The following is a 70,981-nucleotide window of genomic DNA, read 5'->3' on the forward strand; positions in this document are numbered from 1 at the left end:
GCATTCTTTCATGAGTTTGTTGGCAATCTGTATATCTTCTTTGGAGAAATGTCTATTTAGGTCTTCTGCCCATTTTTGGATTGGGATGTTTGTTTTTTTTCTATTGAGCTGCATGAGCTGCTTATAAATTTTGGAGATTAATCCTTTGTCAGTTGCTTCATTTGCAAATATTTTCTCCCATTCTGAGGGTTGTCTTTTGGTCTTGTTTATGGTTTCCTTTGCTGTGCAAAAGCTTTGAAGTTTCATTAGGTCCCATTTATTTATTTTTGGTTTTATTTCCATTTCTCTAGAAGGTGGGTCAAAAAGGATCTTGCTGTGATTTATGTCCTAGAGTGTTCTGCCTATGTTTTCCTCTAAGAGTTTGATAGTTTCTGGCCTTACATTTAGGTCTTAACTAACCTTATTGTGGTAATCGTTTTGCAACATATACATGTATCAAATCATCACATTTTACATTTTAAACTTACATGTATTATATGTCAATACTATCTCAATAAAACTGGGAAAAAATAAAATCAAGTGAGTGGTTAGAGGAGTAATAAGGTGATTTTGAGCAGAAACCAGAAATGAGGGAACAAACCATTGGAAAAGAGAGCTCCAGATACTGAGAGACAGTCAGGACAAAGGCCCTGTGATGGGTGGGTGCTTGGCACATTCAAGGCACAGTAAGAAGCAAGTGGGAGGAGGAGTAAGGAATGCTAGGAGAGGATTAGCGGGGACATGACTGGGTAGGACTCACCCCCACGGATGCTCAAAGACAACCAAAACCCAACCCTTACACACATATATGTTCATATATAGGGTTGAGGCTTGGGGTGATTGTTGTTGTTTATAAGAATAGGGTCAGGGCTTCCCTGGTGGCGCAGTGGTTGAGAGTCCGCCTGCCGATGCAGGGAACACGGGTTCGTGCCCCGGTCCGGGAAGATCCCACATGCCGCGGAGCGGCTGGGCCCGTGAGCCATGGCCGCTGAGCCTGCGCGTCCGGAGCCTGTGCTCCGCAACGGGAGAGGCCACAACGGTGAGAGGCCCGCGTACAACAACAACAACAAAAAAGAATAGGGTCATGCATATATTAAAACTAGCCTTTCTCACTTAACAACATACCACAGGCATCTTTCCAAGTCCCTAACATGGACCAGGGGTAGGCAAACTTTTTCTGTGAAGAACCAACTAGTGTATATCTTACGCTTTGCGGGCAGTCTCTGCTACTCAATACGGCTGTTGTGGCTTAACAGCAGACACTAGGTAAGTAAGAGGGTGTGGCGATGCTCTAACAGAACTTTATTTACAAAACCCGAAAGCAGGCCTGATTTGGCCTGGGGCCATAGTTTGCCACAGTCATTGCACTCCACCCTCTGGAGTTGCCATGGTTTCCCCAAATCCATTCAAATTGACAGCCTCTGGAATGATAAATTTTTCAAACATAAGACAGCCTATCAGAATCCAGCTTACATCACTTCAAAGCTTGGGAAGTACTTTTGGTTTCCAAAAGTAAGAATACCCACTGAACTGAAAATCACAACTATGCCTTGCTCCAGACTGTACTTTACAATCTGGGTAATTATGGATTTGAAGTTATTAACTCTCTTCTGTATCAGATTGAGGCTCCTCTCCCACTCTTTCTGACAGACTCCTGTCAGCGCTCCACAACTTTCAAATGAGCAGTGATCTTTATCTGTCACCATGTTCATAGACACTTCAGACACCGCCACATGCTGTACATCCATCATTTCTCCTTTGAGTTGTTCTTCCAAAATATCAGCAGAGGTGAGTTAGATTATCAGCAAGACTCCACAGAAAGCTGATGGCCCAACACTCCCTTCAATGATGCTATTTGAGACTGTTTCCTCTTGGGCAATTCAAATTTTTTGTTGAGTAGTCAGTGGGTGGTACTTCCCTGGCCGTCTAGTAGTTAGGACTCCGTGCTTCCACTGTAGGGGACATGGTTGCAATCCCTGGCCAGGGAACTAAGATCCTGCATGCTGCTGCATGACCAAAAAAAAAAAAAAAGAGTAGTCACTGGGCTCTGGAGAAAGAGAGGTGAGAGAGTGTGGAGGACAACGTCAGCTGCATCTTTCTCTTTGGGCAAATGAACTGAAAGGAGAGAGGAGGTGACACCCCACTCCCCATATGCTTCTTACTAAGTACCACCCCATTATCTTCCCAAAGGGAATGTTCAGAGTGGCATTTCCTGGTTCACCTCTTGCCAACAATGAATTTTTGCGTGGCTTGTGGGATCTTAGTTCCCCAACCAGAGATCAAACCTGGGCCCTAAGGCAGTGAAAGCATGGAGTCCTAACCACTGGACAGCCAGGGAATTCCCCTCCAACAATGACTTTGAACAAACTTTAAAATATTGACAATTCAATGAGTGGAAAAAAATGTTATCCCATTAAATCTTCTTTCCCTAATTACTATATGCCACACACACAATCTTTTTAAGATCCACCTATATATTTTACTTACCTAACTTTAAGCACAGACAGTGTAGCCTCTACCATCAGATGCCAGTTATTAACACTCCCCTTCCCCTAGTCGTGACAGCCAACAGACCCCCAGACTTTGCCACATGTCCCCTGGTGGGGGCAAAATCGCCCCCTTTCAACAGAACCTGTAGAATATCAAGGCTGCCCCACTCACGAAGAGCTGGAATATACGGAGATACCTAAACAGCCAGTATTATCCCTGTGATGCCATTTCCTCTCAGCTTGTGTGACACCATGCCCTCCAGCTCTTCTTCCCACCTCTCTGGTCACTTCTTCCCAGCACCTTTTCCTAAACTGAAGTTTCAGAGGACTCCAGGGTCTTCTGCTCTCCACTTAAACTTATTCCTCTGTGGTTTTCATCTAGTTCTCCAGCTTTAAATGGCATCTCTAGTGATACACTCCAAAATGTGCGTTTCTGCCACATAGATAAGATGCCTTCCAAACCAATGAGGGAAGGGATCGCGTTGGGACAACGGACTCTCCACAGTGGGGAGAACATGAGCGTACCTCTGGGGCAGGACTGCCAGGTCTTGCTCAACTTTCTTGGGCCAGAGGCCTTGGCCCTGCTCCTTTCGTCGGCAATTACAGCGAGCGTGGGACTGCCATATACACCTCAATCTATAGGTGACTCCAGGTGCCAGTGCTCCAAGAAAGACCCATGGAAGGAGAGGTGGACGTACAGGGAGGCGGTGAAGTGAGACCACGATGACGGCTGTGAGACCAAGAGGGATAGAAGCCAGCAGGGCCGTGCGCGCCCGGCCGGGTCCCCACGACCTCGGAGCGCAAACCTCGGAAGCTGTGGAAAAGGGTACCTAATCGACTGTGTCCGAAAGCACCTTCCCCACCAGCCGAGCGTGAGCCGAACGACCCGCGGAGAAAATTCGAGCCTCGTTTCCCGGGACCAATCAGAGACCGCGGAGGCCTATGATGACAACCACGAGAACCAATGAAAAAAGGGATTCTCCTAGAGCCAGTCCTGGAGAGATCACACAGAGGAACGGTTCGTTTTTTTATTTTAAGTACAAATTAGAAAACAAGTCCGCGGCTGGAGACGGAATACGACGTTTACAAGGATGTGTGGAGAAAATTCGATGAGCTGGTAGAACCTCACTTCCCCGAAACTTGGCGGGCGAAGAACTCGCAAGTCACCATCGCGCCCAGCGCTCCGGGTTAAAGCGCGGGAGGGTAGGTGCAGCGCGCTGACGCCACACGCCGGGCCCCACCCCCATCCGCGCGCCCTTATAGCGTAGCCCAGGCGCGCGCGCACCATTGTGTGGCTGGACTCGGCCGCCGCTGCGGTGGGAGGTGTGTGTCCGGGCTCTCGCCGTCCCCGCACCCGCACCGCGGCTTCTGCCTTGCGGTCCGCCGTTCGACAGCCAGCCCTCGGGCCCCTCGCCCGCCACGGACATGCCGCGCGTCTACATAGGACGCCTGAGCTACAACGTCCGGGAGAAGGACATCCAGCGCTTTTTCAGTGGCTATGGCCGCCTTCTCGAAATAGACCTTAAAAATGGGTGAGTCGGGCCTGGGTGCCCACGTCCGTCCGCAGCGCCCCGGGCCTGCGGCGGCAGGGCCCGTCGGAAGGAGGAGACGGCCAAGGCCGCGGCGCCGCGTGGCAGGGCCGCCAAGATGGCGGCGGCGCGGGGCTGCGGGAGCGCGCGGGGGGAGCGGGGGCGCGTGCGTGCGCGCCCCCGGTCTAACTATTCCCGCCGGTCTCCCGCCCTCGCACCGCCCCCCAGGTACGGCTTCGTGGAGTTCGAGGACTCCCGCGACGCCGACGACGCCGTTTACGAGCTGAACGGCAAGGAGCTCTGCGGCGAGCGCGTGATCGTGGAGCACGCCCGGGGCCCGCGCCGCGATCGTGACGGCTACAGCTACGGAAGCCGCAGTGAGTCCCACCCCCGCGCGCTCCGCGTCCTTGGGACCCCGGGGGGCGGGCGCAGGCTTAGGGGGGGCGGGGTGGGGCCTCCCTGCCGGGCAGGCGCGGTGGCCGGGGTCGTTTGACTCGGGTGTCCCCGGGGCCCGCTGCCTTCACGCCTGCCCGGTGAAGACACGGGACGCCGGAGCGCGGGGATTGGGTGGTGGGTTTTGCCTAGCCAGGGTTTGGATGTTTGGGGGCGGGGTTGCTAAGTTGGGAGGGGGTGACGTGCTGGGCCCCTGTCAGCACTGTCGTGGGCTCTGCCTACGGAGGAAGTGAGGGATGGCTGTTATTTGTTGAATGCCCCTTACTTACCTGTCAGTGCATTAGCTGGGAATGTGAATGATTTAGCCTAGAAGTTTGGGGACAGGCTGGGGTGGAGGTGGGGTCAGGGCGGGAAAGGGGGTGGGGTTTTAAGAGTAGATTTTAGTGTTATTCAAATTGGCGGGGGCCAAAGGAAATATGCTTTGGAAGTAATGTGGTAGTCTACCACAAAGTAGATTTAAATGAGCTTTATGCTGTATTTGAACTAGTTGGGGCATGTTATTGGGAGGAGGTGGGGGGAGTTTGGTTATGTTAAATGTTTGATGTTGAAATTGTTGCATGTTGAATTCAAACTTTTTAACAAGTCCTTGATGTTTCAATTTGAAAGTGACCAATGGGGCTGAGGCTGTGTCCACTGAGGCTAAGATGACTGCCTTTCCTGATTGGCCTTGGCTTTTCCATACATTGTGTGACCCTTGCCCTATGACCCTTTGGCTGACCTTACCGGAAGCCATGACGACAGCAGCCTTTTGCCATTAGACGCAGGGTGATGGTGAGGATTCCAAGGGTTAGACAAAACTGGTTAATCTGAACTAGGTGACTGTTACCTTGCGTGTTTTGTGGCCAAACCACCACCAAAAACCTCACACTGTGATGTAAGTACTTAGTGTAACTAGTAAACATTTTTGTAAAATGTAGAAATGCATGTAATCAGTTAAGTTTTATATTTTACAATGTTCTGTAAAATAAAACTTAGCGAGGTAAATTGAATAAAGGAGCAGTCACTTTCTAACAGAATGTAGGAGAGTTTAGTTGGATTTAGTCTATTTGACTTGCCCTTAATTTAATTTATGGCAAATCACAACTGTATCAAAGGTTTAGCAATATAGTAGCAAAGTCCTACTCCAGTAAATAAAAGTTGATATGTTTGTACTAACTTTCAAAAACATGTATCCCTATCACTACAAAGCATCTAATTGTTCTCTTCATGTGATAAAGGTGGTGGAGGTGGATACAGCAGTCGGAGAACCTCTGGCAGAGACAAATATGGACCACCTGTACGCACAGAATTCAGGCTTATTGTAGAAAATCTTTCTAGTCGTTGCAGTTGGCAAGATTTAAAGGTAAGTGCTATAATGTGAGATAAAAAAGATATGACTAATGGTTAAAAGGTAGGGTTTTGTATTGCTCTTTTATTTCTGAGGATCGGATTTAACGCATAGTTGTTTTTTCTTTAGATTTCTGAGTCTGACCAGTGTTGTTGCTCTTTTTAGGATTTCATGAGACAAGCAGGTGAAGTAACCTATGCGGATGCTCACAAAGAACGCACAAATGAAGGCGTCATTGAGTTTCGCTCCTACTCTGACATGAAGCGTGCTTTGGATAAGCTGGATGGTACGGAAATCAATGGGAGAAATATTAGACTAATTGAAGATAAACCACGAACAAGCCACAGGCGGTCTTATTCTGGAAGCAGATCAAGGTAATTTATTGAAGGATATGGAGAAGGGAGAAAACAGTATTTGCCACAAATAAAGGAAAATTCAAACAGCAGTATTTCAATTGCTGCTTAATTTAAATTAGGTCAGTTCTTAGATTCTTTTGTTGCATCATTGGAGCAATTAAGGTTTTTTTGTTGGTTTGTCTATTTTTCGTAAATTTTACAAACATTCACATCAGGATGTCTTGAGATAAAGATTTATTGTCATATTTCTTGTTACAGGTCACGGTCTAGAAGAAGGTCACGAAGTAGGAGTCGTAGGAGCAGCCGCAGTAGATCTCGAAGTATCTCAAAAAGTCGCTCCCGGTAAATGTGTCCTTGAGTGTTTTTCTGAATTACATACTTTATAGAGTGCTTATGTGTTTGGCAAGGTACTGAAAAAAAATCTGGCTTTTATTGTCTAGATCCAGGTCTCGGAGCAAAGGTCGATCGCGTTCTCGTTCAAAAGGCAGGAAATCTAGATCAAAAAGCAAATCTAAACCTAAGTCTGATCGAGGCTCCCGTTCGCGCTCTCGGAGCAGATCGAAGGATGAATATGAGAAATCTCGAAGCAGGTCTCGTTCTCGATCTCGTTCCCCCAAAGAAAATGGGAAAGGTGATATAAAGTCAAAATCCAGATCAAGGAGCCGTTCCAATTCACCCCTACCTGCTCCACCCTCAAAGGCCCGTTCTGTGTCCCCTCCACCAAAAAGAGCTTCAAGATCCCATTCTAGATCTCGTTCAAAGTCAAGGTCACGATCCAGATCGAGTTCCAGAGATTAACCCAGAACTCTACATTCTTTGCACACTATTATGGAACACTTTCCTACTTGCTTAGGCAGTTACTCTTCCACGTTTGTACTTGGCCTCTTCTGCAAGAAGAGTCTCCCGAAAACAGGGGCATACAAAAATTGGATTTGTAGCCAAATTTGATGAAAAAGATGAGGTTCTAAAGAAATGGCATGAAGTCAAAGATCCTCTCCCTTTGTAGAATTAAGATAACTTTGATTTTATAGCTTTTGAGCTAAAATAACTTTTGTAAAGATTAAGCTCATTTAGATTTTTTTTTTTTTAAGTATTTCAGCAGCATCTGCTGCAGAGGTTTCTGTCATTGTTATATTTGTTTGCTTAATTTTAAATTAACCGTTTCAAGCTTTGAACACTTAAGGCTTTAGAGGGAGAACCCAATTTCCAATTATGTTGGCTTTTTATAAAGCTTGAGTTATGTAAGATTTCAATAAAAGTTTGCTACCAAGATGATTGCCTTATTGAATAGGTCACTCTTAAATTCCTTTAGATATTGATTATCTGCTATCTGTGGAAATAATGTAAATTCTACTTAAGTGTAAAACAAGGCAAGTCTCAGACCAGCAATAAATTATTCAATTTGGATAACATTATTTTGTCCTGTTATTCAAATTTGCCAAAGTCATATTGGCCCCCTAAACAGGTTAAGTTAAAAATAAAAGATTTTATAGTCGATCTGTTACACAATTCTGCCTAAGTTAATAGATTTTTTAAATAATGAAATCTTTTTCAAACTTAAATTGATTGAACTTTTAAAAAAAATAGTTCCTGTTACTTGGGATCTTATCTAGCCTGGTAATCCCACTTTCTGGAAGTGGTCATTGTAATTAGTGTTTTGTTAGAATAAGGTTCCGTGGTCTTTAATGTTCGTTATGTAAAAATGGAAGTAACCTTTCTTTGATCAGAAATTTGGTGTGTTATTCAAAATGGAAAAGCAAATATTTCATTTTCTACTGAAAGATCCTTAACAGGCACTTAAAACAGATCGCTTGATAAATCAGTTTTACTGATTAAAGTAAAATACCACCTAACAGTCCCCTTTAGTTAGTGGGGTTCTGTGGTAATTGGTTAGATCATCCTTGTAAAACTTTATGTGGTTGGCTTGGAAAAAGTTTAAATGGGTTAACCCTAAACTTTTGAACTTCATCATGAAGGGTAATGAATACTGTGGAAACAAAATTTTATAATACTTCAAATTTGTAGGAGTTACTGGGTTACCAATTAGTCCATACATCCATTAAGCCTAGTTAGTTGAGATTGCAGTTTGAGAAATGAATTACCTTATATATATATATATATATATCTTTCTCCAGATTCTTTAAATAAGGTAATTTCATTAAAAGCACTCATTAATCTTAGTCTGAAATCAAGATGTAGGTTATATGGCTCAGCTCTAACATCTTCCTGGGAGCTGTCACTCTATATAAGGTGTTAAGGGCTGGGTAGTGTTAGGGTGTGGTGGGTACCACTCATTGTGCTGCAGGGGGGACTAGAAAGCATCATAATCTAGAGTTGGTTTGTAGGTTCAGATAATCCAGGAGACAAGCCTAATAAAATTGAGACTGCGTAGAAAAGGTTGAGTCAAAGATCTAGATGCCAACATGACACTGTAACTGCTAGTGTTTGCTCATGTAAAAAGACTTGGTCTAATAATTTCGGGGCTTCCTGTTACGAAATCTTAGAGCCTAATCTTTGGAACATAGTGCCCCAGAAGGTTGATGCTTCTTCCAAGACCTTATTTTCTTTAATGCTTTTGATATATTTTTTTTAGATGTTCATAAGAAATATGGTTTGTTTGGCTTTTTTTTTTTTTTTTCCAATATAAACTTTAGATTTTGAGAGAAGAAACTGGTATCTGTAATTATAGTTCATTGCTTTGCCTGTTTGAAAGAACAAAAGTTAGGACTCTTACATGAGGAAGCAAGACTTCACTGCCTTTCAAATTACATTTAAGGACAAGTTACTTTTAAGAATTGGCCTTGACCAAAGTTCTCTTGTTTTCAGCGAAAGAACAAAAGCTTTTAAAACCACAGCCTGTTAAAATGAATGAGGGGAGTACTACAATGTGATATTAGGCTTTCTAAAAGTATGTAGCATCCTTCAACTGGGCTTTCTTGTGTTGATATTCCATCGCATGGTAATAGGCAGGTTTGTTTGCATTGTTAGCTCCCCCCGCCGTGGGTAATTGTATAGGTAAATGTCTGCACCCATAAGAATTTAGCAGCAAAGGCCAACTTATTAAAATTCTGGTTCCTATCCCACACCTGTGGACCTACATTGGACATGCTAAACCACTGTATTTATAACACTGGCCCACTTGACCAGTGAAATGTTTAGTTCCTTGCTAACTTTGAAGTAGAATCTGAGTCTCTACAACTTGCCACATGTTCATCTGTGGCTAGATGGAGTATTAACCTGGTGGAGAGCAAACTAGAAGTGAATGATAACTGGATCCCCCTTTCTTTTATGTGATAGCGTGTGGACATGCCATAGTGCCTTTATGGCCAGTTCCAGTCCTTCCTGCTCCTGTGACTTAACGTTCCACTCCTGTGTTGTTACCATCTTTTCTCTTGGTATCTTCTTTCTCCCACTTTGTTAACCTGCTTTGTGCTTTATTGCTTCAATAAAATGTTCACTGAGGGAAAGGCTTGTTTTGAGTTTATTGTGTATTCCCACTTAGCGCCAAATATTTGGCAGATGGTTTTTTGAATTGGAGTTGCCGTTGGCAAGTTTCATTCCTGATTTGAGTATGAGGAAAGGTCTTGTTTTTAGCTCCTCAGAAACATTAGGTTAGGATCAACATAGTAGATGGCTTAACTGGGGCAGGTACTTAACATTCGTGCTTCAGTGTCATCCGCAAAGTGGTAGGGATAACCCCTCATGGGTGGTGAAGATGAAAGGTTAATATGTAAGAAGTACTTAGAACAATACCATAATAAGTAACTGCTGTTACGAAGGTCTAAACATGCTAAGTTTCTCCTATTGCCCTGCTTTTAGTTTTCACACAGAATTTACCCATTGTTATCTTGTAGCAGTTTGAACATTTTCTGTGACAATTACTCATATAAACTAGGGAGCTCAGTCATCTTTTCCCACCTAATTTCACTTTTATTATTTACCTTGCTTTCAGAAAGCATTGTTTTCTACACTTCATCCAGTTTTTGTGGTTGTACACAAACCTTGTGGAATGTTTTAAGTTCCTGATTTAATTTTTAATTACAAAAGTAGTATGTACTTGGAATATAAAGTATCACTCTTTTAGAGTCCACTTACTAAGGTAGCTGCTTCTAACACACTGTATTTGCCCAGACTTCTCCAGTCATAATTCCTATGTGCTTCAGTAAGCTGTTCATACCATGAGTGTGTTCTGCGACTTGCATTTTTTTTTTTGGCCAAGCTGTGCGGCTTGTGGGATCTGTTTCCCAAACAGGGATCGAACCCACAGCCTCAGCGTGAAAGCAAGGTGTCCTAACCACTGGACCGCCGGGGAAGTCCCAAAATATTGGGCTTTTTGAGGCAGCAACCACATCTTGAACAAGATACATCTTTGTGTCCCTGACACCATGTATGCTTCCATTCACTAAAAGGATGTGTATTTGCAGTTGTGTAATTGGTCTTCTAGATCCTAAATAGCTTGTTTAGATTTGCCTGGCTCTTACAACAACTTCACAGATTGGCCCCCAGCATAGTACTTAATAAAGTGATAAAGTGAATAGAAAGGAATCATGGTTCAAAAATCAGAAGGTAAATACAAAAAGTTAATAAACAGAAAATTCCATCCTTGACCCCTTGGAGGAAGCCAGGATTACTAGTTTCTTATGCATCTTTCTGGAGATGCTAACCTGGTAAAATTAATGTTTCCCAGGTAGTTTGATCATAACTCATCTGAATTTTACAAAGTCAAGTGATATTTAAGTATTATACCTTCTACTAAGAAACTCTCATGTGTAATTTATATTATTTATTGTTAATGTCCAGAAACTTGCACCCATTTTTGAGATCATTACTGAGAAAGGTATGGTATTTGTATGGGAAGTTGTTAACAGAGGCAGGATTTAAATCCTGGTTCAGTTCTTAACAGCCCTAAAGTGTCAATATCTATTTAAGATACTCAATTCCTCTTAGTGAAAAGCATTGAAGAGGCATGAATGAGCAGGCTTCTTTTATAGTTATTCTGATAAAATTTCAAAATTAGGAAAAACTTGCAGTATAGTACAAAAAATACATACCCTTTGCCATTCACCAATAATATTTTGTTTCATTTATGCTGTTTTTTCCTAAACCCTCTGAAAGGTAAGTTGCATCTTTCTGTTTTATCCCTAAAATTTTGTGTATTTCCAGGGACATTCTCATACAACTATAATGTCTGCCTATCAAAACCAGGAAAATAGCTTTGATATAATCTTGTCTCATCCACAGTATTTATATTTTGTCAGTTGTCTAATAACATCCTTTGTACTTTTTTTTCAGTTGGCCCAGGATCATTTGCTGCAATTAGTTGCATGATTTTATTTAGTCTCTTTTAAACTGGAACAGGTCCTTGGCCTTTCTTGACCTTGCCATTTTCGAAGAGTAAAGGGTGGTTATTTTGTAGAAGTTTTCTCAATTTGGGTTTGTCTGGTGTCTCCTCATGATTGCATTTTTGGCAGAAATATCACAAGAATGAGACTGTCCTCAGTGCATTATATCTAGTGGCACATTGTGATAATAACCTGAATCACTTATGAAGTTGCTTTTTCCCTTTAGAGTCAATAATTTGTGGGAGATAACTAGAGCCTATTAAATACCCACTTCCTATCAAACTGTCACCCACTATTAACATTTGTTGATTTTCTAAGTTTTGTTCATTGGCATTCTGTCAGGGGGCGTTTTCTGTGGGGGGTAGACTGTTTTAAAGGTCAGACCTAAAGAAGGGGTGTTTGGGTTTTAGGAGGGGAAGGAATCCTTTTGGAGACTGACAAAGTTGCTGAAGGGAGAGCTTTGATGGCATCAATTTGTACTCCATTATTGTGGAAACGAGGACAGTGGTTCCCCTGGCCAAGGGCCGAAAGGGAGCTGGAGGTAACTTTTACATAGATGAGAGGAATATGCCATAGAAAACTGTCCTCAGCTATGAAACAGTGTCTTCCCACATTGTAGGCATTGAGTGTGATCATCAGAGCAGCTGGCATAGCCACTTGTGAAATAGTAGCTGCCTGTGTTGTAAACCATTCCAGGGGACTCCCTGGCGGTCCAGTGGTTAAGGACTCTGTGCTTTTACTCCCAAGGGCTCGGGTTCGATCCCTGGTCGGGGAACTAAGATCCCACACTGCAGCCAAAGATAAAATAAAAATTTCCATGGTTAGAATAGTCAAACCTTAATGTTGTTCTAGCCAGGTGAGAAAAAGGTAAAGCAGAGGTGCTGAATATGGTGCCCAAGTATTAGAAATGTCACTACCCCTTTCCAGTCATTCACGAACAGCCTTGCGTGTACTATTTAAATATAGTGCTGCTACTTTTATGCAAAAGTTCAAACACCGGCTAGAGAATAGTGTGATGGACCTCCTGTGCACTCATCCAGCTTTAACTATCTATATACCTATACACTATAGCTACTTTTTTTTTTTTTTTTTTTGCTGTACGCGGGCCTCTCACTGTTGTGGCCTCTCCCACTGCGGAGCACAGGCTCCGGAGGCGCAGGCCCAGCGGCCATGGGTCATGGGCCCAGCTGCTCCGTGGCATGTGGGATCCCCCCGGAGGGGGGCGTGAACCCGTGTCCCCCACATCTGCAGGCGGACTCTCAACCACTGTGCCACCAGGGAAGCCCCTATAGATACTTTTGAAGAAAATCCTAGACATTTCAGCTGAAGATGGTTCAATATGTACCTCTAAAAAGACATCTTAAGTCCCATTTATCTATAGGGTCCTCCAGGTTTTTTTCCTTGCAATGTATTTGGAGTTTTTTTGTTTTTTGTTTTTGCAGTGTATTTCTTGAAGGTCACTGTTGAGTAGTTTCCTGGTCTTGATTTCGCTGACTGCATTCTCGTGGCATCCTTTAGCATATTCTGTCCCCTGCATTCCCTGTGAATAAACCTAGAGCAGTGGTTCTGGAAGTGTGGTTCCTGAATCAGTAGCATCAGCATCACCTGGGAACTTGTTAGAAATGGAATTTCTCAAGCCCCACCCCAGACTCACTGAATCAAACTGTATGTAGGTGGAGCCCAGCCATAGGTGTTTTAACAAGGCTTCCAGGTGAGTCTGAGGCACGCTCAAATTTGAGACCCATTATTCTGGAGGCTTTTTATAAGATTCTGATTCATCTCTTGTTGTTCATATTGGCAGCCATTGATCTTTGTCAGGAACTTTGTCAAGATCCGTTAATCCATGAACCCTTGATGTTAAAACTTTTTTTTCAACCCGCTGCAGTTCTTTTTGATGTTGCTTTATTCTATCTTTGATCAGTGGGAGTCAATTTAAGTTGCTTCCTGAGTTCTTTTGAAACAACCCTAATAATCTTAGCAGTTTTTTTGCATTCTGGTATAAGATTTCCAGGCTCATATATCTAGTCCCAAACCTGCAGTCAGGCATTTCTCCCAGGAGCCTGAGTCAGACCCACTTGCTGACCTTGGAGAGCTTCCCAGAGAGGCAGGAGGCAAGGCAGGAGGCAAGGGACTCCCCCCGGGGCATACAGAAATGGGTGGCAGCCATTTTGGGGAGCTCGTTCTACCATGAGGTCACTGGTGCTGGCAAGCGCCATTTTGGAGTCCTCCCTGTGGCCTATTAGTGCCCGGTGCTAACCCACCAACCAGCAGGCCAGCATCAGTCCCAGAACATCCCAGCCCCACAGCCAACTGTGGCCCAGGGGTCAGCCTCACCTACCACTGCACCCACAGTAATCAGTTCTGCCACAACAGAAGGGCCACAGAGCCCACATGGGGGCACCCCTAGAGCATATAGCACTGGTGACCAGAGGGGAGTGTGCTGCTGGGCCCCATAGGACATCTAATAAGGCCACTTCTCCAAGAAAGGGAAATGTAACTGATCTACCTAATACAAAGAAATAAAAATAGAGATTTAGGTAAAATAAGGAGACACAGGAATATGTTCCAAACGAACAAGACAAAACTCCAGAAGAAGAGCTAAGCAAAGTGGAGATAAGCAGTCTACCCAATAAAGAATTCAAGGTAATGATCATAGAGATGCTCAACCAACTCAGCAGAAGAATGGATGAACACTGGGAGGAGTTTAACAGAGTTAGAAAATATAAAGAAGAACCAAACAGAGCTGAGGAATGCAATAATAAAAATACACTAGAAAGAATCAACAGTAGATTAGATGATATGGAGGAACAGATCAGTGAATTGGAAGACAGTAGTGGAAATCCAAGCTGAACAGAAAGAATTTTTAAAAGTGACGATAGTTCGAGAGACCTCTGGGTCAACATCAGATGTACTAAGTCTGAGAAGAAGAGAAAGGGGCAGAGAATGTGTTTGAAGAAATAATAGTTGAAAACTACCCTAACCTGGGAAAGGACACGGACATCCAGGTCTAGGAAGCAAAGATACTCCCAAACAAGATCAATCCAAGAGGTTCAACCAAAACACATTGTAATTAAAATGGCAAAGAGAGAATCTTAAAAGTAGCAAGGGAAGTAGAATGGAACACCCGTAAGGCTATCAGCTGACTTTTCAGCAGAAGCTGCAGGTCAGGAGGGAGTGGTGTGATATATTTAAAGTGATGAAAAGAAAAAAACCTACAACCAAGAATACTCTACCCAGCACGTCTATCATTTAAATTTGAAGGAGAGAGAAAGAGTTCTAGGGACAAGCAAAAGATAAAAGAGTTCAGCACCACCATTTTGGATTTCTGACCTCCAGAACTACAAGATAATTAATTTGTATTGTTATAAGCCACTAACTTTGTGGTCATTTGTTCAGCACCAATTAAAAACTAGTAAGGACTTCCCTGGTGGTGCAGTGGTTAAGAATCCACCTGCCAATGCAGGGGACACGGGTTCGAGCCCTGGTCCGGGAAGACCCCACATGCCGTGGAGCAACTAAGCCCATGTGCCACAACTGCTGAGCCTGTGCTCTAGAGCCTGTGAGCCACAACAGCTGAACCAGTGCACCACAACTACTGAGTCTGTGTGCTGCAACTACTGAAGCCCACGCGCCTAGATCCCATGCTGTGCAACAAGAGAAGCCACCACAATGAGAAGCCAGCTCACCACAACAAAAGCGTAGCCCCTGCTCGTCACAACTAGAGAAAGCCCGTACGCAGCAACGAAGACCCAACACAACCAAAAAGTTAAAAAAAAAAAAAAGCTTAATCCAGTGATTTTTTTCCCATTGGTTTTTTTTTTAATGTTTTTTTAAATTTATTTTATTTTTTTCGCTGCGTTGGGTCTTTGTTGCTGCACGCGGGCTTTCTTTAGTTGCAGCGACAGGGACTACTCTTCGTTGTGGTGCTCAGGCTTCTCATTGCAGTGGCTTCTCGTTGCGGAGCATGGGCTCTAGGTGCACAGGTTTCAGTAGTTGTGGTGCGCAGGCTCAGTAGTTGTGGCTCGTGGGCTCTAGAGCACAGGCTCAGTAGTTGTGGTGCACGGGCTTAGTTGCTCCATGGCATGTGAGATCTTCACGGACCAGGGCTCAAAACCATGTCCCCTGCATTGGCAGGCAGATTCTTAACCACTGCGCCACCAGGGAAGCCCACCCATTGGGTTTTTCAGTAGCATCATGAGAAATGAATTCTATCAGTATGTTGAGAACAAGATTCAGATATTTAGCAGGGTTGGGGTAACAGAAATAGCCGAGGCTCTGGCCCTCACGGAGACAAATTTACCTAGTGGTTGCAAATATAAGCTTCAATTCCCAAAGCCAAATATAAATTTTGTCAGCTTCTGATGCTTTGGAAAACATACACCCATACACCTATGTCCAGGGGGAAAGCAGGACCTGAAGCTAATCATATTTGGAAACTTGCACCTCCCCTGCCTTTTCCACCGTGGGACCCCCCAGGTCAGGGGTATCCAGTCTTTATACAGGGGATTCAGTTTCAACTCCCAGTACCACACGGACCCAAGATCCCATCTTCCATCATTATGTGTGTGATGAAATCCAAATCCCTATCCAACAACCACCTCCAGAACAAGAGAGACATCAGGCCACCCCCTAGTTGCTCTGTTTCCATCTTTGTTTCTGACTCCTGCTGACTTCCCCTTCTTTCAAGTTCAGCCATGAATTTACTCTCCTTCCTTCTTGGCTTGCCTGCTTCCTTCCTTCCTTCCTCGTAATATTTTATCCAGGATTTTGGGGTGTCTGTGCTACAGAATGCTCCCTATTAGCAAAATGTGCCATACCGCTGAAACCAGAAGTGTTTTCCCACTTACAAAAGGGCACATCCTGATGATTTTCGTAAAATACATGGACTGCCCCAATGCTGAATTTAAAATCTCCTGTAGGAACAGAAAGGTGTGGGCTGCTCACAAACAACAGTTTTCTCTGTGCTTCTATTCATCAACATTTCAAAAAGTTTTGGGTCCACTCTTGGGTAGGGGGTTAACTTGGAGAAGACACTGGGGGCTATTGTAGAAGAGGGGGCTGTCTCTTGAGGGAAGAATTGGACTTGATCACTTTCTCCTGAGGGCAGATTGGACCAGCAGAGCAAACTCTGGCTATATTAGAGGGAGAACCTTCCCCAAACACATCCACTTGGGAGGAGCTCTCCATCCCTGAAGGTGTGGAGGAAAGCAGGCCCACCAAAGGTATCAAGACCACCAAAATACTGTTAACGAGCAGAAAAAAACAATATATCGGCAACTCACACCCGCATTCATCGTTTATTCCTGCGTCCCACTAGCTCAGACTCCACTAGTCTAAAAGACGCATTCCTTATTGAGAAGTTATGTGTTTGTGTAGTTCAGTCACTTTCTTTTAATCTTCTGAATACCTAAAATAAACCTTTTGGAATCTAGAACAAGCAGATCTGGGTAGAAATGAGAGAAAAATGAGTGGATGGTGTGTATGTTGGTGTGTATAAAGAGACTTCCATTGTTATGGCAACGAGCATCCTCAACTGATGTAATCCTGTTCCCAATAATACGAGTTGTGATTAAAAATCGACACTGCAGCGAGGAGGGACACATGTAATGCGTTGGTGTGGCAACCAGAATAAAGTCTGCATAAATTTAAACCTGATGACCACAACAATTAGGGGAATTTGCCTACAATTAAGTAGGAACTCTTTTCTCATCTGCACTGGAAATCAGGAGCCTGGAGGTCTGACCTGTGGCCATGACCTTAGGCCAGATAGACCTCAATATCCTTTTCTGTAAAATAAGAGGTTAGATTAAATCACTAATGTGGGTGTGGGGCACAACTCGACTGTACCAAGAGTTGCCCTGTTTTCATCTGCATGCAGTACATCATTAGTCAACAAACGTTTATTGAGCACCCACTCAAGTGTCCAGCCCTGTGCTAGGTGCTGGGGATACACAAACTAGTGTGTTTCCTTCCCTCTCGGAGCTTGCAGTCTCTTAACCTCTCCAATAACACAAATCTATGTGAAGTTACAGCTGCAGTACGTTTAGAGGCATTTTGTGCTACAAGAACCAGTAACGGAGATTTGACTAGTTAGATCAACCAAGAAAATCGAAGCCCAGACAGGCAATGATTTGCACAAGGCAGCACCACGACGGGAACCCATTATTCAAAACAAAACAAAACACAAACAAAAAACCCCAAAACAAAAACCCTACGCCATGAAGTAGGTTATAGTCTTTATAAATGGAGAAATGGAGGACCAGGAGGATAAAGTGATATGCCCCAGGTCACAGCAGCAGCCAATGGCAATGTGGTCATCCAAACGCAGGCGCGGCTGATGCTGCCCTTTAGGCCATCGGGCCAGGATCGGAACCCGCACCTCGCGGGGGGCTCCTTTCTTCTGGTCTCATGGCCCTTCGCCCGCCCTGAGACGGTTTTCTGACGTTCCTTGGCTCTCCTTCCTCAGGTGAGGAGCAGGCGCCGTGGGAAGGCGTTGGATAGCGCAGCGACCCGGCCGGGGTGCGTACGGGAGTGCAGCCTGGTCTTGTCACTGACCACTCAGCTCAGGGGCCCACCAGGCTCTCTCTTCCGGCGCCGTGGTCCCCGCGCCCCGCTGCGGGCTGCTAGCTGTGAGGCAGGGGGTGGGGGACAGGGAGAATCTCGACCCGCCCCGCCCGCACAGCAATCCGACCCCGGGGCTAGGGGTCATTAGGCCCACGCAGTCGGGGCCTGGCAGGAGGGCCCCCGGCCGGCGTCCCCCAAACGGGCTCCGCGCGCGGTTTGCGCTCCGCGTCCTGCGGGGAGGCGGACCCGCCCCCCTGAGCGCGCAGGCGCGCGCCGCGCGGGGCTCGGACCGCAGCTCGGCGCTGGGCGGCCGCACGCGGGCCTTGCAGGTAGGGACCCCGGGTGCGGGGCGCAGCGCCGCCCGGCCCCGCCCGGCAAAGCGAGCGCTCGGGTCTGCGGCCGCGGGGCGTTGCTCCTCCAGAGCGCCTCCGGCGGGGTGCAGGGGCCCAGGAGGAGGTTCGGGGAGCCTGAGTGCAAGGGGGTCTGGGCGGGTGCGGGGCTCGAGGGCAAGGCGAGCGCGTCCGCTGTGCTGCTGCTGGCGGCGATCGGGAGGGTGGGGAGGGAGGCGGCTTGGTTTTTAGAGAAATGCAGTCAATTAAGAGTTGTTCATTAATAGAAGAGAGGGTGTAGAGGGCGGGGCTTTGGTTTTCTTGAAATGGGTCATTTGGCAAACTTTCTCTTTCCTACCGTTAATTTCCAATTTTTATAACGGAAAATTGAATTATTATTATTATTTTGCCATAAAGGGAAAGAATAAAAAGAATTCCGCCATTTTGGCGTTTTAAAAAGTAACCGTTCTGCTGGGCTGACTGGTCAGTGACTGCCACGCCCGCCGCCGTCTACACTAGTCCCTGAAGGCGGGTACCCTGGAGCCCGCATCCATCCTCCCGAGTTCTGGCCGCAGCTGCAGCGGGGGGCGGGGCCGAGGCCCCAAGTCTGCGGCGCTCAGGCTCGCTGGGGCTCAGAGTGTGTGTTGGGGGTATCTGTCTGGGGCGGTAGCTCGCCACCCCCAACACCTAGAGCGAGGGCATTTATTGAGGGTCTGTTGTATGTGAGGTCTTGACGGGCAAGGGGTGGGGGATGCCTTGGCAGACAGTCCAAGAGAAAATAAACACGGACACATTCACTCAATAAATATTTATTGAACATCTGCTATGTTCTAGACACTAATCTGGGTTGGGAATCCAACGGTTGTTTTAGGTCGGGTTCCCTGGAAACAGACTCTGAGAGGGAGGTTTGAGTGTAGGTTTATCGGGGTGCCCTTGGGAACATCACCTGTAGGGGAGTGAAGACAGCAGGTTGGTTGGGCGGAGGAAGAAGTTGAACTGCTGATGTAGTCTGAGCAGAGGGCTCCGCCTGTCCCAAGGGAAGTTCTGGAGGGAAGAAGGCCCTGCAGAGATGTCCCAAATTGAGGCAAGGGGGCGGGGCCTTCATACCCTGTATCAACTAGTGGGCAGATGGCTGCTTCCCGGAGAGGGCACTTGCTTCCCCTGGCTGAGGGCAGTTCAGAGAGGAGCTGACAGCTGAGGGCTGCCAGTGACAACCTTCGCAGTAGCCCGGGCCTCCCACTCTATCCCCTCCTCTTCCAGGCTCTGAGAGACACAGAAGGAGGAAATAGTCTTCTAGCCCCTAAGGCAAGAATGGCTAAGCCATTTATGGATTTCAGAAATATGTGTCTCTTTTTTTTTTTTTTGCGGTACGCGGGCCTCTCACTGTTGTGGCCTCTCCCGTTGCGGAGCAACAGGCTCCGGACACACAGGCTCAGAGGCCATGGCTCACGGGCCCAGCCACTCTGCGGCATATGGGATCTTCCTGGACCGGGGCATGAACCCGTATCCCCTGCATCGGCAAGCGGACTCTCAACCACTGCGCCACCAGGGAAGCCCTGTGTCTCTTCTTATGTTATTGATCACTCTTTACTCGCATCTCTCATTCATTCATTCACTGACTATGTGTGGGTGCAGGCTCTGGATCAGGCTCTTTGGTGCTTTGTTCTGTCCCGGGGAAGACACAAGTTAATGTATAGTTAGATTGTGGTGTAGTGGAGAACAGTAGAGGGAGCGATGAACTTTGTTTTGGGAGGTGGATTCTGGGCCTTTCACAGAAGAGGTATCAAGCTGGATCTTGAAGGATGATCAGGAATTTTCCAGACATATGGGATCTGGTAAGGTACCAAGCAGAAGGATCAGCATGTGCACATAGAAGGCCACAGAAGTGGGGTTCTGAATCTGTGACCAAGCTGCAGCAGGGAGTGGATGGATTCCTGGCATCTGGCTCAGGCCTGGGAGCCGTATCAGACTGGTTGTGTTGCTGTGTGGACCTAGAGGGACAAAGCTTATGAAAATTCTGTGTGAGCTGCAAATTTGGGGGCTGGTAGTGGTAGAGGACAAGTGAATTCAAATCACAGAGAAGGTAGTTCCAGGTCTCAGAGAAGTTAATGGTCCAGCTGGGGAAAAACACACACACAGTTGGTGCTGCTAGCCAGGAGCCCACAGCCACATGTGACGGGTCCCAAACATCACAGATGCCCTGGATCCTCTCCCCTCCTGCACTGTCAAGGACTTGTCTTCTAGAATTATTCTTTTTCCCCTGCTCTGTCAGTTTCTTCCTTTATAGGGTCATTTTCATCAACTACAAACATGCTGTAGCATCTTCTATTTAAAAAACAAAAAAACAAAACAAACTCCCCCTTCCCTGAGAACTCATCACTCTCCAAATACCATCCCCCCCATCCATGTTCTCCTTCCCATCACAACTCCTTGAAAGAGTTGTTAGTCCTGTTGTTTCCACTACCTTTTCTCCCATCCCCCTACAAGGACCAATTCTTTCTGTCAGTTTCCCCACTAGAATGCAGACTCCATAATGGAGGTTTTTGTCTGTTTTGTTCATTACAAGTCTGCATTGCCTAGAACAGTGCCTGGCACATAGTAGATGCTCAATAAGTATTGAACTAATCAATGATATCTCTCTAGAACCCACTCTGATCAAGTTTTTGTGCCCACAGCTCCTCTGAAATGGCACTTGTCAAGATTTCTGGTGATTTCTTTATTGCTAAAATGGTCAACGCTCAGCTCTCATCTGACTTGATCTGTCAGTGGCATTGAACACCACTGAGCAGTCCCACTTTCTAGAAAACTTTCTTCCAGAAATCCCTCCAGGAGCCCAGATGCTTCTGGTTGTGCTTTGATGTCATTGCCAGCTCCTTCTCAGTCTCTTTGGCTAGATCTTCTTCCTCTTTCCAACCTATAAATTTTGGTGAGCTCCAAGGCTCCCACCTTTTTCTTTATACTGGGTTCTATAATTTTTTCCTCCCGTCTGTACAGGATGGTTTTTAAATTATAACTCCAGCCTTAACTTTATCCCTTATTTCTAGAATGTAGGCTTCATGAGAGCACTCTCTTGTTTGAGACTATTCGTAGGGCACAGAAGGATGCTGATACCTAGTTGGCCCTCCAATGTCTGCTGAAAAAAAGGCAGAAACCTGAACAGAAGGGCAACTCTCTCAACCACCCTCCCTTCATAGACCTGAAATATATGATAGGCTTTCAGACGGAATGGAATTCTTTCAGGAGTAACCATATTCACTCCTAAAGACTGCCAATGTTTTGAATAAAATGGTTAACTCTATTTAAAAGAACTTAAAATGGTACAACTATGTCAGCTGTGCAAAGCAAAATAATTGGAATTGAAATTCAGGGAATGCTATTATATTTTAACATTTTTTTGAAGCGGGGGAAGGGGGGAGAACAAACCTTGGTTTGACTGTTGCCTTAATTAATCAGGTTATATGTCTAAGCCTTTGCCTACCTGAATATACACTCTCTATCTACTATATAGGACCTACTCTGTATTTTAGGGAGGAAAAGCTGGAAGATAAATCAGTGCTCAAGAACAGCAGGAGGGAGGAATGAAACGTGGGAAAGATAGCAACCATTGCAAGCTGATTTTGCCAGCAAGCAGCTTATTTGTTACTGGAGCTACCAAGCTCCTCAAAATTTCTGTTAAAAGGGAGTGAACTGGTATTTATTGAAGGCCTGCCGGTATCAAGACTTTACATATTTTTTCCATTTAATCTTCATCAGAGCCCTTCAAGATAGATACCATTACCCCCTTCATTTTACACATGAGGAAACTGAGGCTCAGGGAAGGTAAACTACTTACTCAGAATCACAGGTATTAAGGGGGAGCTGAGATTCAAACTGACTTGTGTGTCTTAAGCCTACATCTATGTTCTTTCCTTTAAGCTGTATGCCAAAAGCCGTTGTCAACACCTTAACATTGTCATTGTCAAAACCATTGTCAAAAGCCATTGTCAACAGCCATTGCTTTAACACCTTAAAGAAACCAAGTATCACTTACTCATACACACCTTTTTCCTTTTTTTTTGGCTGCACCGCCAGCTTGTGGGATCTTTGTTCCCCGACCAGGGACTGAACACGGCCCCCAGCAGTGGAAGCATGGAGTCCTAACCACTGGACTGCCAGGGAATTCCCTAGACTGTTTTTTTTTCTTTAATAAATTTATTTATTTGTTTTTGGCTGCATTGGGTCTTCGTTGCTGCACGCGGGCTTTCTCTAGTTGTGGTGAGCGGGGGCTACTCTCCGTTGTGGTGCTCAGGCCTTTCATTGTAGTGGCTTCTCTTGCTGCGGAGCACGGGCTGTACGCGTGCCGACTTCAGTAGTCATGACACGCGGGCTCTAGAGCACAGGCTCAGTAGTTGTGGCGCATGGGCTTAGTTGCTCCACGGCATGTAGGATCTTCCCGGACCAGGGCTTGAACCCGTGTCCCCTGCACTGGCAGGTGGATTCTTAACCACTGCACCACCAGGGAAGCCCCCCTATACTGCTTTTTATTAACAAGTTCAAATTACTGAAATCCAACACAGTACATACTGTGTGCCAGGGACTATTCTAAGTGCTAGGGATATAGCAATGGACAAGACAGATAAAGTCTCTGCCCTTGTGGAACTTACATTTATGTGGGGATGACTGATCAAACACAAATAAATAAATGAAGATCATTATTGATTATAGTGATGGACATAAAGGAAATCAACACAGTTATGAGATAAGAGATAGGGTGATGGGTGTGGTGCTTTAAACTGAGTAATCAGGAAAGACCTCTTCTGGGGACGTGACCGCTGAGCCGAGGCCTGCTGAAGGGGAAGGAGGCGGCCAAACATAGAGCTTGGGGGAGAGCATTCCAGGTGGAAGGAACAGCAAGGGCAAAGGCTCTGAGGTGCGAACGTTTGTCAAGCAATAGAAGGAAACCAGAATCTATCAAGGGTAGAGAACAAGGTGAAGGGTGGTGGAGGATGAGGTCAGAGAGGAAGGCAGAGGTTGGATTCTACACTGTAAAGCACTTCGATTTTATTCTAAGGGCAGCCAAGAGCCCTTGGGGAATTTTGGATAGGGAAATTATGTGATTTGGTTTACATTGTTAAAGATGGCTCTTAGTGGAGAATAGACTGTAGCAGGGGCTGGAGAGGAAGCAGGGAGATGAATTAGGAGGCAATTTCAGAAGTCCAAGGAGAGCTGATGGTGGTTGGGACTAGCATGGTGGTGATGGAGATGGGGGAAGTGGTCAGACTCTGAGATGTGTTTTGGAGGTGGAGGTGACAGGCTAATAGAATATGTAGGGACTTCCCTGGTGGTCCAGTGGTTAAGACTTCTCGCTTCCACTGCAGGGGGTGCGGGTTCGAACCCTGGTTGGGGAACTAAGATCCCACGTGCTGCGCAGCCAAAAAAAAAAAAGAAAATGTATAAAGTTGTTCTGTGCTAAACAATAGCTATGGCCAGCCCTGGTAGCTACTTAAAATTAAGTACAGTTAAACGAAATTTAAAATTCAGCTCCTCAGACATATGAGCCCCATTTCAAGTGCTGAGTAGCCTCATGTGGCTAGTGGCTACTGTGTTGGACAGTATAGGTATAGGACATTTCCATCATCACAGAAAACTCTACTGGACAGTGCTGGGAGGGCATCTAGGACAGTGGCCGACACATTTTAGGAGTTAAGTAAATGATAGGTATTAAGCACATTGTTATGTCACTAGGTCTTCTTTCTTATAAACTTACCTGTTCAACTAACTCTTAATTAAATGTCTCTACTGCCCTGGCTTTATTAAAGCAAAATCATGCACTGCCTGCGTTCTCATACACTACCTCTTTGCTCTTCAGATGCATACATTTCTTAAGCAGATGTTTGAGTGCCTACTCTGTGCTTGGGATTCGAGGGAGTGGTGGACAGGGGGCATAAAAGAACACGATCAGGAAAGATCATCTCCCAGGAAAATGAACGTATATGAGTGAAGGAGAATCTGGTACTTGAAGGCTCTGAATCCCCAGAGGGAGAAGGGAGTGATTCTATTGGGGATGGAGGTGGGGGTTGAGAAAGAGGGGAGTTTGGACTTGGCCTGGGCTGTGCCATGAGACAGCTGGCTGAGACAGCTGGCCAGACAGAACCTTGGCCTGAAACACACTGCCTGAGACTCCCTGGAGTGTGCACATCCGTTTATAAAGCATCCTCACACATGCCCGTCTTACAGAGACTGGGGGAGGTGCAGGGCCTGGCCAGAGCCCTCACCTGAGTGACCTGGATAGAGCCAGGAGCCAAACTTGATGCTGGGCTCCTAAAACACCCTACTCCCCTCAGCACTGAGGCTTTTCTCTGTGGGTGGGCGGCTCCTCCTCAAGGAGGCCTCTTACCTCCCTGATCGCCTTGGGGGCTGTGTTCCTTTTGTAGGCCTACCAGGATGGAGGGCCATGCTGAAATAGAGATGCTGAGGACACTGAAGGGGCCCTCCACAGGGGAGGTCAGCGTGCACCTGGTGGCCAGAGACAGCCCAGGTTCGGGCTCTCACCTGCCCGCTGCTGCCTTTATCATTCCAGGTGGGCATAGCCACGGGTCTGGGGAAGAGAAGCACCCACATACCTGCCCAAGCAGGTGTGGGTCCTGGGGAGGAGATGATACTTTTCACCTGTCTGCACACATGCATGGCAGGATTGGGGCAGGGCCACCAGGTTCATCTGTGTTGCGTCTGTCCGTGTATCTGTTCGCAGCCAGCTCGGCCACCCTTGGTCTGCCCAGCAGTGCCCTGGATGTGTCCTGCTTTCCGCGGGAGCAGATCCATGTGGGCACCCCGGAGCGAGTGGCTGGCAGCGTACCTGTCACCGCCACCGTTCTGCCACAGTTAAGCGCTGGGCCGGCGGCCAGCCCCAGCGCCAGCACAGTGCGACTCCTGGAGTGGACCGAGGCCGCGGCCCCGCCTTCTAGGAGTGGCCTGCGGGTCAGTATCTGTGGGGATTGGGGGGGGTCCAGCGAGCAGCAGCTGAGGGGCGGGGCCTGCGGGCCCGGAGGCGGGGCCTGAGGCGGAAGGTGGGGAAGCTGGACGAGAGGGAGGATTCTGGGGGTGGGACTTGGAGTGAGGGACTCTGGGGGCGTGGCTTGGAGTGCAGACCTCCCCAAACGAGACATTTGCGGGGCCCTAGGGGCGTGGCTTAGGGGGAATGGGTTCCGGGGGCGTGGCTTGCAGTGAGGCGGCTGGAGAGGGACCATGCTGACTAGGGGTGGGTCAAGGGCCAGTACAGGAGCCGTGGTCCTCTGACCCTCCGCACTCCAGTTCCAGATAAGCGAATACTCACCGCCGAACATGGTAGGAGCGGAGCAGCCCCCAAGCCCCGAGCTGCGGCGGGAAGGCGTGGCCGAGTACGAAGATGGCGAGGCCCTGGCGGGAGGTGGAGATGCGGGCCCCCAACAGCCGGGTAGGAGCCCCAGGCCCGAAGCTGGGCCCCTGCGGGATTAGGAGGAGCCCTGAACTCCCTGAGGAGCCAAGGCCAGGGGCGTGGCCCGAGGGGGCGTGGCCCGGGTGCCAGCAGATGTGCCCACGCCCACGGGTCGGTCTTGGGGCGGAGAAGGCTGTGGGCCGGTGGGGCGGGGTGGGAGGGGAAGTAGATGGGGCTGTCCAGTAGGGGAGCCCAAGGTGGGGGGACCAAAGGGGAGGCCAAGCGTGAACTCCGAGGTGGGCGGAGCCTGAGTGTGGAAGTGATGGGTGGGAGGCCTGAGACCCTTTTGGCCCCCTGCAGAAGACCTCCCCCAGGACCCTCCAGAAGATAACCCTCAGGACCCGCCAGAGGATGATGGCACCTGCCAATGCCAGGCGTGTGGGCCTCAGCAAGGCGCTGGTCCAGATCCTGGTGCCTCCAATGATGGCTGCCCCCAGCTGTTCCAGGAGCGGTAAGGGGGAGGGAACTCACCTCTTCTCTGCCTTCGGGCCTCAAAGCCCCACGCCTGTTCAGGGCTTAGGAGAGAGTGTGGATGGTGCAGGGTGGGTAGTTCTTTCCCTCAGGCTGCCCCTCCCTCAGGTCAGTCATAGTGGAGAACTCTTCAAGCCAGAACAACTCCTGCACCAGCGCTTCTGAGCTCCTCAAACCCATGAAGAAAAGGAAGCACAGGGAATATCAGAGCCTATCTGAGGAGGAGTCGGAGCCGGAGGCCATGGTAGGAAGAGGGCATGGGGAGGGTAGGGAGAGGCTAGAGGCTATACCTCAATTCCACTATCCCCTCCATTAATCCAGATCGTGGGGCTGGGCTAGAGAAGACACATAGTGACTCACTCATCATATTTTGGGGTCCCATCCTGAGTCAGATCCTGTACTTGGTTGGAGGGAAATAAATAAACCGCTCTCCTGTTTTTCTAGAGCTCCCATCTCAGTCTAGTGGCAGGGCTAAGTCACATTGACATGAATCAGTAACCAAGTAGATGTGCAGGCAGATGGAAAGCTTCATCACTGGAGCCCCATCTCTGAGCCAGAGGCCAGGGAGCACAGGGCTTTAGTTGCAGAGAAGCTGGAAAAGACAGAGCATGAAAGTTCCACTGGGCAGGCAAAATTGGCACAGGGCAAGTATTTGTGTCCTCAGTTTCCCCACCTGGGAATGAGGAGAATTGTAGTCAGGCTGTGTAACTAGGGGGAGGGTGCGAATGTGAGTCTCTGCCCATGTGGTAAGGGACTGTCTGCCAGAGCTGTGTTCCTGCTCGTAGCCTAGAAGAATATCCATCTGTTTGGGGAAGAACACCATGTGACCAGAGAGCTAGGCAGGGGCCAGGAATAGAGGCTAAGGCTTCACGCCAATCCATGAGGACAGGAAGCTGGGATCTGGCTTGCCTTCCACAGGAGAAGCAAGAAGAAGGAAAGGATCCAGAGGGACAGCCCACCACTAGCACCCCAGAAAGTGAGGAGTGGAACAGCAGCCAGCCTGGTATGATGGCTATATTATATTCATGTGTGTGTACACCTTTAGAAGTGTGAGGCTGGGAGTGTGGGTTACCATTGTGATGGTGTGTTGTACATATACAGATGACCATGAGTTAACATGTGTGTGACAGAGAGAATGAGAGAGAGAGAGAGAGAGACAGTGTTTTTGGTTTGTGCATCAGTATATGTGTGTTCTTGGGGGTTATATCATGTGTTTGTTTATCCTCTTTTATCCAGTTGTGAGTAGGCCTCACAATATCCAAAGACTTGAGCAGCCTTTAATGGCACCATGTGGTGGTGTGAGCAAGTCTGTACTGGTCATTGGTCTGACCTTGCTATTTGGGCCCCCATTCTGACCCTTCAGTTCTAAGAAAAATGGAACAAAGATCATTCATAGTTAGCTCTGGCCCTCAGGTCTTCTCCATTACCATCTCCACATTGCCATGTTACAACAGCCAACTGGAAACAAGTAACATTTATCACACTTATAATCACCTAGATACTGGGTAGCAATGTCTGTCTTCCTCCCTCAAAACCGAATCTCTTCTACTAAGCATTTGTATCCCTGGTCCTTAGTCCAGAGGCTGGTGTGGAGTACCCTCTCAATAAATGTTTGTTCAGTGGATGAATGGAGGAGTTGTATGTTGGTGCTTCCCCTTGGACCATGGCTCAGTTGCATGAGTTCACTGTCTTTCCTGTCCCAGGGAGAACCAGAGAGCGAGGTCAGTTCTAGGACATCATTCTGCCTTGATGGATTCAGTGCCATACAGAGGAGCGCAATCTGTGTCCAGGGCTCTGAACACTATAGTGCCTATTCCGTATTTTGCCCATCTTAGCCAAACCAGATTTTCACCGCTGTCTCTCTCACCCGAGGCTGTCACATCAGAAGCCAAAGTCTTAGCTCTCATTGGTTTATGGCATCTTAAGTCTTAACTAGAGGAAGGAGTTAGGGTCTAACTGCTGTTGGCTCAACTGCTCTATCTTTCTTAAGGAAATACATTCTTTTTTTGTTTTTGGGGTCCGCACTGTGTGGCTTGTGGGATCTTCGTTCCCCGACCAGGGATCGAAGCTGGGCCATCGGCAGTGAGAGCGTGGAGTCCTAACCACTGGATCTCCAGGGAATTCCCTCCCCAGAAATACGTTCTTAAACCAGCATTTTTTTAGCTGGGTCCTGTTGACCAGTCTAAAGTTATCTTTTGCTTCGTACATTTCACCATCTCAACTGTGAACATTAGTGTGGCATTGGTTTCTGGATATTTTCTCCCTTCCGCCTTTTTTCAAGGGAAGAAACTTTGTCAGTAGACAGAAGTTTGCATTTATGGCTAAAATCTTTTTCCACTCATTTTTGGGATCTTTTGGGAGAAGAATAGAGGTAGAGGTGGAGGTGGCAGGGCTGCTTGCATGTCCTGTGTGTGTGGATAATCTGTACTTTATCTACATTCTGTTTGGCAGTTTGATGGCTACCCTATTGGATTCATGTTCTACAGACCTGACGTATCTAGTCCTGATGGAATGTTCCAATAGTTTAAGAGTTAGAACCATGTAACTCACGTACACACACTCAGCCTTATCTCCCATATATCTCCTTCACCTTTTCAATTGTTTTGTGTGAAGCATCATTTTCCTTTTTAAAATTTATTTATTTATTTATTTATTTATTGGCTGTTTGGGGTCTTTGTTGCTGCCTGTGGGCTTTCTCTAGTTGCGGCGAGCAGGGACTACTCTTTGTTGCAGTGCGTGGGCTTCTCATTGCTGTGTCTTCTCTTGTTGTGGAGCACGGGCTCTAGGTGCGCAGGCTTCAGTAGTTGTGGCATGTGGGCTCAGTAGTTGTGGCTCACGGGCTTAGTTGTTCCATGGCATGTGGGATCTTCCCGGACCAGGGCTCAAACCCATGTCCCCTACATTGGCAGGCAGACTCTTAACCACTACACCACCAGGGAAGTCCAATGAAGCATCATTTTCTAACACACCATTGCAAAAGTCTTTATAATTTATATAGTCATTAATAGCTATTCTGATAATTTTAACAGTTACTGATATTCTCATTTCATCTCTCACCTGCCCATATCCAGGTCAAGTATCTGCAGTGGCACTCTTTGGGGTCAACTTGTTATAGCCTTTTCAGATTCAGAGCAATGCTACAAGCATCCTGTTCTATTTCGTTATAGTTACTTTAGACATATATTTTTACCCATTTTGAATTGAGTTATTGTCTTAATTATTTGAATTAATTGTTATTAATTCTTTATATATTCTGCATACAAGTCCTTTGTCAGATTATGTTACAAATATTTTCTCCCAGTCTTTGGCTAGCTTTTTTGTTTTCTTCTGAATGATGTCTTTTGAGGAGCAGAAAGTTTTCATTTTGATGATGTCTAACATATCCATTTTTTTTACAGTTAGTGCTTTATACATATTTTTACAAGAAAGAGCTTTTTTTTTTTTGCCACGATGTGCACCTTGTGGGATCTCAGTTCCCCGACCAGGGATCGAACCGGGCCATGGCAGTGAAAGCTTGGGATCCTAACCACTAGGCCACCAGGGAACTCCCAAGAAACAGCTTTTTAATAGGTTTATAGAGATATAATTCACATACCATATAGTCCACCCATTTAAAGTGTACAATTCAGTGGTTTTTAGTTGATTCACAGAGTTGTATAGCCATTATCACAATCAATTTTAAAACATTTTCATCACTCCAAAGAGAAACCCTGTACCCATTAATTGACATTCCCCTCAAACCACCAATTCCCATCCAGCCTTAGGCAACCACCAATCTATTTTCTGTATATATGGATTTGCCTATGCTGGACATTTCATATAAATGGGATCATATAACATGTGGTCCTTTGTGACTGGCTTCTTTCACTTAGCACAGTGTTTTCATGGTTTATCCATGTTGTAGCATGTATCAGTACTTCATCCCTTTTTTTTCCATCTCTTTTTTATTGCTGAACAATATTCTATTGTATGGATATATCACACTTTATTTATCAATTGATGGATATATGGGTTGTTTCCACTTTTGGGCTATTATGAATAACGCTGATATGAACATCTGTGTACAAGTTTTGTCTGGACATAAGTGTTCATTTCTCTTGGGTATATACCTAGGAGTGGAATTGCTGGGTCATATGGTAACCCTATGTTTAGCCTTTTAAGGAACTGCTAGACTGTTTTCCAAAGTGGCCGTACCATTTTATATACCCACCAGCAGCATATAAGTGTTCTAGTTTATCCACATTCTCACCAAGCCTTGTTATTAACTGTCTTTTTGATTATAGCCATCCTAGTGGGTATGGAGTGGTATCTCTGTGGTTTTTTTAAAAATAAATTTATTTATTTATTTGTTTGTTTGTTTTTGGCTGCGTTGGGTCTTCATTGTTGCACGCAGGCTTTCTCTAGTTGCAGCGAGTGGGGGCTACTCTTCGTTGCAGTGCGTGGGCTTCTCATTGCAGTGGCTTCTCTTTGTTGCGGAACACGGGCTCTAGGTGAGTGGGCTTCAGTAGTTGTGGTACGTGGGCTCAGTAGTTGTGGCTCACAGGCTCTAGAGCATAGACTCAGTAGTTGCAGTGCACGGGCTTAGTTGCTCCGTGATATGTGGGATCTTCCCGGACCAGGGCTTGAACCATGTCCCCTGCTTTGGCAGGCGGATTCTTTACCACTGCACCACCAGGGAAGTTCCTCTCCTTGTGGTTTTGATTTGCATTTCCCTGATGGCTAATGATGTTGAACATCTTTTCATATACTTGTTGGCCATTTATATATTCTCTTTGGAGAAATATTTATTCAGATCCTTGCCATTTTCAAATTGGTTATAAGAAACACATTTCCTATCAAAATACAAGGAGTGCCATGCAGAGTTGGGGAACAAGTTGAGAATATAAATGTGTGATTCAGTACAAGACATTGATCAGTATGCCGCTTGCAGCAGTGCCCTCTTAAATTTACATGCAAAATTCTGTGAATTGCTCATTTTCCTGGGGAGGTGGTCCATGGCTTTCATTAGATTTTGAAAAGAGTCCTTTTTTTTTTTTGCGGTACACGGGCCTCTCACTGTTGTGGCCTCTCCCATTGCGGAGCACAGGCTCTGAACGCACAGGCTCAGCGGCCATGGCTCACGGGCCCAGCCGCTCTGCGGCATGTGGGATCTTCCCGGACTGGGGCACGAACCCGCGTCCCCTGCATCGGCAGGTGGACTCTCAACCCCTGTGCCACCAGGGAAGCCCACAGAGTCCATTTATACTCCGTAGAAACTGAGGGCTGGATAAACAGTAGAGCACAGCATTATGGAGCCTAACCTCTTGAGTTTGGTATTCCCAGGCATAGATCCCTTATACTTTTGGAACACAAGTAACAGGCTCTTCATTAAGCGTTCTGTCTTAAAATGAACTGATTATGAATTGGCTAACCATGCTGTCTAAGAAGTAGGTAAATACAGAGATGTATCTGTAGCAATTTAAAATGAAAAGACCCAGCCAATGGTGGCATCCTGATGACTGCTTGTCATCAGTTGTTCTTGAACCATGGTGTTCTGTTCCTCTCTTTACATTTTTTTGTCTTTCCTGTTGGCCTTCCAGTGGAAGGTCTGGCTAGAACCATTAATTTGGGAATTATCTCTACTGAAAAAACTGAAGCCATGCTGAAGAAGCTTCCAGAGAGAAGATGGGAGGGAAGTACTATATTGATTTCTAGGGATCCACCATTAATGAGCAGCGTTAGGGTGGGAGAAAGAAAAACCGGTAATGGAAGTAGAAGAGGTGGAAGATACAGCCAAGAAGGTACAGCAAGAAGGAAATGCTGAGATGGAACAGGTGGTTGGTAGCACATGGAGATCAAGAGAGTTGAGTAATAAGACAAGATCATTGGATTGTGGCCCTGGTGACTCAAGAGAGCAATTTCATTCATGTGTAGAAGTGGGCTTAAGACTGGGAGATTAAGAAGGGAATTCGTCAAAAGAACGTTAAAGTTCTTCACAATATCCCTTTATCTTTTTGAAGTCTGCAGGATATGTAGTGATATCCCTTTTAAAATTTCTCCTATTATTACGTGTGCCTTCTCTCTGTTTCTTTTTTTCCCCAGCTTTATTGAGATATAATAGTCATGCAACATTGTGTAAACTTAAGGTATACAACATGTTGATTTGATATATTCATATATTGCAAAATGATTACCACTATAGCATTACCTGTTCACATTACATAATTACCATTTCTTTTTTATGGTGAGAACATTTGAACTCTACTCTCTTAGCCACTTTCAAGTATATAATACAGCATTATTAACTCTAATCACTATGCTATATATTAGGTCCCCAGAATTTATTCATCTTATAACTGAAAGTTTGTATCCTTTGACCAACATCTTCCCTTTCCCCTTACTCCCTCCCAAAGATTCCTTTTTTTTTTTTTTCCAAAGATTTTTTTTTTTTTTTTTGGCTGCATTGGGTCTTTGTTGCTGCGTGCGGGCTTTTCTTCAGTTGCGGCGAGCAGGGTCTACTCTTCGTTGCGGTGCGCGGGTTTCTCATTGTGGTGGTTTCTCTTGTTGTGGAGTAGGGGCTCTAGGTGCGCGGGCTTCAGCAGTTGTGGCACGTGGGCTCAGTAGTTGTGGCTCACGGGCTCTAGAGCGCAGGCTCAGTAGTTGTGGCACACGGCTTAGTTGCTCTGTGGTATGTGGGATCCTCCCAGACCAGAGCTCGAACCCATGTCCCCTGCATTGGCGGGCAGAGTCTTAACCACTGTGCCACCAGGGAAGCCCCCAAAGATTCTTAATCAGTCTGGCCAGAGCCTTATTAATTTTATTTGTCTTTTCTTTTTTATTTCCCTTCTTTGATTTTCTTGGAGCTTATTTTACTTTTCTTTTTCTAACTTCATGAGACAGATTAATTTTAATTTTCAGATTTAATTAATTTCAGCCTTCTTTCTTTTTAATATGTTCATTTATGGCTGTCATTTCCCTCTAAATACTCCTTTGGCTGCATCTCACAGAGGTTTTTTTTTTTTAATTGAGATATTAGTTTTGGATGTACAACCTAATGATTTGATATTTGTATATATTATGAAATGATGACCACAATAAGTCTAGTTAACACCCATCACCACACATAGTTAGAATTTTTTTTCTTGTAATGAGAGCTTTTGAGATCTACTCTCTTAGCAACTTTCAAATACACAGTACAGTGTTTTGATTTATTTTCTTTATTTTTTTGGCTGCATTGGGTCTTAATTGAGGCATCTGGGATCTTTCACGGTGGCGCAGGCTCTTCATTGAGGCATGGGGCTTCTCTCTAGTTGTGGCTTGCGGGTTTTCTCTTTCTAGTCATGGCGCAAGGGCTCCAGGGTGTGTGGGCTCTGTAGTTTGTGGTACACGGGGTCTCTTGTTGGGGCGGGCAGGCTTAGTTGCCCCGTGGCATGTGGGATCTTAATTCCCTGACCAGGGATCAAACCCAGGCCCCCTGCGTTGGAAGGCAGGTTCTTTACCACTGGACCACCGGGGAAGTCCCTACAATACAGTGTTATTAACTATAGTCACTATGCTGTACATTACATCCCCACATAGTTTTTGATATGTAGTATTTCCATTATTGTGCTTTTGTTTAACAAACACTAAGTGCCTACTATGTATCAGGCACTGGGCTAGATACTAAGAGTTCAGAGTAAGCAAAACACAATACCAGCCCTTAAAGAGCTCACAGTCTAGCTGCAGAGAGAGCTATTTTGTAATAGTGGTATGTAGATACAAAGGACCTTCAAAGAAGAAACACCTCCTCATGTAATCGAGGAAGGCTCTACGGGGTAGGTGGGTGAATTCAATCCACTTATCCATGCATCCACCTATGCATCCAACCATCCTTCTAGTCATTCATTTAGCAAACATTTGGTGAGCACCTATTCTGTGTAAAAACCCTGTGCTAGGGCTTCCCTGGTGGCACAGTGGCTGAGAGTCCACCTGCCGATGCAGGGGACACAGGTTCGTGCCCCAGTCCGGGAGGATCCTACATGCCGCGGAGCGGCTGGGCCCGTGAGCCATGGCCGCTGAGCCTGCGCGTCCGAAGCCTGTGCTCCGCAACGGGAGAGGCCACAACAGTGAGAGGCCTGCATACCGCAAAAAAAAAAAAAAAAAAAAAAAAGCTTCTTCCTGAGTGACAAACCACTCCACACCAGAATGACCCAGAGCAATAGCCAAGCGAGCCAGAGCTAGGCAGAGCGAGAATCCAGATCAGACAGACGTCGTGGAGACCTAGGAAGGATCCAGTATTTCATAAGGATCTTTTACGCACAGCATCTCACTTGCTCTTCCTGATGACCCTCTCTGGTAGACAAAGTGATCTTCATTTGACAGATGACAAAATTGAGGCACGGAAGTTTCTAGAAGAAGCTGGAGCTATTCACCCAAGCGATATGAATTGATTGTGGCAAATTTTTTCAGGCTGACGTTGGGAGCTTACCTTACATGTTGCCAGCTTTTCCCATCTTTAAAGGATGTTTCGCCTCTGTGTTGGAGGCCAGGACTCCATCTCAGGCTAAATTGAAGGTCCCACAGGGGGGATTCAGCTCCCCCTCTCCAGGACCTGGAGACTCCGAGGGCTGTAGGCTCTGACCAAAGTACGTGTGTGTGAGTGTGTGTTTGTGTGCACTCTGTGTGTATGTCTGGGGTGTGTGTGTGGAATCAGTCTCTACTCTGTGGGCACGCCAAGCACACATACATCCATTTTGTCTCTGTGTGAGCCTATCAGTGCTCAGAGGAAGAAGAATCGGGAGCAGGGGGTTTCTTCTTTCTGTGTGGTCTCTTCTGTTTCTTCCTCATTGCATGTTTTCCTCCCGTCTCCCTTTTTCCTCTTCTTTCCCGGTGAGCTTAGGTGTCGCTGTGATTAAGTCCTCTGGCTCAAGATTTGTCACGCAGCTTCGTCCCTCTGTGGTTGAGACTCTAACCTCTGTTAGTCGCTCCCTAATCCGAAGTGCTTTTGCTGACAGTGGACTGGGGTGGGACGGGGCGGACAGAATTTGGTACAGCCCGCTGTGTGCGGCGCCTCATGGCTGAGTGGTTCCCGAGGGCAGCACGTAATCACAGACAAAAGTTTGTTTTGGAGGTTAAGGTAGAGTTGGGTTGGAAGATAGTATTTGAGGAGCAGCCCAGGGGTCAGCCTGTCTGTCTCCTGCCCACAGCCTCAGGGGAGAAGAAGGAAGGCTGGTCGTGGGAATCCTACCTTGAGGAACAGAAGGCCGTCACTGCCCCCGTCAGCCTCTTCCAGGACGTGAGTCACGTACTTTCCCCCTAGGAAGAGCTTGTCTTCCCAGTCCAGGGACTCACCACCAAACTCAGCCCTTCTGGTGTCTTCTGTGTCTGACATCCCTCAAAGGACTTGCAGAATGGAAGGTGGAAAGACTCGTTAGGGGCCCAGAGTAGAAAAGGGCTCACTGTAAGGGGCTTCCTCGGTGGGAAGAAATAGGGGAGTGGGACCCAGGCTCACCCATCACTGGGCCTGCAGACTTTTGAGTTCTGGTGCTTTCTAATCAGTTCTGATCTTTCCATGACTTGGGTAAGAGAGAGCCCTGAGATCCTTTTTTTTTTTTTTTGCGGTACGCGGGCCTCTCACTGTTGTGGCCTCTCCCGTTGCGGAGCACAGGCTCCGGACGCACAGGCTCAGCGGCCATGGCTCACAGGCCCAGCCACTCTGCGGCATGTAGGATCCTCCCGGACCGGGGCACGAACCCGTGTCCCCTGCACCAGCAGGCGGACTCTCAACCACTGCGCCACCAGGGAAGCCCTGAAATCCATTTTTCGAGGGACCTAGGAGCTAGTCTGTCCTGCTTTGGATCCCTGCACTAAAGATCCCCAAATAAGTTACCCCTTTGGTAGTACAGGGCAGGTGGAGCCCAAAGGCAGTTCCTTTGCCCCAAGCGCACTAAGCAAGGGTAAGGCTGGAGGGAAGCTGAGCCCTCTCCCATCTGTGCGTTGACAGTACCAGGTGGTCACTCATAACAAGAATGGCTTCAAACCGGGCATGAAGTTGGAAGGCATTGACCCTCAGCACCCAAGCATGTACTTCATCCTCACCGTGGCTGAGGTGAGCTGAGGCTGGCACCCCCATCCTGGTGATGCCTCTCAGGATGGCTTGAAGGAGCCAGCCAGGGGCACGGAGGGCCCGGGCTCAGATGAGGGGGGCACTGCACTGCCCTCAGAAAGGAGAGGGGAATGCGCAGAAAGCTAAAAATCGAACAAAAAGCAGGCGAAGGGTCGGGGTGGTGAAATTACTGAGGAGGTGTGCTCCTGAGGGCGGGGATGGTGGCGTGAGTCCAACAAGGCCCTTGTCCTTTTAGGAGCTCACAGTTGTGTGGGAATCAGCCAGATAAACAGCCACAGCCCACAGGGATGATGACAGATGTGAGCAGGGGGGCACTGAGGGGACAGGAGCGGCTTCAGAGAGGAAGGGCCTCCATTGCTGAGTCTTGAGAGATGAGTTGTGAATGGATAGGATGTTCCAGGCACAAGAGGCAAAGCGAGCAGAAGCACTGGGGCGTGGAATGCCACGTTCAAGGGCGCCATGCTCAAGGAGCCGCCATCAGCTTGCTGAGGTCTGAGCAGTGAGAGAAGGTAGCAGAAGGAAAGGTCCCCGGGGGCCCTGAGCAGGCCTGAGCCTTGGTCACTGCCCTTGGGATTCTCTCCAGGGTTCAAAGGGACCAGAGAGTGCCTTAGAATCTACCTGTCTTGTGCCCAGAGCTCAGGGCTCATGAGTATGTGAACCATCCTCATTGCAGGATGGGAGGGTGTGGGGCAAAGTGCAGGATGCAGGGAAACCTGGGGGTGAGGAGGGGTGGAGTGGGGAACCTGCTAGCACCAGAGCCCCTGAGACGCCAGGCTGGGCCAGGAGAGGTGAGGGAAGGGGAGTGCAGCAACTGCTTCCCTCCCTCCCCCTCATGGGGCCAGGTGTGTGGCTATCGCCTACGTCTGCACTTCGATGGGTATTCGGAGTGCCACGACTTCTGGATCAACGCCAGTTCCCCTGACATTCATCCCGCTGGCTGGTTCGAGAAGACGGGACACAAGCTGCAACCCCCCAAAGGTAAGGCCTAGCTGGGTTGGTCCCAGTGAGGCAGTGAGCCTCCCAGACCTGCCCCCACCCCTTCCTGGTGGTACCTCCTTCCCTGTTCCCATTGCACAGCCAGCCTCTCTGCATCTCACCCTGCTATGCCTCGGCCCCAGGGCTTCTGCTTTGCCCTTGTCCTTTGAGCAGATGTCCACCCAGGTTGTGTCCTGCTTCGGCAGGGGTTCCCTGGGCAGGTTCTCGAGGCTTGTGGGGTCCTCAGGCCTGCCTGATTCTGCTGCTTCAGCGTGGGGTGCGCACGCCATGGCCCAGCCTCTGTCTGCACGGCGCTCTGTTCTTCCCCCCGAGGGGCCTAGGTTACAAGGAGGAGGAGTTCAGCTGGAGCCATTACCTGCGCAGCACAAGAACCCAGGCTGCCCCCAAGCACCTGTTTGTGAACCAGAGCCACGTGAGTGCCCCTGAGCGAGCGGACATGTGCCTCCCAGGATAGAGTCACTGCAGCCGGCCAGGCTCTCTGACTCAGCAGACAAGCACTCATCTACTGGTGCCCCCAGCTGGGCTCTGGACCTCACCAAATGGGAGGGGCCCACTGGGCAGGCCCAGGGCCAGAGGAGGAAGCTGATGACGGGGTTCCCCCAGTTTCCTCCCTCCTCCGTACCGCTGAAATCCTCTCCTCCGCACATCCCCCTCCGAGCCTGGGCACTGAGGTGTCATTCTTCTTTTTGGCTTGGGTTTCTCTGCAGTTCTTGGTGTCAGGTCCAGGCCTCTATTCTGGGAGTGGCTTTTTCCTTCCTTTTGACCAACACTGAGGCTTTCCCATTTGGTTCCAACACTCACCCCTTTGTCTTTCTCTCTGTTCAAGGCAGCCAGCAACTTTATCCCGCAGCTAAAATATCTCCTAATCCCAAGCAAAAGGTTTGAGAGATATATAGGGAACTCCCAGTACAACTGTTACCATATGGAAAGCCCATGGTCCCCATGGGCCAGGGGCTGTACCATGCTGTCCAGGAATGGGCAGGTACCCCCAGCCCCAGTCCAGCCCCAGAGATCATACTTAGAGGTTCCCATGTGACCGGTGGGCTTCTACCAGCTATTGTGACGGGGGATGCAGATTTTTAAATCAAGCTGTTTTAAGTCCTGTCCCCATCATTGACCAGCTTTGTGGTCCTGGGCAAGTCACTTAATTTATAAAATGGGGGTGATAATACCCATCTCCCTAGGGCTGTGGTAAAGATTGAGGGAGGTGATGGTTTTTGGAGTTCATGCCCGACACGTGGCAGGTGCCTCCCTGCCCTCCCTCCCCGCTCCCTGCCTCACATGTCAACTCCTCTTTCTCGGCCACCCCACTGTGGACCCACCTGCCTCAGCCCAAGCTGGACCAGGCTTGTCTGGGGAAGGGGAGGCTTGTGCTCAGCCTGGCAGACTCTTTGGGTGAGTGTGTAGCCTCATGTTAGTCAGTCATCTTCTGCCACAGTGAGGCTTCCTCTGAGAGTCCCTTGGAGGCCAGAAATTCCTGACTGGCTCAGGGCTGGGGTTTATGATTCTTCCCTGGAGGGACCCTCTTTCTCAGCCTCTTTCTCCCACCCTCCTCCCTGCCCACCCGCCAGGCACGACCCCCAGGGAACCTACTCCTCTTCCTTTGCCGGTGGGTCCTGGGCCAGCACAAGCCAGCCTGGGCCTGGCCGTGGCAGCCCCTCTTCTTGCCCCCAGAGTCCCCCACCCCTGGGCTTCCAGGTGGGCATGAAGCTGGAGGCCGTGGACCGCATGAACCCATCCCTCATCTGTGTGGCCAGTGTGACTGACGTGGTGGACAGCCGCTTCCTGGTGCACTTTGACAACTGGGATGACACTTATGACTACTGGTAGTTGGAGGACCCAGACTTGGCCCTGGGGGGTGGGGACGGGGATGGGGAGGGGATGGCGGGAGCGGGAGGCTTCACGTAGACCCAGCCCAGCCCTGACATATTGCTCGGGGGACAATTGACTGCCCTGTGGATTTGATCTACATCATTTATTAATATGATGGCAATTAAATATTTCATCTAAAAGTACCAAGGTTAAGACGAGAAAACCCCTGTGACCCATGATTGTCCCTGAGATATTAAGGTTCTGTTAGAGTTTTTAGTTACTGTTGGAATTTTCTGACTCTCTCACCTCATCTGTCTCACACTCATTCAGAAGTAACATGAGGGTGTGCCCTGTCGCCATGATCTCATAGGACAGCAGACTTAGGACCTCAAAGTTTCATCTGGGACAGTGAATAATTCTTTTTTTTAAAATTTAATTTTATTTATTTTTTATACAGCAGGTTCTTATTAATCATCCATTTTATACATATTAGTGTATACATGTCAATCCCAATCTCCCAATTCATCCCACCACCACCACCACCACCACTTTCCCCCCTTGGTGTCCATACATTTGTTCTCTACATCTGTGTCTCTATTTCTGTCCTGCAAACCGGTTCATCTGTACCATTTTTCTAGGTTCCACACATATATGCGTGAATATACGATATTTGTTTTTCTCTTTCTGATTTACTTCACTCTGTATGACAGTCTCTAGATCCATCCACGTCTCTACAGATGACCCAACTTTGCTCCTTTTTATGGCTGAGTAATATTCCATTGTATATATGTGCCACATCATCTTTATCCCTTCGTCTGTCGGTGGACATTTAGGTTGCTTTCATGACCTGGCTATTGTAAATAGTGCTGCAATGAACATTGGAGTGCATGTGTCTTTTTGAATTATGGTTTTCTCTGGGTATATGCCCAGTAGTGGGATTGCTGGATCATATGGTAATTCTATTTTTAGTTTTTTAAGGACCCTCCATACTGTTCTCCATAGTGGCTGTATTAATTTACATTCCCAGCAACAGTGCAAGAGGGTTCCCTTTTCTCCACACCCTCTCCAGCATTTGTTGTTTGTAGATTTTCTGATGATGCCCATTCTAACTGGTGTGAGGTGATACCTCGTTGTAGCTGTGATTTTCATTTCTCTAATAATTATGATGCTGAGCAGCTTTTCATGTGCTTCTTGGCCATCTGTATGTCTTCTTTAGAGAAATGTCTGTTTAGGTCTTCTGCCCGTTTTTGGATTGGGTTGTTTGTTTTTTTAATATTGAGCTGCATGAGCTGTTTATATATTTTGGATATAAATCCTTTGTCCATTGATTCATTTGCAAATATTTTCTCCCATTCTGAGGGTTGTCTTTTTATCTTGTTTGTAGTTTCCTTTGCTTTGCAAAAATTTTTAAGTTTCATTAGGTCCCATTTGTTTATTTTTGTTTTTATTTCCATTACTCTAGGAGGTGGATCAAAAAAGATCTTGCTGTGATTTATGTCAAAGAGTGTTCTTCCTATGTTTTCTCTAAGAGTTTTATAGTGTCCGGTCTTACATTTAGGTCTCTAATCCATTTTGAGTTTATTTTTGTGTATGGTGTTAGGGAGTGTTCTAATTTCATTCTTTTACATGTAGCTGTCCAGTTTTCCCAGCACCACTTATTGAAGAGACTGTCTTTTCTCCGTTGTATATCCTTGCCTCCTTTGTCCTAGATTAGTTGACAATAGGTGCGTGGGTTTGTCTCTGGGCTTTCTATCCTGTTCCATCGATCTATATTTCTGTTTTTGTGCCAGTACCATATTGTCTTGATGACTGTAGCTTTGTAGTATAGTCTGAAGTCAGGGAGTCTGATTCCTCCAGCTCCGTTTTTTTCCCTCAAGACTGCTTTGGCTATTCAGGGTCATTTGTGTCTCCATACAAATTTTAAAACTTTTTGTTCTAGTTCTGTAAAAAATGCCACTGGTAATTTGATAAGGATTGCATTGAATCTGTAGATTGCTTTGGGTAGTAGAGTCATTTTCGCAAGATTGATTCTTGGGACAGTGAATAATTCTTGCATTTCAGGTGTGATCCCAGCAGCCCGTACATCCACCCGGTGGGCTGGTGCCAGAAGCAAGGAAAGCCCCTCACCCCTCCACAAGGTGACCCTGCAGCCTGAGCCAAGCCCCCCTCTCCCTGGTCCCTTACCAGTATCTCATTAGCTGGGTCTTTAGGGGGCAGGGTGAGGGGACAGATGTGGCCTGGAGCCTTAGCTTCTTTGCCTGGGAGTTGAGAACCCTCTGATCTTAGGAGAGGCCTGTCAAACCCTGACTCTGTTAAGGTTGAAGGGAAGAAAGTTAGTTGACCCCCCTTCAGCAAGGGAACAGGAGTCCAGAGCAAAGAAAGTGTATCCTTCCCTGTCGGGGTGTTACGCTGGCCCACATGCAGTAGGGGTTCAGATGGGACCGGGGCTGGAGCAACAGAGCCGAGGAGAGGGCTAGGGGCCAGGGTTCCCAGAAAGCCCTGTGAACTGTGAGGTGGTGTGCTTGCTTCTGCCTGGCACCCCTCTGCCTCAGGAGCCCCCTGCAAGGAGCAGGCTGTGGTGATGCCAGGGGACTTCTCTCCATGGGCCTTTGTCCTTTCCATGCCCCTGGTCCTGCTTGGAGGGGAGAGCTCCCCCAGTACACCTGGGTGCCTGGACATTGTGCTCATCCTCTCCTCCAGACTACCCAGACCCTGACAGCTTCTGTTGGGAGAAATATCTGGAAGAAACTGGGACCTCTGCTGTGCCCGCCTGGGCCTTCAAGGTGGTGAGTCATCTCTCCCCGCCCTGAGCTGAGCTCGGGAAGGCGAGGAGCCCTCGGCCAGCCAGGATGGGGCCCTGGCCTCCCCCTTTGGCTGTGGTTTCCCCAGGCACAGCACCTGGGCTCCCCTCTTGGGGATTCAGCTCTGCTGAGATGGGCCTTGGCCTGAAGGCCGCTGTCCCCCTGCAGCGACCCCCGCACAGCTTCCTGGTCAACATGAAACTGGAGGCCGTGGACCGCAGGAACCCAGCCCTAATTCGTGTGGCCAGCGTGGAGGATGTGGAGGACCATCGGATAAAGGTGGCTCTGGGCGCCTCGGGCTGGGAGAGTGGACAGGCCAGTTGGGCAGGACTTCTGTAGGCTGAGTTGAGGTCAAGGGCATGGCATGAGCCAGACTTGAGGGAGGCTGTGCGTTGCAGGGAAGGGAGCTCTAAACTTGAGGCCGAAGATCTTGGGTCTCAGCCTGGCCTCATCTGTGACTTACTTTTGTGAGTCTGGACAAGTCACATCCCCTCTCTGAGCCTATAAAATGGGCCTAATAATCCTTGTCCTATCCAAGGGTTGATGGGAGATGCCACTAACTTAAAGGGTGAAACCCTTGGCAAGTGTGGTGGCCAAGACAGATTCCTGTGGGGTTGGCCCCTTGGTTCTTCCAATCCAGGATCTTGCTTCTGACAGGCCCCAGGGATGGGGAGAGCCTCCTGGAGCCTGGAGGACCTCCCGGCTGACCTGGGCTCCACGAGGAACACCTGACCTCCAAGGGCCTTTCCTCCCCAGCTCCACTTTGATGGCTGGAGTCACACCTATGACTTCTGGATCGATGCCGATCACCCTGACATCCACCCCGCGGGCTGGTGCTCCAAGACAGGGCATCCCCTGCAGCCTCCTCTCCGTGTGTACCCCTAGGGCCCTCTGACCCTCTCCTCCTGATGTCCGGCCCTGCCCCCGAGCTCTGGCACCCCTCTCCCTTCTATAGCATGCCCACAGTGAGCTCTGGGGTCCCTCATCCTCCCTACCCTGGGGGTCTCTGCTACACATAGCAGTGCTTCTGGCCTCCCCAGTTTGCTGGGTTTGGAGCCTGGAGGTGTGGAGGGCCAAGCTCACTTGGGAGCATATGCTTAGGAGGTAGTTGTACCCCTGGGGAGTTCTCTCAGCGAGTAGCAGAGCCACACAGAGCATGCGCTGTGTTTGCTAAGGCAGTGTGGCTCCCTAAATCAAATCCTGGTCCCCTCAGCAGGCAGGGGTTAGAGGTCACCCACATCTGTTTCACATGTGGTGTTGATTCTTCTTGATTGTTCTCTGCACGTGGGCAGAGCCTAAAAAACGTCACCAAAGTCTTGGGGGTAAAACTGAGAAACAAGAGTACCATGAAAATCTGCCTGATGTGGCTTCCGGGGGCAGCTGTGCCCACACCGGCTCTGAGTTGATCTCCCCAAGGGTTCTCCTCCTTTCAGAGAGTATGGCCTGCAGGTTTCCACAAAGTATATGAGAGACAAGCCCTCATTCCCCCAAGAGGGGCTGACATCCATATCCATCCAGGAAGTGGTGTCCCAGCCTGGTTCAGGGCCCCTTGTACCTGGGGAACTGGTTCCTAGTGCTGCCTTCCCTGCCCTGCATGACTCCTCTCCCAGCCCCGCCCCCACCGCCAGGGCCCTGTGCTGACCCTTTTCTTCCTGCCCCTCCAGGACCCAGAGAGCCCAGCTCTGCCTCCCCTGGGGGCTGTCCCCCTCTCAGCTGTCGAAGCCTGCCACAGACCAGGACCTCCAAGTACAGCTTTCACCACCGGTGAGCGAAGGGCTCCTGCTAAGAGACCCTCGGGCATTGTTGCTCAGAGAGGGTCTGTTTTATACCCACTACGGGTGGCCGACCAGGGCCCACCCAGCCGCTCTCCTACTGGGGCCAGGGTTGGGAAGAGCTAAGTGGGAACAATCAGATTCAGCCCATCTTAAGCCTTCTTCTTCTCCAGAAAGTGCCCCACTCCTGGTTGTGATGGCTCTGGCCACGTCACAGGCAAGTTCACAGCCCACCACTGCCTCTCGGGCTGCCCACTGGCCGAGAGGAACCAGAGCCGGCTGAAGGCAGAGCTGTCCGACACGGAGGCCTTGGCCCGTAAGAGGAACCTCTCGGGCTTCTCCCTAAGGAAGAAGCCTCGCCATCACAGCCGGTGCGGAGGGCAAGGGTGCAGGGCCTCGAGTCCTCCTGGGCCAGGCCAGGCCCTGATTCCCTGCCACGGACCTGGTCCCTCTCTCTCCAGGATCGGACGCCCTCCAAAGTATCAGAAGCTCCCACAGGAAGATTTCCCGAGTGAGTCCTGGGTCATTTATTCCTGTGTCCTCCACCGCGTTCACAATGAGTACTTAGTAATTGGTGGGAGGAGTCACCAGGGGTGCCCAGGGCTGGAGAAGCTGGCAGGCAGGCCACCTCTGCATTCGAGATACTTGGGGATACAGAGCAGTGGCAAGACCACAGGGTAGGGCCTTGAGCGACCTCAGATTCCAGCCCCTTTTCATCCCTGGTTTTGCTGTGATTTTCCAGGAAAGGCACAGAGCCTCTCTGGACTTCTGGTTCACTGTGAGGTGGGATGATGCCTCCAGCTCTGCTTTTCTCAATCTAGGCTTCCAGGGAGGGAGGCCATGGCTGTCACTTTCTAGCTGTGTGGCCTTGAGCAACTTAGTTAACATCTCTGAGCTTCAGTTTCCTCATTTGAAAACATGAATAGTATCTGCCTTTCCGGTGTCAATTACCTGAAATAATAATGGCTACTTTGCTATTTATTGAGCACCTACTATGGGCCCTGCACCGTTTCAGATGCTTTACCTATACCGTTGCTGACTCTCACAAGTGGTCTGTAACATAGATGTCATTCTCTGCTGAGAGAAGAGGAGTGAGAGGTTGGTAGAGTGAGGTCATTTGCCCAAGGTCATTCGCCTCATAAGGGGCTGAGCTGGGCTTCAGACTCGGGTCTGACTTCTCCTGCTATCGCTGCTGGTACAACAGATGTAAATTATCTGACCTACACGTCAGTTCGCTTTTCCACCTCCTTTGTCTTAGCTTGGCGGCAACAGCCAAGTACCACAGACTGGGTGGCTTCAACAGAAGTGTACTTTCTCACACTTCTGGAGGCTGGAGGTCCAAGCTCAAAGGATCAACAGGTTTGGTTTCTTCTGAGGCCTCTCTCCTTGGCGTACAGACAGCCACCTTCCTGCTTGTGTCCCTCATGGTCTTTGCTCTATGCCTGTGTGCCCCCAGGGTCTCTCCATGTCTCCAAAATTCCTTTTCTTATAAGGATACCAGACAGATTGGATTAGGGTCCACCTTATCAGCCTCATTTTAACTTAATCACCTCTTTAAAGGCCCTTTCTCCAAATACAGTCGCATTCTGAGGTACTGGAGATTAGAGCTTTAACATATCAATTTTAAGGGGCATGGCACACAGCTCAGCCCACGGCTCCAAGGGGAGGGACAAGGTGACCGAGCCCTCCACTGCATGATGAATTCATCTGTATCTTCAGCCACTGGCATAGGTCCTGATACACAGCAGTGATGCTGGGGATCTTGTTTCAGTTGAGTTGAATGCGCATCATTTTTTTTGTTAGATAGATAATTTTTTGGGCCACGCCTGGGGGCACACGGGATCTTAGTTCCTCGACGAGGGATCGAACCTGGACCCCTTGCAGTGGAAGCACAGAGTCCTAACCACTGGACCGCCAGGGAAGTCCCTGAATGCACATCACTTTAAGGCAAGAAGAGACCTTGAGAAATCACCTGGATCAATGCACAATTTCTGGGCAGGACCCAGACTATTCCAGTTCTTCAGGAACAGTCTCTGTAACCCAGGCAGTATTAGCACAGAGATTTAAAGCACAACCTCAAGGCAGACTGCCTTTTACATGCTGTGAGATCTTGAGCAGGTCAAGCCACCTCTCTGAGCCTCAGCTTCCTCATCTGTAAAATGCTAATAATAATAGTGCCAATCTTAAAAGGTGGTGAGAGGCTTAAATGAGGTGGTCCATGTGAAGTGCTTGATAAACTGCAGGAATTATTAGTCCTGATGTCTTGCCTGACTCCCTCTTTTTTTTTTTTTTTTTTTGCGGTACACGGGCCTCTCACTGTTGTGGCCTCTCCCGTTTCCACCAGCTGGCTCTCCCAGAGGGGACACTTGTCACTCTGGATTTCGTTCTGGAGGAGACTTCTCACGCATCCGTGGGTAGACCTCCTCCCTGTGGGTTTGCTGGGAAACAGCTCCCTGGGGGAGACTGCCTGGAGAGGACAGGCCTCAGCTGTGCTCACTCTGTTCACAGGGCCATTCACGCCCCATGAGTGTCAGCTGTTGGAAAGAATGAGGAAACCGCAGTGATTTCCTTCCCCAAGCAGTTTATTTACAGATGGAGAAACTGAGGCCCATGTTAAATGACCTGCCCAGGACTAAAGAGCAAGTTAGTAAGGAACTAACCCCATTTCCTGATTCTGAGTCCAGTTTGTGTTTTCTATTATACTGCATTACCCCCACTGCCCCCCTGCCACTGTGGTTCCCCTGCCTTTCCGCAGTGCCTATTCAGCACACCGTTATTAACCTCCAATAATAATAGTGCTATAGACTGAACGTTTGTATCCCCCCCAAATTCATATGTTGAAACCTAATCCCCAGTGTCATAGTATTTGGGGTGGGGCCTTTGGGAGGTGATTAGGTCATGAGGAAGGAGCCCTTGAGAATGGGATTAGTGCCCTTATAAGAGACCCCTTGCCCCTTCTGCCATGTGAAGACACAGTGAGAAGATGGCAGCCTGTGGGTCAGGAAGCAGACCTTCACCAGATATCGAATCTTTTGGTGCCTTGATCTGGGACTTCCAGCCTGTACCGTGAGGAATACATTTCTGTTGCTCTTAAGCCAAAAAAAAAAAAAAAAAAAGGAACAAGAGGAGCTGTTTCTGACCTGCAGCTAGATGTTTTGCAGTTAGATAAGATATCACGGGTGCCTGCAAAAGCTTCTGTCCTGTGCTCTGGGGAAGAAAGATAAGGAGCAGCACAGCTCCCAGATTCCTCGCCAGCGCCAGCGTACATGGAGCACCAGACACAGGGCTTCAAAGAGGGACACCTGGGTGGACAGGAGGCCAGCCCTGAGGGCAGGTAGATGAAGCGCTGGTGGCAGTAGCTGTCACGGGAGATCCAGGGTGCACCCCAAACGGGTTTGGGCTGATGAGCAGAGAGGCAGCAGGCGGGCCGAGTTACAGAAGAACAGTCAGTGGGGCTGGAAACAGGATCCCAGAGGCTCTGAGGATGATTGTGAGGTGCAAGGAGTCAGTGTGAAAGGCTGAAGTGAAGAGGAGGGATGCAAGGACAATGTGATGAGCATGGTGGGCCTGCAAGAGGAGGGCAGTGGGGTACCGCGTTCACGGGAGTCTAGAATTACCACCTGAACAGGATAGAGCCAGCTGTCTTGGATTCTGGGCAGAGGCAGTGCAAGCCCCATGGGACAGTGGCCATGTGGCCCATCCAAGGCAGGTAAGGTGGGTAGGGGCCAGGTTTGCCAGAGTGGCCAGAAGTAGATGAAGTCCAAGCAGACAGCCACCAAGCCTGGCCAAAGAGGAAGCCAGGTAGAACAGGGTCACTCACCAAATCGAAGAGCCGCTTGGAGGCTGGAGTCGGGAGCCAGGGGTTCCAAGTACAGATCAGGAAGCAGAGGGACAGGCAGCATGGCGAGTGGGTCAGGGGTCACCCCAGATGTGCCTGAGTAGACCAGGGTCTGGTACACAGAGAATAAACTAGACCCGGCTGGGGACGTAGTGGGGAGGAGTGGAGCTCGAGACAGAGGCAGCGGGTAGGGGGTGCGTGTCAGACTGGGCAGGCTGATCCTGATTCTCAAACAGGATCCCCCTGAGGCTGCAAGAATGGGGGCCCAAAAGGACTTAGGAAAAGGAGGGCAAGCAGAATGGACTTTTTTTTTGTGGTACGTGGGCCTCTCACTGCTGTGGCCTCTCCCGTTGCGGAGCACAGGCTCCAGACGCACAGGCTCAGAGGCCATGGCTCACGGGCCCAGCCGCTCCGCGGCATGTGGGATCTTCCCGGACCGGGGCACGAACCCGTGTCCCCTGCATCGGCAGGCAGACTCTCAACCACTGCGCCACCAGGAAAGCCCCAGAATGGACTTTTGATGTCCGGGCTGAGGTTGCTTGGATGTTGGGGGCCGTTTTGATACAAGGTATCTAGAGAGTGGTGTTTCTGGGATGCTGCAGCAGATCCAGGAGAGAAGAGCATCCTCGAAGGGCCCAGGGTGATGCAGCCTCAGAAGGATGGGGGTGGGGTCATTCTACACAGTCTGTAACATGCGGAACCCACTTTACCCCAAGGGGCGAGCACTGGATGAGGAGTCAGGAGATCTGGATCACTGCCTTGGCTCTGCAGGGCTGTCCGAAAGGGGCCATGGTCCTGCCCACTCTGCCAGCCAGCCTCTCAGGTGGCCTGGGGATGAGCGGGCTTCGGGGACCAGGTGAGCCTTCGGCCTTGGCCGCCAGCCTCTGCTTCTGCCTCTGCCTCTGCCTTCCAGCACTGACTGCTGACGTCATGCACCAGTCCCTCTTCATGTCAGCCCTGTCGGCCCACCCCGACCGGTCGCTGTCAGCGTGCTGGGAGCAGCACTGCAAGCTCCTGCCAGGAGTGGCGGGCATCTCGGCCTCGACAGTCGCCAAGTGGACCATCAATGAGGTGAGGGCCCCTCCCTCTTCCTCCCCCTCTGCTTTGCCCTCACCGCACCCTGGCAGGAGGGCTCAGGAAAGGCCCCTGTCGGGCAGAGGCCCACACCACTCCTGACTCAACCTCCTGCGGTCCACAGTCCCTCCCAGCTGCTCAGTGGGGGCCTTGGGGGGTTACTGAGGGACTCTCTGATAGGCCCATCCTAGTGCACAGGGAGGAGGGCATGCTGCTAGTCGAGCAGGAGAGACAGGCTCAGGCCTGGGCCTCGGGAGCAAGGGGCCTCACCTCGCTCACCCAGCAGCATAGAGATGCAAGATCCTCTTAGGCTGATAAGAAAAAGCAACACTGCCATAGCCCAGGAGGCACCAAGGCCGGGTAGGCCCGCCTCCTCCCTCCTCTCCCGAGCCCGTCCCCTTGGCAACACGTCTTCTTTGGTTTCCAAGGTCTTCGGCTTTGTTCAGACCCTGACAGGTTGTGAGGACCAAGCACGGCTCTTCAAAGATGAGGTAAGGTGCAAAGCGCAGTGTGGGGACAGAGGAGGGTCACCATCGTTGAGATAGCAGGACGCAGGAGCCCTCCCCAGCACTGCCCCCAGCTAGAGAGGGCCCTCTGTCGTCCCACCTAGGGGGACCAGTCATAGTGACCCACATCTCTGGGAAAAATCTGGTACGCACCATGGCCCAGCTTGGGAACCAAACCCTCTGTTCAGACCATCCTCAGGAAGGAAACCATCCTGGAAACAGGATTCCATTCACAACAAAAATTGTGCTCTCTGCTCGAACTTTTGTTTTCCAAACTTAACTTCCTCGATGGCAGTCAATTAAAGTGTATTTTGACTGGCACAGCTATTGCCATTTACTACAAGGACCCTAACACACACTTAAAATTAAGACCCAAAAGCTTACCAAAGTTGAGAAGCAGTGAGCTGTAGGTGAAAGACCACTAGTTTTGTGGACAGGTGGATTTGAATCCCATTTCTGCTGCTTGGAGCTCTTCCGAGTCTGCATCTTCTCATCCGTGAGATAGAGATGGGGAGTTCCCTGGTGGTCTAGTGGTTAGGATTGGGCGCTTTCACTGTCATGGCCCAGGATCAATCCCTGATTGGAGAACTGAGATCCCATAAGCCATGCAGCATGGCCAAAAAAATAGAGATAAAATGGGTATAATGATGACTGTCTTGCAGGGCCATGTGAGTGCTGGAAATGATGAGTGGATCACTATACCAGAATGTCTAGTGTAACTATATCATCAGCGTCTATATTATTATATACCAATGCTGTAGAGTAATATACAAATCACATCACTGTAGCCACATGCCTGATACAGGGAGAGCTCAATCCATGGTGTTTCTGGCTTTCAATGTGTAGTTGTCCTCAAATAAAGGGCTTTATCATGACTCTCCTAATTCGTAGAGTTTGAAATTGGAAGGGACCTTTCAGTTTGTTTAGGTCTTCCTTCCAAAGAATACACACACACCCCTTAACCCAAGAGAGCATAGTTCCAGCTCCCCATAGATGCCACCTCCAGGTCAGGTGCCCAGGAGAAAGAAGTATATTCCTCTTTCCCTGGAAGAATCTCTTTATCCAGGCCCAACACAGACAGTTTCTTCATTGACCCTTGGGTGGTGGCGCTCCCAAACTCCTCCACTCTGGGTGCTTGCCTTCTGGGTTGATGATCTTATCAGAATGTGTCTATGCCCCGAGTTTCAGATGCCGTCTGACCAACACAGAACACACTGGGCTGCTGCTCCCCTGTATGTCTGATGCTTTTGTTTCTAAAAAGACTTTATTTTTTTTAGAGCAGTTTTAGGTTCAAGGAAAATTGAGAGGAAGTACAGAGTTCCCACGTACCCCCTGCCCCCTACACATGCACAGCCTCCCCCATTATCAGCATCCCCACCAGAGTGGGACCTTTGTTACAACCTATGAACTGACACCTAGATGTTTTGTTTTCTTAATGGAGTTAAAATATGCATGGAGTGAAATGCACACATCTTAAAAGTACAATCCTACAAGTTTTGTGAACTGTATACACCCTGAACCCAATATGTCAATCAAGATATAAAACATTTCCATCATACCAGAAAGTTCTTTCCTGGCCCCTTTCGTCAGCTCTCATAGGCAACCACTGTTCTAATTTCTAGCACCATAAATTAGTTTTACCTGTTCTTGAATTTCATATAAGTGGAATCATACAGCACGTACTCTTTTGCGTTTGTCTCTTTTCAGTGTGATGTTTTGGAGGTTCATCCATGTTATAGTGTACACCAGTAATTAGCTCCTTTTTATTTCTGAGCCGTGCTCTGTTTTGTGAAAATCCCACAGTTCAGTTAGTGGGCATTTGCATTGTTTCCTCCTTCTCCAAATTTGAACACTATGTTTTTGTTGGCAAAACTTAAGTTTGCACTAGCTTTGTTACAGCCACATCACACCAGTTTGGAGTTCATCAAAGTCCCCCAAGTGCCTTTTCTGTCAATTATCTATTATAGTCTAACCAAAATTTCCAGTGTGTTACTTGTACCACTGGGTTTGGTTTTTTTTTTCAGTCTAATGTAAAACTTTACATTTATCCCTATTAAATGTTCTCTCGTTGGTTTCATAGTCTTATCGTTTTAAATCTTGATTCTGTCATCTCTGATATTCATAGGGCTTTCCAGCCTCATACAACTTGTACATTTGAAAACTAAGCTTTCTGTGTCTTCCACCAAGTCTTCACCGCATGTGTTTAATGAGACAGAGCAGAAGCACGTGACACCCATTAGAGATCTTCCTGTAGGTGACAACAGGTCACAAATCAACGCTCTTTGAGTGCAGTGGTTTAGCCAGCTGTGGAATCACCCCAGAGTTTGATCCTTGGGCATCCTCCCCTTTTTAGGAAAAGGTTTATCTCTCCCAGGAACGTCTGCTGTGTATCTCAGTTCAGCATGATCTGTGAAACAAAAAAGCAATGGCAAAAGCGGAGAAGGTGTGCTGGTGGCCCACTGGCATCAAATAGAGTCTCAGGGTGGAGGAGGACCTTTGCAGGGTCTGAGAATTACTTTCTCTGGGATCTGGTCCATGTCATCCATTTCCCCAGGGAGGACCATGCTCCAAGGAATGGGCTTTCTCTGGCTGAACTGATGCTTTCAGGGACATGAGTCAGGATTCTTTCCAGCCAGGACACAGACCATGCATTAGAGGGATGCTTCATGAGTGAGAAATTAGAGCATATCGGATAGATGGTCTTAGGGGTAGTCTGTTCAGTCTGGTGGTTGGCACTGATGGGCCTAAGAAAAGTCTGCCCAGTCCTCCCTTTGTCACCTTTATTGTCGCTTTCATGTAGTTGTTTAATTTACTCGGCAAATAATTATTGAAGTCTGCTGTGTGCCTGGTCCAGCACCATGTGATGAGGGCAAATTCCTTAGTCTTTCTGCCTCAGTTTCCTCACCTGTAAAATGGGGGTAATTAATACTGGTACTGCTTCAGAGGGGTGTTGTGAGAATTAGTAAATCACTTAATATACGAAAAGTGTTTAATAAATAAGTGTTTAATAAATATACGAAAAGTGTTTTTGTGGCCAACAGTGTTGGCCACATAAGAAACACCATAGAAGTGTTTTGTTTGCCATGATTCTTATGGAGGGAGCATAGGAGGGATGATACCTTTTCAAAAAAGGGGTCCCCGTACCCAGAGGAGGGGATTCTTCAAGCCAAATGGTGGGACCAGGAGCCACATGGCCCTCCTGCCCAGAGGCTCCGCAGCCCAGCCAGGCCCACCCGCCGAGAGAAAAGGCCCTTGCGCTCACCATACCCCACCCCTAGCCCCATCTCCCGCCCTGGCTCTCTGCATCTCTTTCCCTCCTCCACAACGGGCTTCTCCCCTCCCTTTCCCTACCCATCTCCCTATCCTGGAGAATTAACAATTATTTGCTTCACCTATTTTTAGATGAAGCAGTTGTTTTGTTTTAAGAAAGGTTATTTTATTTATCTATTTATGGCTGCATTGGGTCTTTGGTGCTGCACGCGGGCTTTCTCTAGTTGCGGCGAGCAGGGGCTGCTCTTCGTTGTGGTGCGTGGGCTTTTCATCACGGTGGCTTCTCTTGTTGTGGAGCACGGGCTCCAGGCTCACGGGCTTCAGTAGTTGTGGCTCATGGGCTTAGTTGCTCCGCGGCATGTGGGATCCTCCCGGACCAGGGCTCGAAGCCATGTCCCCTGCATTGGCAGGCGGATTCTTAACCACTGCGCCACCAGGGAAGTCCCAGATGAAGTAGTTTTAAGTAGATAATGGGCATCATGACATTTCACCCCTGAGTACTTCAGCACGCATCTCTAAAAACTAAAGTCTTTCTCTGCATAACCACAACCTTGTTATCCCACTGAACAAGTGGACAGTAGCTCCTTTATATCACCTAATACCCAGCCTGTATTCAAATTTCCCTGCTTATGCCCAGAGTATCTTTTGCAGTTGGTGTTTTTGAGCCAGGACCCAAGCAAGGTCCACACAGTTGGTTTGGGTTGTTATGTCTCTTAAATATCTTCTATTCTAGAATAGTTTCCTCTCCTTTTTTAAAATTTTTTTTAACTTTTTATTTTTTTGCGACATTGGAAACAGTCTTGGTGAATGTGAACTTCTAGATCTGTCTCACTGGTTCCTCGTGGTGTCGTTTAACTAGGCCCACTCTCCCCTGTGTTGTTGTTTTTTTTTTTTTTTTTTTTGCGGTACACGGGCCTCTCACTGCCGTGGCCTCTCCCGTTGCGGAGCACAGGCTCCGGACGCGCAGGCTCAGCGGCCATGGCTCACGGGCCCAGCCACTCCGTGGCATGTGGGATCTTCCCGGACTGGGGCACGAACCCACGTCCCCTGCATCGGCAGTCAGACTCTCAACCACTGCGCCACCAGGGAAGCCCTCCCCTGTGTTTCTTATAAACTGGATGTCAGGTGCAGAGGTTGGTTAGATTCAGATTTAATCTCTCTTTTTCTCTCTTCCTCTCTTCCTTCCCCGCCCCCCCTCCCTTCTCAAGAATAGCTCACAGGTAACATGGTAGCGCTCAGCCTGCAGCACGTGGGAATGCCCTCGGTGTCTGCTTATTTACTATTCGCAGTGCCAAGATTGTCCCTTATGTGGGGACAGCAACAGCAGGTATTTTGAAGCCGCTGTCAGTGAGGACTCAGAGGACATTATGTAAACACATACTGAAATCCAGACCAGCCAGCAGAAAGAGAGAGAGCTAGAGCGCATGTGCGTGCATGTGTGTGTGTGTGTGTGTGTGTGTGTGTGTGTGTCTGTGTGTGGACGTGGGGAAACCAGTGGATATCTTTCTTTCCTTCTCTCTCCCCATTGCTTCTTCCTGTTTTCCTTCCTCCTCCCCTCCCCCTCCCTCCTGTTTCCCTCCCCCCATCTGTCCTTTACTCCTATTTTCTTTCTCCCTCTCCACTCCCCACGCACACCCCCTCCTTCCCCGTGACCCTCCCCACCTTCTCCGCTTTCCACCTCCCTCCCGCAACTCCTCAGATGATTGACGGCGAGGCCTTCCTTTTGCTGACACAGGCGGACATTGTGAAGATCATGAGTGTCAAGCTGGGCCCAGCCTTGAAGATCTATAACGCCATTCTCATGTTCAAAAACGCCGACGACACCTTAAAGTGACTGGCCCGGGGCCGGTCTCTTAAATATCTCCCTCTGCAGCGGCTGCTTCCTTCCCGGCTTGAGCTCCTCACATCCCATCCGTGCCCCTGCCACCCTCTGTCCCTTATCAGGGGTGGTCCTTCTCTCCGGGGCTGCCTTGTACGAGGTACAGGGAAACAGAGGAGCCCTGGAGAGGATGGAGTCCTAGCCCCCCGAGTCCTAGAGCTCATCGGCCACCGGGCACAGCGGTGAGGGTGAGACTGGGCGGGGCGGGGGGGGTGGCACCACTGATGGAGAAGTTTGAAGGTGCCCCACCCATGGCGGCCCCGCATCTCCAGCGACTTGTTTCATCACCAAAGGGTCTTTCTCTCAGCCGTTAAGAACAGTCTGGTAGAACAGGAGTCCTCCAATCTGAGGCCCTTTTCTCTTTGCCATCTCTCTACGCTCTTGCTTCCTTTCCTCCTATCAGGAAGCGACCCTGCCGAAAATGTATTTATTCAAAAAGACACCTCCCCTCTTTCTGTCTGCTGGTTTTGCTGCCCACATCCTGCTGCCTGGTTTCCTGGGCACAGCCCAGCCAGACCCTGCTGGCTCTTACCCCTTAGATGGGTGAGCCCCAGAGATATGTCTTCATAGGATCCACTGGGAGGCTTTGGCTGCCTTTCTCTTTTTTGCCTGGAAGTGGGGGATTCTGAGCCAGGATGCCTTCTTCAACACGCCCAGTTCTGGACCACATGGTATTTTAGTGTCCCACGCCCCATCCTGTTTCCAGTAGAGTGGGTGGTTAGAACCTGTTTAACTTCTGTAGCAGAGGTTAAGGTTCCACGATGTCCCCCTTATACCCCTTCTGTGTCAAGTGTGGAGAGGAGGCACCCTGGCTGGCTAGGTGGGTGAGGCCAGCCCCAGGATCCATCATATAACCTCGGGCCTTGGGCCAGCAGGGCAGTCCGGCAGGCATGGTGGCTTTCAAAGCTGGGTATAGCATCCTTCTCTGCAGCCATGGGTCTCAGCCAACGTGTTGCCTGGGGGGTAAGGGCCCTATGCCTGCCAGGCCTCCTGCCGTGGGGATGTAGCACTCTGCCTGGCACATACACCCCATGGCATCCCATTCAACCTGTCCCTTAAATGTCTCACTCCTGGGGAGTCTTACAAACACCCCTTGAAGTTGGGAGTTGGGAAGAAGGTGAATTCTATCTTCGAAGTCTCCATGCCCCTTAAGCCTCTCTTACCACTCTCCATCTGTCTTGCACTGCCAGCCAGGTGCCTGCCAGCGCTCTGGGACTTTGACCTTTCTGTCCAAGAGGGGGCCTAGCCTCCACTGAGCCATGGCCAAACCCGCCTCCCAGCCTACAGGGGCGGGGGCAGAGGCCACGGCAAGAGCCAGCCCCACACATGGAGGTGCGGAGCCACCGCCAAGCTCCTGTGGAGCCGGGGGCCTTCCCCAGACCCCTCCTGTCCATCATGTGATGTGTTTGTGCGGGTGCGTGTAGGGCACTCTTGGAAGTGTTTGACAGGGTGCAGGTGTGAGGCTCGGTGCTGGGAAAATGTCAAGGGCTATTATTGTTAAAATATGAAGCTTTATCTTTGGGAAACCCAAAGCTCTGTTGAGTCCCTGCCCCAGTCCAGGAGGGAACCTTCTCTCACAGAGACAGCTTGGCCAGGGCAGCCATTCAGCTCCCCCAGCTGAGCTGCCGCAGGGCTGCAGACGGTCCTCAGAGGCCCTGCCTTCCTGGGAGGGCTCGGCCAGGCCCTGCCTCGGGCTGGGGGTTGGGTTTACAGAGGCTTGGGGCCCCCTTGGCCAGGAGTAAGGAGGAGCGAGCTGAGCCTCTCTCTCTTGGTTGCTTGGGTGGCAGTAAAACCCACCAGCTCCGTGGCCTCGTCTGCTTCTTGTGAAGCTGGGGAGAGATGCTCGTTGACTCTGGTGTGAGGAGAAGACAGCAAGTACACACAGCTGTGCTGTGGGGCCTCTCCGCTTCTAAGGAGCGCAGCTGGGATGGCTGTGCCATGTGGGTCTGTCCACCACCATCCTAATGCTTGTCTACAGGAGAGACAGGATGGACCAAGGGCCTTGGAGAAAAGGACCCCCAAGCCTCCGAACTTGGAGGCCTCAGCACTGTCTGCGCCAACATCAAACTCTGGAAAGAAACCAAATCATAAAAAAGGGGGAAAGAAATCTGCCTTCTGTCCACCCCGCCGCCCCTTCACCCCATCCCTTCCCCAAATGAGATCATTGCACCTTGACCTGGGGGCGCGCGGTGAGGGGTGAGGGGAGGGAGTTGGCACCGCTGCCCTGTGCCCTCCGCCCTGCTCTCCCGCGGCAGGAACCACATACCCTTTGGCCCCGGCAGCCTCTCCCAGCCCTTGCCCAGCCCCGGCCTAGGGCAGTGAGACGCTTTCTGTTTAATTTATGAAGCAGAGAGAATGATCCCAGAGTTCAAAAATGAAGCCTGTTTGCACTTTCATTCACATGCACTTTGGTGGAGTTAATGTTTTTTGTACTTGCCTCGTGAGAGAGAGAGAGAGTGTGTGTGTGTGTGTGTGAGAGTGTTCGTGTGTGCACACACATGTGCGTGTTCTTTAAGAGAATCCTCTGGTTAAAGATAAAGTCACTCTTGAGAGAGAAAAAGTGACAAACAAAATGTGGTGTATTTTGTCAGTGTATTGAAACAACATAAATAAACCTGAAGAACGGGATGATTTGCTATCAGAGTCTGTTCCTCTTTTCATGATCCAACATCCAGAAAACACAAAATGAATATTGTGCCATTACTGAAGAGAATAAAGCATTCTGTTTGCTGTTAGGGGTCCTAAAGAAACTGATTTTTATTCTATTTTAAAGATAAAAAACAAAGGATAAAGATAAATGGGTATACTTGTCAACACCGAGAAATGTAAACAATGGGAACCCCGTGAAAACAGTGTGAAAATGGCCTGATCCTTGACAGTTTATAAATGGTCAAGGGCAGAAAATTCAATGAAGCCTCTGGTTTTAAAAATAACCTCAAATTTTGGGGTGGGGAAATGTCAGTTAGAATTTGTTAAGGTTCCCAGAGATAGTATGAGCTGATGGGGAAGTGGCAGAAATATTCAATCACATCAATGCCTGTCTGTCAACATCCCTAATTCCTTTGCCCCACTGCTGTAGCCAGACTACTTGGCTAGAATACCAACCATGGAGCTGTCCAAGAGCCCATCGTCTCCACACCTTAACCAGGAACTTACCGAGTCGATTGGTGCCATGGTTGACTGATGATCTCTGGCTTCAATGTCAACCCTTAGGGCTACCCAGGAAGCAGCTGGAATTGGGGGGGGCGGGTGGTGGATTAGGTTTGACTTCCCTTTTCATGCTCCTCAAACCTCCTACCCCATCACCTTCCTAGTTGTCTCAATAGATGTCCTCACCATCTATGTCACAGAGAAAATCGGGGTCCTCAGAAGGAATACCCCACCTTCCAGCCACCTCATCGTCCAGCCCCCTCCTACCTACATCCATCCCTACTTCTTTTCTACTATCATAGTGGAATAATTGATCCTTCCATTTGTCCAAAGTTAATCGTCTACCAGCCATGGCTGCTATAAAAGGAAAAGAAACATTGAGTGACAAGTAGGGACCTTTGGAAATTTCAAATGTGATTGCAGAGATACTTCAATACAAGGGTTGAAAGATAAAGTTGATATTGCTGCAAAAGTGGAATAAAAAAAGAGATGAGGGGCTTCCCTGGTGGCACAGTTGTTGAGAGTCTGCCTGCCGATGCAGGGGACACGGGTTCGTGCCCCGGTCCGGGAAGATCCCACATGCCACGGAGCGGCTGGGCCCGTGAGCCATGGCCACTGAGCCTGCGCGTCCAGATCCTGTGCTCCGCAACGGGAGAGGCCACAACAGTGAGAGGCCCGCATACTGCAAAAAAAAAAAAGAGAGATGAAAATGGGAAAGAATAAGAAAATTAGAGGACTAACTAGAAGTCCAATATACAACTAACAGGAATGCCATTAAGAGAGAACAGAGAAAACAAATTATATGAAACAAAAACAAACTTAAGGGGGCTTCCCTGGTGGCGCAGTGGTTGAGAGTCCGTCCGCCTGCCGATGCAGGGGACACGGGTTCGTGCCCCGGTCCAGGAGGATCCCACATGCCGCAGAGTGGCTGGGCCCGTGAGCCATGGCTGCTGAGCCTGCGCGTCCGGAGCCTGTGCTCCGCAATGGGAGAGGCCACAACAGTGAGAGGCCCGTGCACCGCAAAAAAAAAAAAAAAAAAGGAAATTTCACAGAGAGACAAATTAAAAAACCACACTGAATGCCCAGCACAATGGATGTAAAAGGAATGACACCAAGCCTCATTACGGTGAGATGTCAGAATAATGAGAACAAAGAGAAGATCTAAAAGCTTCCAGAGGGAGTAAGACAGGTCACATACAAAGGAACAAGAATTACAGTAGCACTGAACATCTCAATAGCTATGCTGGAAGCAAGAGAAAGGAGTAATGTCTTCACAATTCCAAAGGAAAATTACTTCTACCCTAGAATTCTGTACCCAGCCAAGCTATCGGTCAAATATGAAAGCAGAACATTTTCAAACGTACAAGGTTTCAAACTTTTACCTCCTATGCACCTTTCCTCGGGAAGCCACTGGAGGGTGTGTTCCATCAAAATGAGAGAGTATATAAAAAAGGAGGAAGATCCCAGGAATGCAAGGATATGTCTTTTCAACATGAGAAAACCAACCTATATAATATGCCACGTTACTAGAATGAAGGGGGAAAACATATGATCATCTCAATTGATGCAGAAAAGGCATTTGACAAAAACCCAACACCTTTTCACAATAAAAACTGTCAGAAAACTAGGAATAGAAGGGAACTTCCTCAACATGACAAATGGAAAGAATTAATATTCGTGGGTAGGAAGACTTAATATTGTTAAGATGTCAATACTACCCAAAGTGATCTATAGGGTCAGTGCAAACCCTATCAAAATTCCAATGGCCTTTTTTGCAGGAATGTAAAATCTGATTCTCATGTTTGTATGGAATTGCAAGGGGCTCCCAAAAGCCAAAACAATCTTGAAAAGGAACAAAGTTGGAGGACTCAGACTTTGTGATTTCAAAACTGACTGCAAAGATAATGTAATCAAAATGTATGATACTGACATAAGGGCAGACCTAAAGACCAATTGAATAGAACTGTGAGTCCAGAAATAAACCCATACATTTATGGCCAATTGATATTTTAAATAAATTTATTTATTTATTTTTATTTTTGGCTGTGTTGGGTCTTCGTTGCTGCATGTGGGCTTTCTCTAGTTGCAGCGTGCAGGCTTTCTCTACTTGCGGCATGCAGGGGCTACTCTTCGTTGCAGTGTGCGGGCTTCTCATTGCAGTGGCTTCTCTTGTTGCAGAGCATGGGCTCTAGGCGCGCAGGCTCGGTAGTTGTGGCGCACGGGCTTAGTTCCTCCACAGTATGTGGGATCTTCCCGGACCACTGCTCAAACCCATGTCCCCTGCATTGGCAGGCGGATTCTTAACCACAGTGCCACCACGGAAGCCCCAGCCAATTGAGTTTTGATAAGAGTGGCAGGTCCATTCAATAGGGATAAGAACAGGACAATAGGATTTCCACGTGTGAAAAAAGTGAAGTTGGATGCCTACCTTACACTATATAAAAAATGAACTCAAAATGGATCGATGACCCAAATGTAAGAGCTAAAACCATAAAACCCTTAGAAGAAAACATAGAGGCAAATCTTTATGACCTTGGAATTGACAATGGATTCTAGATGTGACACCAAAAGTACTAGCAACAAAAGAAAAAATATAGATAAGTTGAACTTCATCAAAATTAAAAACTTTGGGGACTTCCCTGGTGGTGCAGTGGTTAAGAATCCTCCTGCCAACGCAGGAGACAGGTTCGAGCCCTGGTCCAGGAAGATCCCACATGCTGCGGAGCAACTAAGCCCGTGTGCCACAACTACTGAGCCTATGCTCCAGAGCCCACGAGTCACAACTACTGAAGCCCGCGTGCCTAGAGCCCATGCTCCGCAACAAAAGAAGCCACCGCAATAAACCCGCACAGCACAACAAAGAGTAACCCCTGCTCGCTGCAACTAGAGGAAGCCTGTGCACAGTAACGAAGACCCAACACAGCCAAAAATAAATAAATAAATAAATTTATTTTTAAAAATTAAAAACTTTTGTCTATCAAAGGACATTATCAAAAAAGAAGAAAACCTTTAGGGAGAGAATAGGTGCAAATTTTATATCTGACAATAGTTTAATATTCAGAATATAAAAAGAATTCCTAAAACTAAGCAACAAAAAGACAAGCAACCCAAATAAAAAGTGGCAGAGGACTTGACTAGACATTTCTCCAAAGAAGATACATTGACACAAATGGCTAATAAACACATGGGAAGATGTTCAACATTATTAGTCATTGGAAAAATGCAAATCAAAACCACAATAAGAGGGCTTCCCTGGTGGCACAGTGGTTAAGAGTCCGCCTGCCGATGCAGGGGATGCGGGTTCGTGCCCCGGTCCAGGAAGATCCCACATGCCGCAGAGCAGCTAGGCCCATGAGCCTGCGCGTCCGGAGCCTGTGCTCCGCAACGGGAGAGGCCACAACAGTGAAAGGCCCGAGTACCGCGGGAAAAAAGAAAAAAAGAAAAAAAAAAACACAATGAGATACCATGTCACATTCACTAGGATGCCTTAATCGAAAAAAAAAAAAAGAAAAATAATAATTGTTGGCAAGGATGTGGAGAAACTGCTGGTTGGAATGTAAAATGGTGCAGCCACCATGAAAACTTTGGCTCTTCAAGGAGAAGTTTGTTTCCTCAGAAAGCTAGATATAGAATTACCATATTACCCAGCAATTTCACTCCTAAGTATACACCTAAAAGATTTGAAAACGGATTATTTGTATGCCAGTGTTCATTGAAGCATTATTCACAATGGCCAAAAGGTAGAAACAACCCAAGTGTCCACTGATGGATGAATAGGTAGACAAAACATAGGTGAATAGGTAGACAAAAAGTGGTATATCCATCCTTACAATGGAATATTATTCAACCATAAAATGGACTAAGCAACATGGATGAACATTTTACTAAGTGATATAAGCCAGGTACAAAAGGACAAATATTGTATGATTCCACTTATATGAGGTATCTAGAATAGGCAATAGAGACAGAAAGTAGATTAGAGGTTACCAGGGGCTGTGGTGAAGGGGGGAATTGGGAGTTACTGCTTAATAGCTACAGAGTTTCTCTTTGGGGTGATGAAGAAGTTTTGGAAATAGATAATGATGGTGGTTGTACAACACTGTGAAAGGACTTAATGGTACTGAATTGTCCACTTCATAATGGTTAAAATGGCGAATTTTATTTATATAGATTTGACCACAATTTTAAAGATTAAAAAAAAAAAGAGGACACAGAGAGAGAAAAATAAATACCATATGCTAACACATATATATGGAATCTAAAAAAAAAAAAAAGTGGTTCTGAAGAACCTAGGGGCAGGACAGGAATAAAGACGCAGATGTAGAGAATGGCTTTGAGGACACGGGGAGGAGGAAGGGTAAGCTGGGACAAAGTGAGAGTGTAGCATGGACATATATATACACTACCAAATGTAAAATAGATAGCTAGTGGGAAGCAGCCGCATAGCACAGGGAGATCAGCTTGGTGCTTTGTGACCACCTAGAGCGGTGGGATAGGGAGGGTGGGAGGGAGGGAGACGCAAGAGGGAGGAGATATGGGGATATAGGCATACATATAGCTGATTCACTTTGTTATAAAGCAGAAACTAACACACGATTGTAAAGCAATTATACTCCAATAAAGATGTTAAAAAAAAAAAAAAGAGGACAACATAGGATCCAGGAAATAGGACCTCCAACAAGGATAGGGACAAAAAGGAGACTTCCTTGGCGGTCCAGTGGTTAAGACTCTGTGCTTCCACTGCAGGGGGTGCAGGTTCGATCCCTGGTCAGGAAACTAAGATCCTGCATGTCACGTGGCACGGCCAAAAAAATTTAATTTAATTTAATTTAAAATAAAAGGAGAGGGACAAAGGGAATTTCTAGAGTGATGGGAAAGGAAGGGCTAAGTTGACAACTGAGCAGCTGCCCAGATGAGAACAGAAGGATGAAAGTCTCCAGGAAGGATGAGAATAAAACAACCGAACAAACTGAAATCGATATATTATTGTATTAGGAGGCTATTTTCAACTCTATCAGAGAGTTTGAGAGAGAATTTATATACGTGTGTGTATGTATACAGAGGTATATGTTCAATATTTCAAGCCATCAACTGAGGCAATTACTAATTAACTTTAGGAAAAGCAGAAGTGTGTATTTGGATGAGCGAGATCTAAATACTGTAAGAAGGAAGTGAGAGAGTGGTATGGACTTATATACACTACCAAATGTAAAATAGATGGCTAGTGGGAAGCAGCCTCATAGCACAGGGAAATCAGCTCAGTGCTGTGTGACCACCCAGAGGGGTGGGATAGTGAGGGTGGGAGGGAGACGCAAGAGGGAGGAGATCCGGGGATATATGTAAATGTATAGCTGATTCACTATGTTATAAAGCAGAAACTAACACAGCATTGTAAAGCAATTATACTCCAATAAAGGTGTTTAAAAAAAGAAAAAGAAGGAAGCCACTTGAGAATTTCTAAAAATGACAGATGGAGGAATCGCAGTATAATCATGCTATTTAGACACGTGGAGGTAATTACCAAAGGAAACAGCTAAAGTGCGTTCCTTGTCGATGAGGAATGAGACAAGGAACTGAAGTTTTTCATTATCCACCTCATAGTCCAGCTTGATTTTTAAAATTTTCTACATTTATCACTTTCTAAAAATCTTTTTTCCTAAGAGAAAACTGGGGGGCTCATCTCTGGCCTGTGTGTGAATGATATTGGCCCAAGCGTCCTGCGCCCAGCCCACGTGGGTAACAGATTTTTCAGTCCAATGCCTGTTATTCCCTCTGCCTATGGATGAATCTGCAGGTGTGAGAGGGTGTGTGCAAGTGGGGGGTATTGGTGGGAGTAGGAACAGGGGGCCAGATAAAGCACAGAAAAGTGGGCTGAGGAATGTCAAGGTGGAGGGAATATTCACGGAGGTGGGTTCCTATTGGTTCAGGCTCTTGTTTCCCCTTCTCATCCCTGAGAACAAATCTTTGACCTTCGCACCCCAACTACAGAATCCAGCCAGCTGAGAGAGAAGAGACAGGGAGATTGGAAGGGGAAAGAAGGAAGATGAAGATGGAGAGGGATTGCATTACTGCAGTGGCATCAGGGCAGGGGTGGCCTTGGCTATTTTCTGCAGCATTTTGAGGGGAAAGGGCAAGTTTAAGCACTGCCGATAGCCAAGTCAGTTGGTACAGCTCGTTACAGTAATTTGGTAGATAGGTCAAAATTAACCCAGCACTCCCACTTGCAGAAGTTTATCAGACAGAAACACTTGCCCAAGGTCACAGGATATTAACACAAAGATATGCTCTGCGGCCTCACTTAGAATTACTGCGATTTTGGTAACAGTTTGAATGTCCATCAGCAAAGGAACAGTGAATAGGAAATAGGAATGGGAAATTAATCCCACAATATACAATGTGATACAGATGTTTTTTAAAATGTTATATGTGTTGACATGGAAAGCTGTGTGTGAGGGGAAGAAAGTGAGTTGCTGAACAATATGTATAGTACGGCCCATTTTTCTGGGGGGATAATGGATGCGATATGTAGATGAGGGCGCAGACAAAAGTCTGGAAGGAGAATCACCATTTTGTTAACAGCAGTTACCCCTGGCAATGAGATTGAAGGTGGGCTGGAGGAGAAGCTTTCACTGTTTATTTCAAAGTCTTGGGTATGTTGGAATTCTTCCCTACAGTTTATGCAACACCATTATGTGGGTTGTTTTTTTTTTTAAACTGGCTTTGTGAGTGTGTGGGAGGAGGGATGTAGGGGAGGAGGAGCTTGGCAGCGCAGGGGCAGCTCTGTCTGGAAAGAGGCAGGACCCGGGGCTCCGCCCTGGTTTGCTTGGTGCCCTTGGCCAGCCACCACTTCTCTCGGGGCAGGAGTCGGACACCTGCCGCTGTGTGTTGGCGGAGGCTGGGAATGAGGTGTGCAGGTTTCCTCCAGAGCGCATTAGAGCAGCCAGTTTCTAAGGCACTAGAATGACTGGGAAGTTGTTGACATTTTAATAAAAAGGCAGCGAAGGAGGCAGCATGGCAGTCAGACTCTTGAGCTGCCTGCTAAGAAGGGGGCACTGGGCGGAGCTTTTCTCACCTGTCCAGCAGGCCAGGCCCTACCCCTGCCCTGAGTTAGAACCCTTGGTCTGGGCAGCTTCAGATCAAGCAGGAGAAAACCTGGGGCGAGCTGAGCCCTGGTGCCTGAGCCTCAGTTCTCCAAAAAGCAGAGCGGGGCATGGGTCTCAGCTCAGCCGTGGTTCTCCTCCCAGGACGGTGCCCAGGCAGTGCAAGACAAGGTGAGCTCTGTGCCCTGGCTTTGGCTCAACACAAGAGAGTGCCAGAGGTATCAGGTGATGAGGCTGGCTCTGGAGGGAATGAGCTGCCCCTCCCTGGATGGATCCACGATTGGGCTAATCCCAGAGGCGGGTGGTCCCCATCAGGGAAAGCTGTGCAAGACAAGCCCTTTCCGCGGTCAGTTCTCCAGGCTCTAAGAGAAAGGGAAAGTGACTCCGCTGTTGGAATCAGGGAAGGCTATGTGGGAGAGTCAGCATTTGAGCTGGAATTGGAGGTGGGGAGCGGTGGAGGGGCGCAGAGGGAAGATTTCAGAGAGTGACATGTGACAGTGTTAAAGGGACTTCAGAGCTCCTCCCTGTAAGGCAGAACACACACTGAGGCTCAGGGAGCTGGAGTCGCTTGCCCAAGGTCACACAACTTAAGCTGTGTTGTACCTTTTTCAAAAGGGTCCCCAGGGCAGGGCCCCGTGGAGGAGCCAGTGGGAGCAGCCAGCATTGTGATTCAGGTCCAGCGGTTAATTAGTAACTGGAAAGCCCTGCAGCCCTGGGAGGTTGAACTTCAGCTGGTTTGGGAGCCTGAGCAACTGGGTGACAGGTCGCTCCTGACCCGGGAAGGTTGTTCGGCAAGTCAGGGTTGGGTTTCAGGTCAGAGGGACCATGCAGAGAGGCCGGAAGGCAGAGCTGGGCACGGGACTGCTGCCCAGGACCTGAGCTGGGATCCAGCCTTCTCAGGTGAGCGGCTCAGCCGTGAGCAGGGCACCTGCCTGCCGGCCTGTTGGTCTACCAAACTGGGGAACTAGTTACCTAGCTAATTTCCTTTCTAACTACCCTATGGACTTCTTTCCTTCCTAACTCCCTTCCTTCATTTTTTCTATCATTTCCCTCCTCCCTCTCTTCTTCTTCTTCTTTCTTTCTTTTTCTTTTTTTTTTTTTGTGGGATCTTTAGTTCCCCGACCAGAGATCGAACCCGCACCCCCTGCAGTGGAAGCGCGGAGTCTTAACCACTGGGCCGCCGGGGAAGCCCTCCTCCATCCCTTCTTCGCTCCTTTCCTTCCTTCCCTCTCAACTAATTCTCTGCCTTCTCAGCTGCCTAATTTTCTTCCTTCCTAACTAACCCATTTAATCCTAACTTCCTTCGCACTAACTTCATCCCTTTCTTTTCTAAATTCCTAACTTCTTCCCGAAACTCCAGGCCATGGGCTTTGGAGTCAGACTGCCTGGGTTCAAAACCCAGTTTATATCATTTACTACCTAAATGTCTCAGTCAAGTCACTTGGCCTCTCCATGCCTGTTTCCTCCTCTTTAAAACAGCAGTGATGATAGTTCCTAACCCATGGCACTGCAGGAACAAAATAAGACCCAGTTGGTATGCACTGTCATTGGTATGTCATTGCTAGGCAGTGGGCAGGCAGGCTTGTCAAGGAATAAATGACGGTAGAGTGAAGACAGTGTAATAACAGAAGTTATTGGGCCCAAGGAAGGGAGCTAGGGTTCATGGCACTGGGGGTGGTCTGGCGGGGCTTCTGGGGAAGGCGAGCGAGGACAGATGCAAAGGTCATAGCTGAGCAGACCAGATTGGTCAGGGGAGTGTTCCCAGAAGAGGGAGCTGTGTGACACCACCCGCACTCCCACCGCATTCAGCAGGTCCAAGGAGATGGGGGCAGGTCAGTGTAGTGATGGGGTAAAGGGGTGCAAGTCTCGGCTGGGGCAAGTTAGGGGGAGGCACAGGCTGGAGGGTTCACGGAGGAGCTTGGACTACCCCCCCACCAACCCGCCGGGAGTTTGCAGGGGTCTCTGTAGGTCTGAAGAGTCGGGGAAAGAATATCGATGTTCATTCAGCCTCTGGCCAGAAAAAGCAGAGGGCAGTGGTACCAGGAGAGAAAGATGCTGAGAGTTTGCTCAGGTGTAGGAGTCACAGTAAAGCGGATGGGAGAGTGTGTTTGGGGGCAGCTAGCATGTCAAAGCTCCCACCAGGACTTAGTTCCTAAGTATTAAATGAACAGCAACACTTTGAGAATTTTTACACGGTGATACAAAGATAAGAAGGAACCTAACCCACTGTCACCTTGGGTCATGTCCCTCCAGCCGTTTTTTTGATGGTTATGTGCATGTCTTTACTTACTTTACAAAGATGGTATTCCTGGTCACCTACCATTTGGAAACCTGCTTTTTGCCTTGACATTGTATCACATGTATGTTCCCGTTTTGATTCACATAAGCTTGTATACCATTTTTTTTTTTTTTTTTTTTTTTTTTTTTGCTGTACGTGGGCCTCTCACTGTTGTGGCCTCTCCCATTGTGGAGCACAGGCTCCGGACGCGCAGGCTCAACGGCCATGGCTCACGGGCCCAACCGCTCCGCGGCATGTGGGATCTTCCCAGACCGGGGCACGAACCCGTGTCCCCTGCATCGGCAGGCGGACTCTCAACCACTGCGCCACCAGGGAAGCCCTATTTTTAAAATAAATTTATTTATTTTATTTATTTATTTTTGGCTGCATTGGGTCTTCGTTGCTGCGGGCTTTCTCTAGTTGTAGTGAGCAGGGGCGACTCTTCATTGCAGTGAGCAGGCTTCTCATTGTAGTGGCTTCTCTTGTTGCAGAGCACGGGCTCTAGGCACACGGGCTTCAGTAGTTGTGGCTCGCGGGCTCTAGAGCACAGGCTCAGTAGCTGTGGCACATAGGCTTAGTTGCTCCACAGCATGTGGGATCTTCCCGGGCCACGGCTCGAACCTGTGTCCCCTGCATTGGCAGGAGGATTCTTAACCACTGTACCACCAAGGAAGCCCTTGTATACCATTTTTTAGCTGGGTAATTTTCCATTTTATGTATGTACTATAATTTATCTTATCAGTTCATCCCTTGATTCATTAGTCAAATAGGTACTGAGCACCAACTATATTCCAGGTTCTGATCTAGATGCTGGAGATTCAACAGTGAACAAAAAAAGTCTTTGCCCTTGCAGAGCCGATGTTCTATTTCAAGACAGAAAATAAACAAAGAGTTGCAGGATAAGGTGTCAGAGAGTGATGTGTTACAGAGTAAAATATAAAGCAGAAAATGTGGATGGGGAACCAGTGGGACTTGTATTGCGGTGTGGCCAACCATCCTGGTTTGCCCTGGACTGTACTGGTTTAAGCACTGAAAGTCTCACATCCCAGGAAACCCCTAGGTCTGAGACAAACCGGGACAATCAGTTATGTGCAATCAGAAAAGTCCTCTCTGAGAGGTGACATTTGAGCAGAGACCTCTGTGATTTTAGTGGAAGCCAGCCATGCAGACATCGGGGGGTGGGGTGGGGGTGGGGGAGAATATTCTAAGCAGGGGGAAACATAAGTGCAAGGGACAGGAGGCTAGAGGGTGCTCTGTGTGTTTGAGGAACAGCAAAAAGACCAGACAGGTTCTAGCATAGTGAGAGGGAGGGCCTGGAGACCCAGGTGGAGATGGAGATGTGAGCCGGGTCACGTGGAATCTTGTTGACCATGGTAAAGACTTTGGATCTGAATCCTAAGTGTGGTGGGAAGAACAATGGAGTTTTTGAGCAAAAAAGTCACATGATCTGATTTCCAGTTTTAAAGAGTCACTCTGGCTTTGGTGAAGAAAGATTGTAGAGGCTCAAGATAGAAATAGGGACGCAGGCATATATACAATGGAATATTACTCAGCCATGAAAAGGAACGATATAGTATCATTTGCAGAGATGTGGATGGACCTAGAGAGTGTCATACAGTGTGAAGTAAGTCAGAAAGAGAAAAACAAACATTGTGTAATATCGCTTATATGCTGAATCTAGAAAAATAGTACAGATGAACTTATTGGCAAAGCAGAAATAGAATTACAGTTGTAGAGAACAAACTTATGGATACTAAGGAGGGAAGACAGGGGTGGGAAGAATTGGGAGATTGGGATTGACATATATATACTACTATGTATAAAATAAATAAGTAACGAGAACCTACTGTTTAGCACAGGGAACTTTACTCAATGATCTGTGCTGACCTAAATGGGAAGGAAATCCAAAAAGGAGGGGATATATGTATACATATAACTGATTCACTTTGCTGTAGAGCAGAAACTAACCCAACATTGTAAAGCAATTATACTCCAATAAAAATTAATTAAAAAAAAGAAATAGGGACACAGTAGGGATGCTAAGGCAATAATCCATGCAAGTGATGATGGTGACTCAGGACAGGGTGGTTGCAGTAGTTTCTGGATATATTTTGAAGGTGGAGTCTAATGAGATTTCATGGTGGAATGGAGGAGGGATGAGGATGCAGAGTTTCTAGAATGAATTCCGAGTTGGTGGCTTGGACTTTTGAGTAGGTGGCAGTACCGTTACTGAGATGGATGTCCGAGGGAGGAGTAGTCTGGGGCAGAGTGGAAGGAATAAGGGTCAAGACTTTCCTTTTGGACGTGTTAAGAGTGAAGCGCCTCTGGGCATCTAACTAGTGAAGTGTCGGAGAAGCCAGAGTCAGGAGAGAAGCAGAGCTAGAGAGATGAGTTTGGAAATTGTGGCGTTTAGTCGACACTTAAAACCATTAAACTGGGTATGGTCAACTGGGGAACAAGTATAGGTAGAGTCCGGGCCAGCGTTTCAGGGTAAAAATGAGGGGAAAACAGTGGAAGATCTGAAGAAAGAGCAATCCACGAGGCAGGAGGGAAAATGGGAGATCCTAAAGCCAGCTGCGAAAAGCAGGTTATGTCCTCAGAGACACTGACTTAGGTGAGGACAAAGAATCCATCGCTGGCTCTGGCACAGGAGGTCATTGGTCCAGTCTTTTGGAGGCATGTTGGGATGACAGCCTCTTTGGAATGGGTTCAAGAGAGAAAAGGAGGGGGAGTGGGGACTAAGTCCAGACAACTCTTTCAAGGACTTTAACTGAGAAGGGAACATAGCAGTGGGACAGTCTCTCAAGAGGGGTGTAAGTTCCAGAGAGGGAGCTATTACAGCTGGCGGGTATTCTGAAGTGCCCTACGGTGGGACACTGAGGTTATTATTATTTTTATTATTGTTTTCCTGTTCTAAGCAGTGCTCCTAAATGAAGGCTGCATCAGCGTCTTGTCATTGAAAAGAAATGTCCTTGTTCTGGGCATTTGTTTTGCCAACGTGATATCCTGTCCATCTGTGTATTGGTTCAACATTTCTGTTCTTAAAAAATGGAGAGCTCTGATACTGGTCTTGGGTTTTCCTTGTATGACACCCCCGCTTCAGAGCCTACAGAGAACTCCCAAGGCCACTGGGCTTAGGTCCCTCCCTGACCAACCCCTCAGCCCCAGCTGCACAGATACCCAACCTGTGGTGAACTACAGAGGTCTGGGTGTGGCATGTGGTAACCACACAGAAAGTTCCAGAAGGGCAGGAGCTGAGTCAGGCCCTGTCAACTCCTTCATTCCCCAGAACACCCCATATAACCTCCGCGAGAGAGAGGAAGGGACCCTGTGAATACCTGATTATCGCACCAGGCAGCAAGGCCTTCATGCACCAGGGTGCCACCGGGACCCTGCTTCCTGGCTCTTACACAGCCAACCAGCCCTGCCCTGGAGACAGCGGCCAGAGCCCCGGAGCGCCGGCAGGGAAAGGCCCAAAGGGCCAGGTGTTCAGCAAAGACCAAGGCCACGCTGACTGAACCAGACACCCGGGCTCTGAAACACCTGCAGGTTCCTGGGAGGCAAAGGGCTCTTGGCTGTCACGGTGAGGTCTCTAGAACCTCATCTTCAGCCCTAGATGGTCTGCACCAGGCCTTGGTAGGCCCCGGGGAACATGTATCCTCACAGACAGGCCCCCTACACACACACACACACACATACAACACACACACACAATTTACTGATATACACCAATATGAACACAGACACACAATGACGACTGTCACACACAGGTATCACACAGACTCACACTTACACACATACACACAGCACGTTAACATATATAGAGGTACACACTGCCATGTCCACACACTACACTACACAGAGACTCATTGAAGCACATCTCCACACAGTGAGAACAGAGAGTCACAGATGTACAGACACACCGACAAAATTATACAAACATGGTCACACTGATGCACAAATACCCTGACATACAGGGACACACTGATACACCAGACAGACACACTGACACACATTTCTGCACGAAACACCTGCACACACACTCCTTGCCCCACACTCTCACACGCATTCTAACAAGCCCCAGCGTCGCCCAGGCTCTCCGGCAGCTGTCGCTCACCGCCTTCCACCC

At 48.2% G+C, this 70,981-nt stretch overlaps 2 protein-coding genes across 3 annotated transcripts; both read left to right on the plus strand.

The window, feature by feature from the left end:
* Positions 1–3,893: 3,893 nt before the first annotated feature.
* Positions 3,894–7,398, plus strand: SRSF6 (serine and arginine rich splicing factor 6; the record flags this gene model as incomplete). The annotated part of the gene is made up of 6 exons (XM_079719652.1): positions 3,894–4,000; positions 4,226–4,374; positions 5,668–5,792; positions 5,943–6,151; positions 6,392–6,475; positions 6,574–7,398. 6 exons carry the CDS (start codon positions 3,894–3,896, stop codon positions 6,929–6,931), a joined length of 1,032 nt encoding a protein of 343 aa, XP_079575778.1. The 3' UTR covers positions 6,932–7,398.
* Positions 7,399–24,791: 17,393 nt separating this feature from the next.
* L3MBTL1 (L3MBTL histone methyl-lysine binding protein 1) lies at positions 24,792–54,279 on the plus strand (the record flags this gene model as incomplete). Of its 2 annotated transcripts, XM_079718582.1 has the most annotated exons (21): positions 24,792–24,927; positions 25,099–25,325; positions 25,659–25,800; positions 26,122–26,272; positions 26,401–26,536; positions 27,211–27,295; positions 35,457–35,545; positions 36,254–36,358; positions 37,219–37,354; positions 37,693–37,784; positions 39,047–39,198; positions 41,246–41,322; positions 41,885–41,970; positions 42,154–42,264; positions 42,742–42,856; positions 43,650–43,749; positions 43,931–44,128; positions 44,219–44,268; positions 48,509–48,666; positions 49,098–49,160; positions 54,145–54,279. In XM_079718582.1, the coding sequence occupies 21 exons, from the start codon at positions 24,792–24,794 to the stop codon at positions 54,277–54,279; spliced, it is 2,544 nt and encodes an 847-aa protein (XP_079574708.1). The 2 variants fall into 2 exon arrangements, with proteins under 2 accessions (XP_079574708.1, XP_079574709.1); XM_079718583.1 differs by lacking the exon at positions 49,098–49,160.
* Positions 54,280–70,981: the final 16,702 nt, after the last annotated feature.

The sequence above is a fragment of the Hyperoodon ampullatus genome (assembly GCF_949752795.1).
Source record: "Hyperoodon ampullatus genome assembly, chromosome: 14".
Classification (NCBI taxonomy): Eukaryota; Metazoa; Chordata; class Mammalia; order Artiodactyla; family Ziphiidae; genus Hyperoodon; species Hyperoodon ampullatus.